Source organism: Pipistrellus hanaki (genome assembly GCF_964339955.1).
Source record: "Pipistrellus hanaki genome assembly, chromosome: 6".
Taxonomy (NCBI): domain Eukaryota; kingdom Metazoa; phylum Chordata; class Mammalia; order Chiroptera; family Vespertilionidae; genus Pipistrellus; species Pipistrellus hanaki.
Genome location: NC_140508.1, coordinates 5805155 through 5874418, shown reverse-complemented (window position 1 = coordinate 5874418; position 69264 = coordinate 5805155). Strand labels below are relative to the sequence as shown.

The 69264-nt window shown below is 54.9% G+C and overlaps 3 protein-coding genes and 1 long non-coding RNA gene across 13 annotated transcripts in view; 1 reads left to right on the top strand and 3 right to left on the bottom strand.

Annotated features, from left to right (window-relative positions):
- Nucleotides 1-1768, bottom strand: part of COL20A1 (collagen type XX alpha 1 chain) — a gene marked incomplete at its 5' end in the record, with an annotated part of 22336 nt that extends 20568 nt beyond the window's left edge. The window contains one exon of the mRNA XM_084888320.1: nucleotides 1687-1768. Coding sequence (XP_084744446.1) covers nucleotides 1687-1768 — 82 coding nt within the window. The remainder of the gene's footprint in view (nucleotides 1-1686) is intronic.
- A 2819-nt stretch (nucleotides 1769-4587) lies between these two features.
- Nucleotides 4588-16176, bottom strand: ARFGAP1 (ARF GTPase activating protein 1). Of its 9 annotated transcripts, none has more exons than XM_084889005.1 (14): nucleotides 16017-16176; nucleotides 12554-12617; nucleotides 12233-12342; nucleotides 11899-12070; nucleotides 11416-11516; nucleotides 10711-10797; nucleotides 10337-10433; nucleotides 9039-9095; nucleotides 8508-8540; nucleotides 7694-7723; nucleotides 6879-6935; nucleotides 6168-6467; nucleotides 5858-5934; nucleotides 4588-5213 (listed from the first exon to the last, which is right to left on the bottom strand). In XM_084889005.1, exons 2-14 carry the CDS (start codon nucleotides 12611-12613, stop codon nucleotides 4877-4879), a joined length of 1518 nt encoding a protein of 505 aa, XP_084745131.1. In that variant the 5' UTR covers nucleotides 12614-12617; nucleotides 16017-16176; the 3' UTR covers nucleotides 4588-4876. The 9 variants fall into 9 exon arrangements, with proteins under 9 accessions (XP_084745131.1, XP_084745133.1, XP_084745132.1 ...); XM_084889007.1 differs by having other exon boundaries at nucleotides 6408-6467; nucleotides 16017-16175; XM_084889006.1 differs by lacking the exon at nucleotides 7694-7723.
- An 18178-nt stretch (nucleotides 16177-34354) lies between these two features.
- Nucleotides 34355-44708, top strand: YTHDF1 (YTH N6-methyladenosine RNA binding protein F1). Of its 2 annotated transcripts, none has more exons than XM_084888992.1 (5): nucleotides 34355-34601; nucleotides 34829-34853; nucleotides 35833-35912; nucleotides 39308-40837; nucleotides 43470-44708. In XM_084888992.1, the coding sequence occupies exons 1-5, from the start codon at nucleotides 34575-34577 to the stop codon at nucleotides 43494-43496; spliced, it is 1689 nt and encodes a 562-aa protein (XP_084745118.1). In that variant the 5' UTR covers nucleotides 34355-34574; the 3' UTR covers nucleotides 43497-44708. The 2 variants fall into 2 exon arrangements, with proteins under 2 accessions (XP_084745118.1, XP_084745119.1); XM_084888993.1 differs by having other exon boundaries at nucleotides 34357-34601; nucleotides 39308-40828.
- Nucleotides 44709-46307: 1599 nt separating this feature from the next.
- Nucleotides 46308-51152, bottom strand: LOC311624117. The gene is made up of 3 exons (XR_014795256.1): nucleotides 49959-51152; nucleotides 48108-49926; nucleotides 46308-47528 (listed from the first exon to the last, which is right to left on the bottom strand). It is a non-coding gene; the product is annotated as an uncharacterized lncRNA (long non-coding RNA).
- Nucleotides 51153-69264: the final 18112 nt, after the last annotated feature.

Below are 69264 nucleotides of genomic sequence, written 5' to 3'. Positions count from 1 at the left end.
GAGCCAACCAGGCAGCTCTGCCTCCTGGATTTCCCCGCCACGTCCGGTGGGAGAGGGCAGTGGGAGAGGCAGCTGTGTGGCTACTGCAGACCCCCAGCTGCTGAGGTTACAGCGAGGTTCAAGGCCCATGGGGTGGGCGCCCTGAATGTGAGGGTGCCGTGAGCAGTGGCGGCCTGAGCCCGGCACGTCCTGACCTCCCAGGCAGGCTTCCGGAGCCCCCCGGCGGGAGCAGCTGTTTGTGGAAAGTGCAGACAGAGAGGGGCTTCTTCTGGGCCTGAGAGCTGGGTGCGCGGGGAGTGGGCAGGGCGGGGGGCACCTTGCAGACACAATGACGCTTCAGAGCAGGAGCAGCTGAGCCTGCCTGAGGGGGTGTGGGGCGCTGCTCCCTGCAACTCCGGGCGGAAAGACAGGAATGTCTGGGCTTTGAAAAGCCACTTGTGAGCAGGGCCCCAGCTCTGGCTTATGAAGAGCCTCTGTGTCCCGGCGCCTCTGCCAAGCTCAGGGAGGCACCCTGCGCTGCCTCGGCTCCCGATTAGGGGGTCTATGCAGGATGCTGTGCAGACAGCGCCCCCTCCACAGGCACCCTCAGGGAAGGGCTGCCCAGCACTGGAGTCCTGAACTCAGTTGTCACGGAGTCACCTGGGCTGGTCCCGTCGAAGAAGCCATGCTGCGGACTGAGGGACCCACCAGGCGGCAGTCACCAACCTGGCAAGACCCAACGGGAGTCCTGCCACAGAACAGAAAGCAGGCCGGCTCCCGATGGCCTGGCTGCGCCACACCCTGAGCAGAGCAGCCCTAAGGCAGCATCAGCCCTCGCCGTGACCCACGGTGAGCTTGGGCAGTGGGAGGGCCCTGCCCTCACTCCCAGGGACTGCACCTGGCCAAGCCGGCTCCTGTCAGACCAGAGCCTCAGTCCCGGATGCAGAGGCCATCCCAGCGCCCACTAACCCAGCTCTCCTGGGACCAACTCAGTCAAGATGTGACCCTCTTGGGGCATCACCCACAGTCCTGCAATGGATGTGTACCCCCCAAAGGGAAATGGAATAAATGTCCTATAAGATGAGGTCAAATTGGGGTCTCCACACAGAGCCCAGGCCACGAGAAGGGCTGAGGGAGAGGCTGCGTGACTGTAACTCGCCATGTGCCTAGCGAGCAGGGAGGCGCTAGAAGCAACATCCCGTGCTGTGGGGTCACTGTTCTGCAGGGTTGTACTGTTTGGAAAGAAGTCTTCATGGAATAGCAGAACATTAATATGAGAGAATTAATTGCAAAGTATTAATACCTGTTTTTTAAAAATGAACCAGAGCCCTAACCGGTTTGGCTCAGTGGATAGAGCATTGGCCTGGGGACTCAAGGGCCCCGGGTTCGATTCCGGTCCAGGGCATGAACCGTGGTTGCAGGCACATCCCCAGTAGGAGGCATGCAGGAGGCAGCTGATTGATGTTTCTAACTCTCTATCCCTCCCCCTTCCTCTCTGTAAAAAATCAATAAAATATATATATTTTTAAAAGGAGCCAGAAAACAGAAGCCTCTCCAAGGCAAGGAGAAAGGTCACAAGGCCAAAGGTCAAGCAGCCGCTGGAGCCTAGACTTGGCAGAGGAGCACAGATGACCCCTTGGACAGCCACCCCTGGGGCCCAGGGCAACGGGGGCTCAGTCCCCAGAAAGACCCCACCTTTGTCCTTACCTTGTTCTGGGCCAAGTCCCAGGGGGACACCCAGCCACAGCCAGAGGCAGACCCCTAGGTGGGGGTGCGCCTGGGCGCCCATGGTGCTCAGCCTGGGGAAGGAGAGGCCGCTCAGCCTTCTGGACAGCCTTCTGTCCCCTCCTGACGGCAAAGCCAGAGCTTCTCCAGCCACAGCGGGACTGCGCCCAATCCAGGCGCCCCTGGACACTGCGCTCAGCCCCTCCCACTGAGGGTGCATCTGCAGGTCCCACAGGAGCTTCCTGAGCGAGAGGTCCTCTGCCAGCCACCCCACCCCCGACTGGCTCAGCCACAGCTGGGCCCCCATCCCGTCCTCAGGACTTCCCTGCGGCCAGCTGGTCAGCTGGGCCCTGACCCGCGGCTGCACTCACTCGTCACTAGACCAGGCTGGGATGGCTGTCAGGGCCGAGGGGCCCAGGGAGGAACGGGCAGCTGGGGTAGGACCCAAATAGAACCTCTGGGGAGAGCAGGCCTGTCGGTGGGGAGGGGAGACGAGGGGAGGCCTAGGGAGGTGGGGCTGAGGTCATGGGGGAGCCCTCTGGGGGCACCCCTCCCTCCCAAATGCCTCTGAACCTCTGCTGACAGTGCAGAGGACACTTGGGCCCTTGGCCACACTCGCCCACCCTCACCCAGGGCAGGGGTAGCCGAGCTCTTGGGCTTCCCAGAAACCTGGCCTGACTCAGCTGGACCCCTTCCACGGGCAGAGCCCTCCACCCACCTCTGGAGCGCAGCTCCTCCCAGCTTTTCTGAATGGTTGAGGCCACCCTCAGACCGAAGCCCCGGGAGGACCCGCTGGGACGCTCCTCACTCATCCAGCCCAGTGCCTCAGGCCACCGGTCCTGCTGCAGCCACAGCGAGGCCAGGGCTTATGAAGGCCTTCCTCCTCCGTCACTGCCCCGCCGCCCTCAGCCTCCTCCCACCCTGGCTCTCCACCCTCCCAGCTGCTGCCCAGACCTTTCTCCAAGTGGGGCAGAGATCCCAGGGTAAAGGACCCCATCTCCTGGTGGGGACCCCACAGAGTGTGGGGCACAGCACTGACCCAACACCTTTACCCCTCACTCCACATGGTCTGCCCCAAAGAGGGGCACAAGAACAAAGGCCACCCCAGATGGCCCTGGACACCAAGATGTGGGGGATGGGCATTGGGGTCCTCTGGCAGCCTGGAGTAGCACCGGACCCCAAAGGCACACCAACAGCCCTCCCCAGTCCTCCAGCATCACTTCCAGGGTCAGGACCCCACTGGGTCTGTACTGTGGTCCCAGTGCCCAGGCCCACACCCACCCTCTCGGGGAACCCTCTGCACAGGCCGCATCTCTAGCAGTCTGCAGCCTCAGCCATGCTCGGCCCCTCCGTGCCTACCTCGATGGTCCCACAGCCGGGCAAACCTGGTCCCAGAAATCAGTGCCTAGATTGAGTACCCACCCCTGCCCTCATCCCGCCCTTGCCCAGGTACAGATGGACAGGCCTGACCTCTGGGTGCTCTCAGGCCCCTCTGGGCTCAGCTTTTGCAGGCAGAGGTATTTGGCGGGGGCAGTGGGTGGGGGGAGGCACAGGAAGCCCAGGCCCTCAGGTTAGAAGAAGTGAGACTTGCTGGAGGCTGGGGCACATGGGGGTGACGGGAGCTAAGTGCAGGGCTCGCCCTCCCCAGAGCCCTGCCTCGCCCAAGGTCCCAGGACACAGAAGCCTCAAGGCACAGGCAAGGTTGTCAGACACACGGGAGGCAGATGGCATCGCATTCGTGCCCAACCCCGGGACAAGCCAGCCTGCAGCAGCTCAGAGAGCAGCTCCGGGCGGAGGAGAGCCAGTCAACAGTGCAAGGAGACAAGTGCCGCCAAATGCCACAGGGACAGTGTGGGGACGGGCCAGACACGCCCACTCCTCCCGCTCCAGCTGCCAGGAAGGCCTAGCCACCAGGCACAATGGTTACCGGTCGCCCAGGTGAGGCGCCATTCTCTCCTGGCCTGGTGGGATGGGCCCGGGCTCGGGACACTGGCCTGCCTTCCTCCCTGACCGTGCTCTAATGGCCACTACTGAGTTGTCTAGGGCCATGGTCGGCAAACTGTGGCTCGCAAGCCACATGCAGCTCTTTGGCCCCTTGAGTGTGGCTCTTCCACAAAATACCATGGCCTGGGTGAATCTATTTTGAAGAAGTGGTGTTAGAAGTTTAAGTTTAAAAAATTCGGCTCTCTCTGCCGAAACTGGTTTGACTCAATGGATAGAGCGTCAGCTTGGGGACTGAAAGGTCCCGGGTTCAATTCCGGTCAAGGGCATGTACCTTGGTTGCGAGCATATCACCAATAGGGGGTGTGCAAGAGGCAGCTGATCGATGATGACTCTCTCTCATCGATGTTTCTAACTCTCTATCTCTCTCCCTTCCTCTCTGTACAAAATCAATAAAATAAGAATAAAATAAAAAAATTTGGCTCTCTCTCTTGCCGAAACCGGTGTGGCTCAGTGGTAGAGCGTCGATCTGCGGACTGAAAGGTCCCAGGTTCGATTCCAGTCAGGGGCATGTACCTTGGTTGCAGCTGGTCGATGTTTCTCTCTCATCGACGTTTCTGGCTCTCTGTCCCTCTCCCTTCCTCTCTGTAAGAAATCAATAAAATATATATATATATATATTTTAAATTCACCTCTCAAAAGAAACTTTAGTTGTTGTCCTGTTGATTTTGGCTCTGTTGACTAACGAGTTTGCCGACCACTGGTCTAGGGTGTCCTGGGTGGGGCCACCACGGCTCAGAGGGCCAGATGGGCTCAAGCGCTGACAGGGCTCAGGGGTGGGGGTTGTGTGGGGGGCAGACGGCCACAGGAGCGCTGTCTCTCAGACTGGGCATTCTCTTCGGAGAACCGCAGCGGCGCAGGCAGGACCCAGACACGCAGCACTCACACCACGCAGCCCTCGGAGGGTTTATTCGTGCATGTGGCGGCCCCCACCGCAGCAGCTCCTGTCCCCATGGCACCCGGAATGCAGAGGGGAAGATGGGGAGCCGGAGCAGGACAGCCACCGGCCTCCAACCTCTGCAGCCGTGGAGAGCGAGCCCGTGCCGAGTCCCCGAGTCCCGCCCAAGGCCGTGTCCATGCTGCGGCCGGGTTTCCGCTCACGTAGAAGGTGCTGGAAGAGGGCAAAGTGCAGGCACAGTGGCCGCCAGCAGTCGGGCCGGGCCCAGCACGCCTACCAGTTGTTGTCCCAGCCCTCGTCCACCTGGGCAGCCTTCGGGGCGGCCTTCCTGGCGCTCTTGGGCCGGCCCTCCCCGCCACCGCCCCAGGCCCCCCCGCCATCGCTGTTGTCACTGTTCTTGTGGTTGGATGGGGAGCCCGAGCCCCACACGTCCCAGCTGTCCGAGCTCCGCTTCTCGGCCGAGGCGTCGGCGCACGTCCAGCTGTCGCTGCTCGGGGACCTGTGGGCCGCGGCGGGGTCGGTGCTCCCGAAGGTCTCCCAGAAGCTCTGGGGGAGGCTGTTCTGGGAGTTGTCCCCTCCGCTGTTCTGGTAGCTCTGGTCCTCCAGGGGCCTTGGAAAGAGGGGGCCCTGAGCAGCTGTTTCTCAAGCACCTGGCCTTCCCCTGGCACCCCCTCTGAGAACGGGGACCCCAGGGAAACCCGGGCTCAGGGCTCCGGCTCGGCGCTGGCTGGAGGGACAGACAGGCCTCCCGCTGGAGCCGAGGGGCCTTGAGGGAACGGGAATGAAAACCCAGAGAGCGGAGGCCCCGCACTGTCCGGACGGCTGTGTGTGTGTGTGTGTGTGTGTGTGTGTGTGTCCCCGTCCCCAGTACACCAATGGGAACACCACAGCACATGGGCAGCAAAGCAGTGGCTTCCTGCCTGGGGCACAGGAGGCGCATCCCAGCGGGGTGGACTGGCACTGCCCACCAGGCCCTGCACAGCCACCTCCCCACCAGCTCCTCAGGGTCTTCCCAAGGGTCAAAGGAAGAGAAGGGCGGCACCCTGGGCTCTAGCAGGAAGCCTGCCCCCCAGCGCTGGGCAGCAGCTGTTCAAGGTCAAGGGGAGAACGTCAGAGCGAGGGGTGAGGGGCACCACCCAGCCACTGCACCTCTGGGCCTCCTGCACGGGGGCCCTCAGCACCCTGGACCATGGGGCGCCAGCTGCCTCCAAGGCCCGGGAGGAAAAGCCCACGTCAGGACAGGTCCTGGCATACCTGTCTGAGAGGTCCTCTGCTCTCCCAGAGAAGAAGGTGGTCACGTCCCGCCACCCCTTGCTGCCAACGCCCTGGACCTGGCAGGGGAGGGGACGCAGGTTAGACACGGAGCCCACCGACGGCCTTCTGCCCCGAACGCAGCCACAAAGCCGCCCCGCTGTCCCCACCGCTCGCCCAGCAGAGTCTGCCGGCCCTCAGGAGCAGGGAAACTCGCTGCAGGCAGAGGAGTCAGGCTGCACCCACACGCACTCTACCCCCGCGGTGAGGTGGAGACAGGCGTCCCCAGCGTGCCCAGAGGGTCCACACTCACCAGGGGACGGTCAGCGCGGCAAGAGGATAGAAGGAAAAGAAGCGACAGGTTAGCGCCTGTGCCGCGCACAGAGCGGTCTCCACACTCCTCCGGCCGGCACGGAGCCGGCTTCAGGCAGCAGCGGCCAGGGCCCGCCGCAGAGGTGACCTGGGCATGCGCGCCCGGTCCCATGGCGCCTGTGCCAGCGCTCGGAATGTGGAGACTGGCTCCAGCTGTGCCCGCATGTGGGCGGGCCCCTACCTTAAACGCCAGCTGAGACACCCCACTGGACACATCATCAAAAATCTTTCCCTCCTTCACCTGCGTGGGCCAACAGCGTCGTTAACGGGGAGCTAGGGAACGGGGGAGCCCAGCACCATTCCTAAAAGGACAGCAGCTGACCCCACCCCCACTCTGGGCTAACACTGCAGCATCTCCCCCACCACCTGGGGACGGGCACTGCCCCGAACCCCAGCCCACTGGAAGCTTCTCTTGCAGTCTGAGCCTCCTCTGTGCTACCAGCCCCTCGGGAGGGGGCCTCTCTGAACCTGGGGACACGAGGAGAGGCGGGAGCACACAGGGAAACACAGGAAGTGCATGGGGGCATGGGGAGAACATGAAGAGCACACAGGGACTCGGGGGACACGAGGAACACAGCCTGTCCACTGCGCCAGCCGCCCTGGGGACAAGGCCCACAGGGCACAGGAGCATGGCATGCGGAGGGGGTGTTACCTTCTCCTGGGCAGGTTTGAGGACATTCTCGTTCAGACTGTGGCCCAGCTCTGATGCCTGCATGAAGGACAGACGCCGTGAGAGGGAAGTCGGGGAGCTCCCAGGTGCTATGTTCACCCCAGGAGGAAGGTCAGGACAGCAGCCGCCCATTTTGCAGGAAGAGACAGTGAGCAGCCCACTGGCACACGGGACTCATGGCAGCTGTGCAGCCGTGGCCCCGAGCACCCTGACCACAGAGGCTAGACACGCTGCCCCCTCTACTCAGTCTTACGTACGGGAAGGGGCCAGGGACGGCACAAGCCCTGGGGCCCGCCCTGCCCAGCCTTCACCCCCAGGGTCTCCCCTCAGAGCCCAGTGGATCCTGTCCGGGGAAGACATCCGCCACAGCAGGTCTTCACATGCTCCCAGGGGGTAGGGGCGCAGCCTCAGCAGCCCAGCGCGAGCCCCGAGCAGAATGGAGACGGAGCAGCAGGGGCTGGCTGGGGGAGGGACAGAGCTGGAAGACGATGAAGTGGGGCAGGAGTGGGATGACGGGGCCGCGAGCAAGGCCTCAGGATGGGTGTCAGGACCTCACTCCTGGGATAAGACACCTGGCAATTACTCCATGCAAGTCCTGCCAAGTAGCTCCAGTGGATCCCAGGCCACCAGTGCCCACTGCATTCTGGTCCCCAGGCAGAAGCCCATGAGGCCAGTGTGAAGCTCGGAGCGTGAGCACACGTAAGCACAGACAGGACAGGCCACAGCAGGTGAGAGCAGAACCAAGCACAGGCCCAGCAGAGACGAGGGCATGCTGAGGGCGACACGTGGGGCCTTACCAGCTCCGGTGGCTGCCTGGAACCCCAGAACTTTACCCAGCAGCAGAGATGGAGTGGGGAGAGAGGAGAGAGCAAGGCAGTAGAGCAGTATGGGCACCCCCAAAAGCACCTCAAATCATATCACTACATCGCCCTGCCGGGGCCCCAGAGTGACACTGGAGCCCCTTTCACTGTCGCTGAACCACGTGAGTGAGGGGTTCTGGGGCTGAAAGTGGGGGCTCAGAGAAAAGTAGAGCAGGGGCCCCCGCGGCGGGGGAGAAGCCACCCCTCCCTCACTCGGGGCCTAGGGCAGCCCTGTGGCCGCCCTGGGAGGACAAGCCAGCCCAGAGCCCTGGCACCCCTGGGGACTGCAGGGACCACTAACCAGGATTTGAAAAAGAAAAGGCTGCAACCGAGACCCTGCCTACAGGAAGAGAAGGCACTGACCAGGGACACGGGACAGGAGCCAGCCCCAGGGCCCGAGGAGGCTGGCTCAGACCCAGCCCAGCCTCAGTGACGGAGCCTCCTCCCGCCCGGTGGAGCCGCCCGCTCCTTCTTGATAAGGGGCTCTGCCGGTGGCCGCAATGGACAGGGTGAGTTTTCAGCCCCGTGGGCCTCAGCAGGAGCAGCCTCTTACCCTGCCTGCCAAACCCGCGGGCCCCTGAAGTAGTGCCCGCAGACCTGAGCTCGGGGACATCCACACCCACAGGCCAGTCAGTGCCTGCTGCACACAGCATGGCCCCCTCCCGGAGCCCGGGGCCCAAGGGCACACCGGGCGTGCAGACCCCGCCGGAGTAGGAGGGTGGCAGAGCTCAGGGCGCAGCCTTCCTGTTACCTTCTGAGTTGCCTGCGATCCAAACTTTGTAGCCTGGAAAGGAAACAGAAGGGCGGACACACGTTCTGCTGGGCTCACAGCGCTGTCCCAGGCCTGCCCATGCCCCTGGGCACAGTGCTCCCCTGTAGTGGCTCCAAGGGCCCAGCCCACCAGCACCCCTGGAGGGCGGCTGAAGGCGGATGGGGCACCCATACAGTCACTGGTCCAACTGGCCTCTGGGATGTGGGGCCCCCACTGGTGCCACCCCAATCCCACCTTCATGGCCTTTGCCAGCCCAGCCGGCGCCGCCCCCTCGATGCCCAGTTCCCTAATTACTATTCTAACAGGAGAGAGGAAAAGCCTGGCCACACCCGTCCCGCTGAAAGGCCCTCGGACCTCCCGGGCCGCAGCCCTCCTGAGCCAGCTGGACCACACGGCCAAGTGGGGGTGCCACAGGGGCTTCTCTCAGGGCCGCCCCAGCCCATTCACAGTGACCCTCCCTGCAGGCCAGCCAGACGCTGCGGGCTGGCCGGGGACTCGGGACGCACTTACGCCCTCTTTAGCTGCTGAGGCGAACCTGCTGGCTCCGGTGGTGAGGCTGCTCCAGCCCTGGAGGGAAGCAGAGGCCACATCAGGCCACACACGCTGCCCAGCTCACACCGCACCATCTACTTCCGAAGGAGACCTGACCATCTCAGAGTGATGTTACTGGCAGAAGAGCAGGGCTGGACCACAGGATGGCCCCACGGGCCCACCCAAGCCCCCGCCTTAAGTCCCTCCTACAGCTCTCGATGCCTCACTGCTCTCTGAGGGGCGAGCCCAGGGCCCGGCAGAGAGACCAGCCCTGGGGCGGGTGGGGCACTACACCTCTTCTCTTTTGACTCAGGTTTCCTCCTGAGCCTCCAAACCAACTCAAACTATTTAGAAAAATAGACATCTGACTTAAACCCGCCACAGCCTTCCGCTCCCGACGAAACGCAGGGGGCTTGTGCGCAGGCGGCATACTCATCGGACAAGACCAACGCCAGCGGGTGCCGGGACGACGAAGACATAAACCCGGCGTTCTGGAGGGCAGGCATCTTTCTCCAAAGAAACTCCTACCAGGAGGCTGGCACCACAGGCCTGCTTCCCGCCCCGAGACCAGCTGAGCCTGGCGACAGGGGGTTTTAAACCACTTGCTGAGCTCATTCCTTTGTGAGTACTGTGCTGGTCAGGGGGTGTCAAGGGGCAGAGTGAGCCTCCTGCCACGCCGGAGCCAGGACCCGGAAGCTCCCTGCGGCCGCTGCACACGCACGGCACCGCGGCCTGTGGTAGCCTGCCCACATCCCCTGTGCTTCCTCCGCTTGGCCCCCTAAGACCCTGTCCCACCAGCAGCAGAGCCCTCTCCTCCCAGCAAGGCCCTCAGGTGTGTGCAAGTATTCCTATCACATCGATGCTTTGATGGAGCAACTCCAATTTTTTAAAACAGTGACTATTTCTTTGGAATACAATAGTTCGACCAGAAGCAGCCTAGGCAGGTAGGGACCATGCATGGCCGAGTGCCATCCCCGGTTTAGAGACTCTGCCACCAAACCTCATCTTTACTAGACTGGCCAGGAAAGCAGCATGAGGACAACATGGGCTGGCCGGGCAGTGCCAGCACTGGCCCGGGAGAGACGGCCCGTCAGATCCACATGGAACGTCCGTTCTTTGGAGGAAATGCACCTTGTTAACTTGAAATGTATGTTTGCTGTCAAAGTGAGCGAGTGAGGACTTCCGGGATCGGAATGACACAGGAGACGTGGTGAGGGAGAGGGAGGGACCAGCACAGGCCGCCTGGGCAGGCGCCTCCTCCCGCCGGGCGCACTCACCGAGTACAGGGACGACATGGCGCTGTTGAGGAAATCGTCCTCCTTCTTCGGAGGCGGCACGGTGTTCCCAAACCCCACGTAGCGACTCTCCGGGGCCCTGACAGGGAAACACAGCAGCCACCGCCCACTGGAGCCCCTGCTGCTGTGTCCAGCTGAGGAGCCCCACGCGGCAAGGCCACACCACCACAGGGCGCAGGAACGATCCAACACGGCAAGGGGATGGCTCCAGGGCCACCCGCGGCGGCCAGGCAGAGCCCATACAGACGCGTGTTCTCCCCGAAGTATTAGAGCCCTCCCGCTCCAGACCCCATTCCGAGCGGGCTGGCCGTCCTCCTGAGCGGCCAGACCTCCAGCTCCCCACGCCTGGGCCTCACCCTTGGTAGGAGCTGAGGTCCTCATTCAGCCAGTCCTCAAAGGCCTTGTCCGAGGAGGCGGTCGAGCTCTGCGGCTGGCCAGAGGCCCTGAAATGGAGCCTACAGTTGGTGGGCCACCAGAGGGCAGCAGATGCCCGCTGGCACCACACGGCCTCTGGGAGGTGCCGTCAGGACCACCTGGCCGCACCTGGGCTCCTCTACGAACAGCCAGGGAGCCGAGGTGGACTCCAGCTCTATCCAGAAGTTAGCTCATGCAGCCGACAAGAAGCAGGGGAGCCGGTGCGGCCTTATGGACGACCTAACGATAGGGCAGCAGGTGGGAGGACCCTGGCACCCCGAGGTGAGTGGGGAGCCTTCTGAGACCAGTCACACCCAACACCAGCCTCTGATGTCTGAGATGCAAGATGAGTACCTGCAGTCTGGGGGGTGGGCGACCCTCACAAAGGACAGGAGACCTGTGTCCTACAGAACTGCATGCATGTCACGGGCACATTCTAGAAGGATCTGCACTGGGCTAGTGCCTGAAGAGTGTGGAGAGGGCAGGCTTTCTTTCAGACACATCTTCCCTGGTTGACAACAAAAGCTTGTATTGCTTTACTCCCGGAGGTGGTTTCCCACTGCTCTGGAATAGCGCACACTGTGCTGTAACCAGGACAGCACAAGGACCCTGAGCTAAGGTCAGGGACAGCGGAGAGCAGCGGCTACCGGTAGGCAGTGGATGGCAGTGTCTTGGACTGCGGCGGGGTCCAGTTCTGCGCAGGCGATGACTCCAAAGACCATTCTCTGCCTTCGGCCAGAGCTGCCACCTGCCGAGGGAACAGGGCTTAGAGCGCAGGCCTGTGAGGGCCACTGGGGGCGGTGCTGTCCTCGCGGGCTCGGCGGCCATGGCAGAACACTGAGGCCGGCCTCCCTCTGCAGCGGTGCGGGGAGTTCTTGGTCACCTCTGTCCCCCACAGGCTCCCCTGTCCTCAGGAGCATCTTCACAAAGATGGACAGAGGTGTGGGGGCCAGTTTCCCAGGGGTGGCAAGGAAGGCTCCTCCTTCACCCCTGCTAACCACACGCCACCTGCCTCCCTGGGTGGGGGGATACAGGGAGGACGTGGTCCAGACAGGGCCACACGCCCTCTGCACGTGGGCTGGAGTCACCAAAGTCTAATGGGAGCAGCCGGGCACCACTCGTGGCCTCACCTTGTCCCTGAAGAGGGCGGCTGCTTTGCTGTTGTACTTGTCCTGCAGGGACCAGCAGGGGTCATAGTCCTCTTGAGACTCCAGGAACTGTTTGAACTTTGCATTCCCACCAGCTTTCATCTTCTCGAGCTCAATGTCCTTCCACTTATCCATAGTGACAGAGCGCACGAAGCTACAGGCCGAGGATCAAACTAGTTACCGAGTGCTTGGCGGTGAGAGCCCCCCAAACTGTGAATCAGACACGTGTGCTTCCGTGACAGAAGCGTCAGCCATGGAGCTGCGAAGTGCGGTGCTGCGCCCTCGGGGCGCTGAGCGGCAGCGGGCAGGCACTGACCTGAGGTGCACTCCGAGCCCGCGGTGCTTCCCCGAGCACTCCAAGCAGATCCAGATCCCGTAGGTCACACTCACCCACTGAGGGTTGAACGCACCACACTCAAAACACACCTGTGGAGAGAGTCATGTGCAACTTGCCCAGGTGGCTCAGGGCGACCCCAGAGCCCAGGGACCCCAGACACCCAATGGGTGGCCCCAAGAGGGAGCAGAGGAGAAGCTGGCTGGGAAGCCGACAGAGACAGGGAGGGCAAGCTCGGAGGCTGCAAGCCACTCCTGGGAGGTTCAAGAGCCCTGAACCAAAGCATGAGAAACAGACACTCACGTTGTTTCCATCTTGCACCCTGACTTCCTTAAGAGCCTTCCTGGTCCTTGGGCTGGCCATGATGCTGCGAAGAAGAAAAACGAACTTTTAATACTTACAAATAGGTCACTTCACAAAAAATCCACAGTCCGTGCAAAACGTTATAAAACACAGCTTCGGAGGAATTCCTCTAAGCCTCTCAGAAGCGACAGGGTGAGACCTCTGCTCCTGCAGGCAGATGGCGCCACTCCAGAGCTGTCTCCACTCTAAAGGCCAGGAACAGCTCGACTGCCTGGCCAAGGCAATGCGAGATCGGAAACAACACAGGCTTGCCCTCTGCTTAACCACCAGGTGCCACACTGGGTACATTATGTGGAGTCCTGAATTGGTCACTAAAGACTGACATACCAGACTGGGCTGACAGCCTTCAGACAGGGGGCCGCGTGCTCTCCCCACCAGCCCCACGGGGGGCAGGGAGGCCCTGACTGATGTGAGGAGGCTGGCTCGCAGGAGGGTCTCAAGGTAGGTCTCTGTGGGGCCATCATGAGGGATCAAGGCGACAGCATGGCCACAGTAGGGCAACCAGTCACCACATCTCACAAGGACACTGCTGGGGAACAACAGCCACACACCTTGACTAGAAAGCCATTTCTTTTCTTTATTCTTTTAATCTTTATTGTTGAAAGGTGTTCCAGATGTCCCCTTTTCCCCTCACTGGCCCTCTCCATCTTACCCCACCCTTTTTCTCTTTACAAGTTTTTTAAAATTGATTTTTTTAGAGAGAGAAGGGACCGGGAGAAATACAGATGTGAGAGCGAGACATCTATTGGCTGCTTCCTACATACCCACTGCTGGGATCAAGCCTGCAACCCAGGCATGCGCCCAGAAAGGGATTGTGCAGGCAGCCTTCTGATGCAAAGGATGATGCCCAACCCACTGAGCTACACCGGCCAGGGCCAGCCATTTGTTTCTTTGTAGACCTTCTAGCTTTGGCAAAGTTCAGCCTCCACTGGTGGCCCACTGACTTCATGAGCAGGAAAATCAAAATGATAAAAAGATTCAAGCTGGAGGCATGAGATGGGGGTCACGCACAGCTTTGGACATTAGTGATCCCCACAGGTCCTGTGTCCACCACCTGGGGTCGGGCCTGGATTCCAGGTCATCTCCACCGCCACCAGCCCCCTCTGAGTGTGTGGCCTCTCCGAAGATGGCCTCCTCTGGACTGGGAGTGGAACCTGTGAGCTGCCCCTCTGACTCACATGGCAGCACACACCGCGGGAGAACACCTGAGGGTGTCCGTGTGAGCAGTGTGCTAGCCACACCGCACACCCGCGCTGCGGGGGACGCTTCCACACCTCCAGCTCTCTGCCCTCACTGCTGCCAGCTCTCCGGTGAACAGCGCCGTGAAGCTTCAGTGGAGGCGCTGGGAAAAGCAAGAACAGAAGAATCTCCGTCCAAATTCCATCTTTACCCTGAAGCTACTCAGGGAGGGGAACCCTGTTCTCACACAGCCAAACCTAAGCCTGGAGACCAGGACTCTGATGTTCCTGAGTCCACTTCTAGGCCAGATAAAGTGAAGAAATAGAGATCTGTCTTCTGCAATTGATGGAAACAAACCAGACTTCACCCAATACTCCGTTCTGCTGCTGTGCTGGTCCCTAGAAATGAGCAGATCTGAGGGCAAACACACCAAAGCACAGTCCTGCCCAGGACCGGCCCCCAGACTGAATCCTCCTGGGTGACAGGCAGTGGTGACAGGCAGAAACGGGCTGAGACTCCTGGAGAGAGGTGCTGGTGGGTCTGAATTTACAAAGCCCTTTGCAGACCCTCATCCTCCAGCAACCACAGGAGAGCCCGTGTGGTATGGTGTGGTGTGGTGTGGTGTAGTGTGGTGTGGTGTGGTGTGGTGGGCAGAGCAGACCGCACACCTGCCGACACAGGTCCCCACACAACTCCAGTCTGGTCCACAGAATATGGGCAACAGAAGTCAGAACTGGGGGGAGCCTGCTCTGAATTCTCACTGTGTCAAATAAAGTGAAGTGAACATTTGCACAATCACTAAAGGGAAATTATGTGAAAAGGAAATTACTTAGCTTCAATTTAAAAGGAACCCACCCATTGGCAACTGGTTTGAGATGTGAGAATCCTGATTTCTCTGAAATGCTAAGGTATTGTTGTTGTTTTTTGTTAATCCTCACTGGAGATTTCCCCATTGATTTTTAGATGCAGTGGAAGGGAGGAAGGGAGCCGGAAAGAGAGAAACATCGATGTGAGAGACATAAATTGATTGGTTGCCTCCCACATCCACCCAGACTAGGGCCGAGGATTGAACCTGCAACCCAGGTACATGCTATTGAGAAGGAATCAAACCCACAACCCTTGGGTGTGCAAACCAACGCTCTAACCACTGAATCACACGGGCCAACCTGAAATGCTGTTTAACATAAACACCTCCTCCCTTTTAAAACCTTAACTATGGCCTGGCTGGTGTGGCTCAGTGGTTGAGCATCTTCCTCTTAACCAGGAGGTCTCAGTTAGATTCTGGTCTGGGCTGCAGGCTCCATCCCCAGTAGAGGGTATGCAGGAGACAACCATTAGTGATTCTCATCCCTGATGTTTCTCTCCCCCACTCCCTTCCTCCCTCTGAAATCAATAAAAACATGTTTAAAAGAAAAACTTTATTATTTATGATCCAAGAACTCCCATTTTTTACACTTGAAACCGGGATGGTCCAATGGACCTCTTTCTGCAACTGAATGTAAGCTGAACGCAGTGAGGACCCGGTTTCCTAGTTCATTAGGCTGTCAGACTGCAGAACGTTTGGTCTTACGTTAGGACTTTCTCAACATCTGAGATCCCCAGGGATGACGAAAGGACACTGGTTGGCCCTCACGTCCGTGAGGGCTGTTACCCAGGTGATAGGTAGAAAGCATCCAAAGCGCTCCATCTAAGAACAGCCCTTTCTCATTCCAATAGGCTTATTTCTCGGAAAGAGACGCCAAAACCAACCCAAGAGCCGGTTCTCGCGCCCATTCGGCACCATCAGCAGCAGGGCAGAAATATCAGGCCTGCACTAAACGAACACAATTGTGTCTCAGTTGGTGGTTTACAATGAGGTTACCAGGCCATCAGACAAGAAGCACAGTTCTCCATAAATCCACGTAAACCGGGGAATTAGAGTCCTCTCCTGGTCCCCGCCCCCAGACGATCGCCCACAGCAAAGGGCAAGAGAAGGGAACGAAAGTACTCAGGCCGCCCTCCGGACTAGCCAGGCCCCCGACACCCCCTGGGAGGCTCCGATTTAATGGACGTCCTGCAGAGGCCAGGTCCTGGGTCCGAGAGAGGGAGCAGGGGCCGGCCGGCGGGCTCAGGGTGGGAATGAAGGGCGGAGGCCTGGGGGCGGCTGCAGAAGAAGGGATGGCGGCCGGGGGCGTCGCGGAGCCGGGCCGGTGGGCGGGCGCGGGGGCTCGGGCCGCGCGCTTACCAGGCGGGTTCGATCCTGAGCACCGGGATCCGGCGGGGGTCGGCGGGGTCCGGCCGCGGTCAGGCGGCGAGCTGCACCGAGGACTCTCGCCCGCAGCCTACCCCGCCGCCACCAGCTTCCGGCTACGTTGCTCCTCGCAGAGCATCACGGGAAACCGGGGGCTGCTGGCAGGGGCGGGACTTCCGCCTCTACCCGCCAGGCCGGAAGCGCCTCCCAGCCTCCGTCGCCTTGGGGACGCGTCGCGGAAGTGGCAGCGCTAGGTCCGCACTCCGTCCTCTTCGCGCCACCTCCGCCGCGCCCTGTGCGCCCCGCAGACCCCGACGCCGCCGCGCCGGGCAGGGCTGGGCGGGGCCAGCGGCCTGTGTCTGAAAGGATGGTCCTGCGGGCTTGGGTCCGCCTGCCATCCGTACCGCGGACACGGAAATGCTTGCGCGCGCACGATCAGATGCCTGCTCAAATTAGGGTGATCTGAGGATGGCTTATGTACGAAAGGACTAATTAGAAAGGTGTGGACGGGTTTAGGGGGACCTCAGGAATTGTGCAGGAAGCCTGGCCGGTGACGTCTGTAGGAAACGGGGACGTAGAGGTTCCCGCACTCTGGAAGGAGTCTTCAGGACCGCTGTCACCTCATTGCCAGCGCAAAGTGACCAGCAGGAGAAGCTCGAAGAATAAATACCTGGCCTCTCTGACCTCTCGCCCTCTGATCTGATTTTGCCTCCCGTTGGCCGAGCCCATTGCTGTAGGGGAAGGTGGAGAGGGTAGCAGGGGGTGTGGAGCAACTGGAGAGAGGCAGAGACTGGAAGGGAGGGAGAGACAAAGCAGGCACATCTGACACAGACATTGTGAGCCAGCTGCAAAGCAGTGTGAATAGTGGGTCCCAAGTACATGAGCATGTGACTGTGGAAAGGGAACTGTTCAGATTGATGATTTGGGGGGTGGGGAGGATAATTGCAAGTGATTTGTTTTGCTTTGACTTTATGCTGTCCTGTGCATTCCACATATTTTCACTCATCTATGTAACTTTTGGAGTGATGAAGTGTAAACATTATTACTGAGGCACAATTTATTGATATATTCAATAAAATGTACAGTTCAGTCATGGCTGGTAGGGCTCAGTTGGTTAGAGCATCATCCATGTTTCTCACGTCAATATTTGTTTTTCTTTCTCCCTTCCTCTTGCTCTAAAATCAATAAAAACAGTTTTTAAAAAGATTTTAAAAAATAAAATGTTCAGTAAATTTTGACAAATGCATATCCCATTGTAACCTCCACCAGAGGCAACCACCGTGCTCAGTTCTCAGACCTTAGTTTTGTCTGAGAACTTCGTGTAAATGGAATCACACAATAAGTGGCCTTTTGTGTGGCCCTTTTGTGTGGCTCTTTTGCTGAGCATCATGTATTCAAGGCTCATCTATGTTGTAACATGAAACAGGGCCCTTCATTCCTTTTTATTGGTGAGTAAATGAATAGACCACTTTATCTATTTACATAATGGATACTGGAGTCATTTCTAAGTTTGGTGATAATGAATAGCTGCCCTGAAACTCATGCACAAGTCTTTTTGTGGGCATATGTTTATTTCTCTTGTTTAATTACTTAGGAGTAAAACTGCTGGGCAATGGGGTAGGTGTATGTTGAACCTTACAAGAAATTGACAGTTTTCCTCCACAAAGATGATCACATTACTATAACAGGAAATTAATGGATTGCTGGCAGTAGACAAAAACACATTATCTACACTTCCCCCAAAGGTCTGAGAGTTCCAGTTGCTCCACATATTTGTCAGCACTCAATGTTGTCAGTCTTTTTATTGAAGCCACCCTTGTACAAAGTGGCATCCCATTGCAGTTTAATTTGCCTTTGCCTGTGGGGTTAGTGATGCCCTAAGCGCTTGTCTGGACTCCCGGGCATTTCCAGCCTGCCCTGTTCCAGCTGAGCATGAGCCGCCCTCCTTCCGTGGGAGCCACCTTCAGGGAAGAGTCGCCAGTTCCTGCAGTAAGAAGCCACTGGCATTCCCAGCAATGATGAGTTGAGGCGATGGGGGTGAGGCACCAACGGGGTCTGTACAGGTGGGAATATGAGACTGTAGATTTCAGATCCGGTAGTTTGGCCTGTGTAGACTCCATGAGTTGAGAGAGTCAGAGGTGAGTGCTGGGTCAATTACAATGGGCTTCCTGGAGGAGGCAGGCTGTGGAGAGTGAGACATGGCAGAGGAAGAGAGAAAAAGGGAAGGAGTTCCTGGAACGAGCACAGCTATAGCCAGCATTTTACACTGACAAGACAAAACAACCAGTGGAGGCTGAATTTTCCGTTTTCTGATCATAAAGCAAAGTTAACCTTGCACTCCACGCCGGGATTATGGGAGGTTTAGGGCCACATTCACCCACTCAGAGCGAGGCCCACGTCTCCAGAGCCAGAAGGGGGTCCTTCCAAATACAAAGCAAGCTTGTCACCTCCAGCCTCTGCCTCTCTCTGTGACCCTCTGATGTATGATGACTGTGTCACAGAGGATGTGACACGCTCTGACAAAGGCAGAGTCTGGCATTAAAGTGAGAGCAGTGCAGAGTGTGCAGCAGAGTATGCATCTGCAAACTGGAAGCATTTTATTACTCCATCTACAATATGTAGATAATGTCTAAGAACTGCCAGCAATTCATTAATTTTCTGCTATAGTAATGTGGTCATCTTTGTGGTTCCTCCCTGGGCTCTGGAAGTTCTCGATGTGAAGGAAATTCATGGGAGGGGAAAGGAAAGCCTCAGGGTCACTGGCTGTGCAGAGCTGGAGAGCTCCTGACACCAGAGGGCCACACACAGCAAGCGGGGAGGAAGCCCACAGCCAGGTGGCAGCTGCGATCGGCAAAGTCACTATGGGATTGGTAAAAATCTTCCCTATCTGTGAAAAGAGGTATCCATTCCCCTTTCAGGCGGGGGGCCCACACTCCTGAGCACCTGCCATAAGTCAGGCCTTTGGCTCGATAAAGATTATCTCATTTAAACCACACGCCAGCCCTGCGCACTCTGAGAGGAAACCACTGCTCATGTGAAGAGACCTCGGCCCACAGCAATGAAGTAATTTGCCCAAGGTCAAAGGGTCATCAGTAGCGGAGCTGAGGTTTGCACCCAGCTTTTGCACAGTCCTCAGAGCAGGAGGAGCGCGTGTGGAGGTAGGACATGGGAAGGGGGGAAGGGAGTCGTCATGTTCTCTGATCTGGAAACCCAGCACCAGGCTCAGAGTTAGAACCTCAGCAGTTTTGTCCATGCAAGTATCAAAAAAAAAAAAAAAGGGCTGTGGGCTTGGGCACTGGTTGTGAATGGCTCCATGGGCCCCACAGCCTGGCCAACTGGCTCTGGCAGGGGTGGCAGAGCCCAAAGAAATAGTTGGAACTACACAGGGCTGGACCTGCCCATACTGGTTCTCCCAAAACAACACTCAGATGGTTCCACACTTTCCCCACCACTGGGCACCTAGCGAGCCCCACCAGTCTCTACAATGTTATAGTTTCTCTAGCTGGCCTCCGTGGCAGCCCGGGGCTCTGTTGTCACTATTACCATTACTTTGCTTCACCATAATTGTGTACAATGGTGTCTCTGCACTCACATGAGTATGTCAGGACATAGACATCTAGAAATGCAAATACTGGGTAAATTCTGATCAATTCGATTAAATTGCTCCCCAAATCGTGGTGTACCAAATGCCCTGAGTGCATACAGCTATTCCAATGGCCTCTCCCTTGCTGGGAATTACCAAGTTGTTCGTCATTGCTGTAGTAGTTTTCATGTCCTTGATGGTGGCAGGCCGCGCACACATGCACAGGACAGTGTGAGGCCTCCTGAGGTCCCTGGTTTGCCCTCTGCCCATTGTCCTCCACTGATCACCCTCCACCTCCAGGTCCTTCCTGAAGCGGCTTCTTCCTGTGTCTGGAGAGAAGAGCATGGGCTTGGTTCAGGTCTGCCCAGCCCGCTGCCCCACTCCTGGCCTCTGGCCTGCTGGCTGCTGGGACTCAACAGGTGACCTCCTGCTGCTCTGCTGATGCACAGGAAGAAATGGGGGCCAGGACAAAAGGAAATAGAAGGAAGGTCGGAACACAGGGCCCTGTTAATTTGAGAGACCACACATCCCACAGAAATGCAACTGTCCCTGAAAATCTGAGCTATCATTCTATCCCAGAATCCCCAGGAGCTGGCAGCTATGCTAGAGGACACTCAGTCACACAGGCCAAGGAGTCAAGGCTAAGAGTATATTGAGACTGGGCCAGCTTCTCAGATTGCCAACCTCACAGCTCAGATCCTAGGACCATGACAGTTAAGGATCCACACACCCAGGGCCGTAGCCCAAGGGTAGGACCCTTGTTTCTGCCCAGGGTCATTTGGATATGTCCAACATCATTCATGAGCCATACAAAATTATCAACTTAAAAATTAGCCTGCTAGCACAATCTACAATAGCCAGAATTTGGAAACAACCGAAGTGTCCGTCAGCAGATGATTGGATCCAAAAACTTTGGTACATCTACACAATGGAATACTATGCTGCCATAAAAAAGAAGGATTTCTCATCATTTGCAGCAAACTGGATGGAATTGGAGAACATCATGCTGAGTGAAACAAGCCAATCAATGAAAGAGAAACACCACATGACCTCACTCATTTGTGGATAATAAAGAACATTATAAACTGATGAACCATAAGATAGATATAGTGACAGTATATCAACAAGTAGACTGTCAAATTACAGCGGGGAGGGGAGGATGATCTGGGGGAGAAAATAGATCAACGAAGGACTTGTATACATGCATATAAGTGCAACCAATGGACACAAAACTTTGGGGAGGGAGGGGATGTGTGGGAGGGAGGGAGGGGGTCAAAAAATATCAATAAAATATATTTTAAAAAATAAAATAAAATAAAAAATAAAAAAGAAGGGGTACATCAACTATCTAACCTTATAATAGACTAATATGCAGATCACCCATCACTCCACCACACAAACCACGCCCACCAGCCAATCAGGGCAAATATGCAAATTAACCCAACCAAGATGGCAGTTAACTTGCATATAAGGCAGCATAGAAAGAAGCCAAGCCTGCAGAAGGGAGCGAAGCTGCAGAGAAGCAAGTGAGGCAGTGGAGAAGGCAGGAAATCAGGCAGCAGGAATCCCCCTGCAATGGGCTGCTAATACCACAATAAAGTTCTGTGTGTGTTGAAAAAAAAAAAAAAAAAAATTAGCCTGCTAACCGAAACCGGTTTGGCTCAGTGGATAGAGCTTCGGCCTGCGGACTGAAAGGTCCCAGGTTCGATTCCGGTCAAGGGCATGTACCTTGGTTGCGGGTACATCCCCAGTAGGGGGTGTGCAAGAGGCAGCTGATCGATGATTCTCTCTTATTGATGTTTCTAACTCTCTATGCTTTACCTTTCTCTCTGTAAAAAAACAATAAAATATATATTTTTAAAAGAATATAATCTTGGGGGGGGCAATGATAAAATATGTACACAGATAATAATTTAATAAAAAAATAAAAATAAATTTTAAAAAAAGAATATAATCTTTTTTAAAAAAATTAGCCTGCTATATTTGGTCAAATATTTAATGAACTCACCCCTAATGCCTTGGCAGGGCCAGACCAAGTGATTTCATGGGCCACACAATATCCACTCCTGCCTTAGCCCCTCCCATGCCTATCTTAGCCAGGAATCTTTCCAGACTAGTAGCTAGGGTCAGAAAATCCAACCCTAAATTGCTTAAAAGGAAGTCATTGATTCATGTGATGAAAAGCCCAATGGTAAGCTGGCTTTGAGGTGAGGCTTGGTTCAGCAGCTCCACAATACTGCCAAGAGAGAGATTAAAAATGGCAGCAGAGTAAGTGGATGCTGCACAGTCATGCTCCCAGGACCAAACTAGAATTGCAACTAAAATACAGAAAACTTCCTAGATAATTAATGGAAGACTTGCTGGAGAGAGCCCTGATAACTGAGGACAGAAAGTGGAGACCTCATAGAAACTGGAGGGGGAGGGGGGCGGGTTGCAGCGAAAGGGCTGCTGGGGTCTGACAGACAGCAACTGAGGTTCTGGAGAGATATCTCAGTTGTGGGGGTTGCCACTGAGAGCTGTTGGGCCAACCAGCAGAGAGCACCAGAACTGAGAAGTGTATCCATAACATCTGGCTGTGAAAAGTAGCAGAGTTACTGTCTATCAGGGAGAGACAGCTGGAAAATCAGGCACCCTCTTAGAGGTCCAACACACAAAATTGCCTGTCAAGCCACTGGCCTTGTGTTCCAGCATAAGTAAGGCTGGGTGGCCTGGAGCTGTGTCAGCAAAAGCCAGGATCAGGGGCTCTGAGGTTAGAGCCTAGAAGGCAGACACCCCAATTTCCTGGGCTGAGTCATTTCCACATACTGCCAAGGTCATCTTTCTCGGGCAGATATGTGCTATACAAGTGACCTTGCCTGGGGAATGACAGTTAACCACCCTATTGAAAAACCCCTTACCCCACTGAACTGAGTTGCTGATACCCATTAAGAGATTGAGAATAACAATTAGCCTCCCGGCAGAAGCAATTGCCCCACACATTTGAAAAAAACAAAAACAAAACTTCTTCCCATACCTGTGGACAATTGCCTGAGGGCAATTCAACAAAATTCTATCAGTCTGTAGATAGAGGCAATCTCTGGAGGCTTTGAATCTTTGCCTGATATAATTAGTCAGAAACAGCTTTTGACATTGTCCTGCATTAGAGATTGAGAGGCATAGCAGGTCTACCTAATACACAGTCATAAACCTGATCAGGAAGCGAAACAGCCCCCAAATGAAAGGACAACAGAATTCTCCAGAAGAGATGAATGAAGTAGAGATAAGAAATCTATCTGATATGGAGATCATAGTAATGATGGTAAAGGTGCTCAACAGCATGAGAAAATATGTAATAACTATAAAAATAGAAATAAAGAATGGCATGACATAAATAAAGAACATATTAGAAGGAATACATAGCAGAGTAGGGGAAGCTGAGGATCAAACCAGTGAATTAGAAAACAGGTTTGAAAAATCACTCAATCAGAAAAACAAAAAGAAAAAAACAGGAAGACAGCTTAAAGAAGCTGATGGACAATGTGAAATGTAACAATATTCAAATAGAAAGTGTGCCAGAAGAGGCAGAAAGGGAGAAAGGAATAAAGAACACATTTGAAGAAAACTTCCCTAACTTGGTAAAGGAAAAAGTCACACAAGTTCAGGAGGCACAGAGAACACCAAGCAAGAACTCGAATAGGCCCACACCTAGACACATCATAATTAAAATGCCAAAAATTGCCCCAGCCAGTTTGGGTCAGTAGATAGAGCATCAGCCTGCCGACTCAATGGTCCCAGGTTCTATTCTGGTCAAGGGCATGTACCTTGGTTGCAGGCACATCCCCAGAAGGGGTGTGCAAGAGGCAGCTGATTAACTTTTCTCTCTCATAGATGTTTCTGACTCTCTCTCCCTCTACCTTCCTCTCGGTAAAAAATCAATATATATATATATATATATATATATATATATATATATATATATATATATATATATATATATTTTTTTTTTTTTAAAGCCAAAAATTAAAGACAAAGAGAGAATCTTAAGGGCAGCAAGAGAAAAGCAAACTGTTACCTACAAAGGTGCTCTCATAAGGCTGACAACTGATTTCTCATCAGAAACTCTACAGGCCAGAAGGGAATGGCATGAAGCACTCAAGGTAATGAACAGCAAGGATCTGAGACCAAGATTACTATATCCAGCAAGGTTCTCATTCAAAATAGATGGTCAGGTAAAGAGTTTCCCAGACAATAAAAGGCTAAAGGAGTACATTACCACCTAGCCAGCATTATAAGAAATGCTAAAGGGACTGCTGTAATGAGAAGAAATAGAGAGAGAAATACAGAATTTAAAATGGTAATAAATAAGCACCTATCCTATATAATAAAAGGCCAGGGACCATATAAGCATAACAACCGGAATGACTGCTCAACCACTCGCCATGAGGTGCATTGACCACCTCTCAGTCCCTCTCCGCCCCGACCCCACACCAGCCCACAGGGGAACAGGGAACCACTGGAAAGCGGGTGGTGGTTGGTGGCAGGGCGGGACTGGGGACTGGTGAGTGGGTGGAACAGCTGACCTCTTGGTCCCTTCTCCCTTCTCCTCCTCCCCCCCCCTCCACAGGCTCTGATGGATCAGTGATGGTGAACAGGGGAACCAGGGTGGGTGATGGGAGGACCAGGCTGGCTGTCAGCCTGTTGGGATGCCCAGTTTATCCCTGCCTGCTCAGAGGCTCAGGCGGGCAGGAAAGCAGTTGCCAGTGACTTCACCTCCACTGCCCGCTTAGGGAAGCTCATGCGGGTGCCACCACTGCTGCCACCTCTGCTCTGCTGCTGGGGACTGGCTAATGGGCAGAAGATGGCCCTAATCGCAGGTTAGGCCTAGGGACTCTACCTGCACAATTTTGTGCACTGGGCCTCTAGTCAATAATAACCTTAAATGTAAATGGATTAAATGCCCACTCAGAAGGTATAGGGTAGCTGAATGGAAATGAAAACATGACCAAACTATGTGCTGTCTACAAGACAACCATCTTAGAACAAAAGACACATACAGGATGAGAGTGAAGGGATGGAAAACAATTTTCCATGCAAATGGAAAAGAAAAAAAAAAGCTGAGTATGAGTAGTAACATTCATATCTGACAAAACAGACTTCAAAATGAAGGCCATCACAAGAGACAACAAAGGTCACTACATAATACCAAAGGGTTGATCCAACAAGAGGATATAACCCTGGTAAAACATATGCACCCAATATAGGAGGATCTAAGTACATATAAAAACTTCTAGAGGGCTTCAAGGGAGAGCTCGACAACAATGCAGCCATAGCAGGGGACTTTAACATCCTACTGACTTCACTGGACAGATCTTCCAGACAAAAACTTAACAAGGAAACAGAGACTCTAAAGGAGTCTGGGTTATATGGAATTAATAGACATTTATGGAACCTTTCACCCCAAAGCTGCAGAATATACATTCTTCTCAAGTGCACATGGATCATTCACAAAGATAGACCACATGTTAGGACACAAAACAAGTCTCTATAAATTCAAGAAGATTGATATCATATCAAGCATCTTCTCAGTTCACAGTGAAATTAAATTAGAAATAAAATAAGTAAAAACACCCAAAAACATTCAAACACCTGGAGGCTAGATAGCATGTTATTAAACAACTAGAGGCTTGGTGCATGAATTCAAACTTCTGGTTTCATTAGCCAGACTCATCAAGAAACAAGAGAGATAAACCAAATAAATAAAATCAGAAACTAAAGCAAAGAACCAACCACTGATACCATAGAAATAAAAGGATGGTAAGAAAGTACTTTGAACAGCTATATGCCAACAAGCTGGACAATGTGGATGAAATAGAAAAATTTCTAAAAAAATACAATCTCCCAAAACTGAATCAGAAAAAAAAAAAAAAGGCCAATAACAACTGATGAAATAGGAGCAGTAATCAAAAATCTCCCAGCAAACAAAAACCCGGGTCCAGATGGCTTCACAGGGGAGTTTTACCACATTCAAAGAAGAACTAAGACCTCTACTCCTCAAACTATTTCAGAAAATGCAAGAGGAAGGAACACTTCCAAACTCTTTTCATGAGGCCAGCATTATCCTAATTCCAAAACCAGATAAAGACACTACAAAGAAAGAGAATTACAGGCCAATATCCCTGATGAACATAAATGCTAAAATCCTCAACAAAGTATTAGTAAATGGCATCCAGCAATATATTAAAGAAATCATACACAATGATCAAATGGGATTTATTTGAGGGATGCAAGATTGGAACAATACTCAAAATTCAATAATGTGATAGATCACATAAATAAAAGATAAAAATCACATGATCTTATCAACAGATGCAGAAAAATTATTCTACAAAATCCAATGCCCATTTTTGATAAAAACTTTCAGTGAAATGGAAATAGAGGGAGCATATCTCAATATAATAAAGACCATATATATGAACATCATACTCAATGGGAAAAAGCTAAAAGCATTTCCCCTTAGAACAGGAACAAGACAGGGATGTCCGCTTTTATCACTCTTATTCAACATAGCACTGGAAGTGCTAACCACAGCCATCAGACAAAAAGAAGAAATAAAGACATCCAAATTGGAAAGGAGGAAGTAAAACTCTTGTTATTCTCAGATGACATGATATTGTACATAGAAAACCCTAAAGACTCTATCAAAACACTACTAGAATTAATAAATGAATTTGGCAATGTAGCAGGATACAAAATCAGCACCCCAAAATTGATGGCTTTTTTATACACCAATAATGAATTCTCAGAAAGAGAAACTAAACAAGCAATCCCATTTACCATTGGAAAAAAAAAAAAAGTAAAATGCTTAGGAATAAACTTAACCAAGGAGGCAAAAGACCTGTACTCAGAAAACTACAGACATTGAAAAAAGAGATAGAAGAAGATATACACAAGTGGAAGGATATGTCATGTTCATGGATTGGTAGAATTAATATCTTTAAAATGTCCACACTACCCAAAGTAATCTACGGATTCAATGCAATCCCTATTAAAATACCAACAGCAAATTTCACAGATATAGAACAAATACTCCAAAAATTTATATGGAATCAAAAAAGACTCTGAATAGCTGCAACAATCTTGAGAAAGAACAAAGTTGGAGGAATCACAATACCATATTTCAACTTATACTACAAAGCCACTGTAAACAAAACAGCCTGGTACTGGCACAGGAACAGGCATATAGATCAATGGAACAGAACAGTGAACCCAGAAACTGACCCAAGCCGTTACATCAATTGATATTTGAAAAAGGAGGCAAGAGTATACAATGGAGTTAAGCCAGTCTCTTCAATAAATGGTGTTGGGAACATTGGTAAGATACATGCAAAAAAATAAAACTAGACCACCATCTTACACCCTGAACTACAAGCAGGGGCCGGAGAGCTACAGGAGGGGGCAGGGTAGCAAGCTATTTGCGGGGGAGGGGAGAAGAAAGCTCCAGGAGGGCTATGAGCAGTGAAGAGCTACCAGCGGCGTTGAGTGGGTGGCCAGCTGAGGCAAGTACAGCAAACTACTCTTGCACAGATTCGTGTACAGGGCTACAATCTATAATAATCTATAATAAAAGCATAATATACTAATTAGATTGAACATCCTCCCAGATGTCCTTCTGGACAACCTTCCGGACCAAACTGGGGCTTTGCGGGAAGCCCAGATTCCGGATGCCGGAGGGAAGGAAGGTCTACTCGTGCACAAATTTCATGCATCCTGTCTCTAGTTAACTATAAATGGGCATGAGGGATCTTACTGTGGTGATGAAAATCTTCTAAAATTGATCTATGAAAGTTAAACCACTTGGTAAAGTTACTAAAAATCACTGAATTGTACACTTGGAATGAGTGAGTTTTATGATATGTAAAATATACTTCAATAAAGTTGTTTTTAAAAATGTAAAAAAAAAAAAAAGCTCTCTCAGAGGTGCACATGGCCAGCAGCCATTACTGCGGGACTCAGGAACAGCACCCTTTTAGGGCAGGGCTGACGGGAAACCAAAGCTTGTCTGTGTCATCCCAAGATTCCGCCCCATCCAAGCTGAGCACAGAAGTCCTTCTAGCTGAGACATTGCCGATCCTCACAGCCAATTGTCTTGGAGATCAACTCTCTCCAGTGATACCAACAACAAGCAAGACTTAACAAGACTGCTCACACAGCCCACAAAGGGCTTCACCAAGACTGTCCACCTCAGGTAACTGGGAAGGCTGAGCTACTGAGCACTGCTAGGACACCTAGCACACAAAGCTACTCCATCAACTCAGAGAAGCAGCTAAAATGCAGAGAAGAGGCAGGACACAAAGGAAGGAAATGGAGGAAAGCAAAAGAATGGACATAGAGTTCAAAACCACAGTTATAAGGTTTTTCAAGAATATCTTAGAAAAGGCCAATAAAATAAACGAGACCTTTGAGGATATGAAAAGGGATCAACTAGAAATAAAGCATACACTGGCTGAAATAAAAAAATATTATACAGAGTCCTAAAAACAGACTGGAAGATCGTAAGATTCAAGTAAAAAATTTGGAATACAAAGAGCAAGAGGACACTCCTCCACAGAAGCAAGAAGAGAAGAGAATCCAGAAAGTTGAAGATAGTGTAAGAAGCCTCTGGGACAACTTCAAGCAAACCAACATCAGAATTATGGGGATCCCAGAAGAAGAGAGAGAGCAAGAACTGAAAACTTATTGGAAGAAATAGTAACAGAAAAATTCCCACACCTGGTGAAAGAAATAGACTTACAAGTCCAGGAAGCGCACAGAACCCCAAACAAAAGGAATCCAAAGAGGACCACACTAAGACACATCATAATTAAAATTCCAAGAGCAAAAGACAGAGAGAGAATATTAAAAGCAGCAAGAGAAAAGCAGGTAGTTACCTATAAAGGAGCACCCATACGATTGTCAGCTGATTTCTCAACAGAAACTATGCAGGCCAGATGGGATGGCAAGAAATATTCAAAGTGATGAATAGCAAGAACCTACAACCAAGAATACTCTAACCAGCAAAGCTATCACTCAGAATTGAAAGCCAGATAAAGAGCTTCACAAATAAAAAAAAGCTAAAGGAGTTCATCACCACCAAACCAGAATTATATAAAATGCTGAAAATTATTCTTTAAGAACAGGAAAAAGATAAAGATAAAAATTATGAACAACAAATACATATCTATCAACAAGTGAATCTAAAAATCAAGGGAATTAAAAAATCTGATGAACAGTATTAACTGGTGAGTATAATAGAATCAGAGTTATAGAAAGGGAGTGAACTGACAATTCTCGGGGAAAAGGGGAGTAGTGGGTGTGGGAAGAGACTGAACAAAAATTGTACATCTATGGATGAGGACAGTGGGAGGGTGGGGAAAGGGTAGAGGATGGGGTAGGAACCTGGCAGAGGGGAGCAATGGAGAGAAAAAAGAGAAACAATTGTAATAATCTGAACAATAAAGATTTATTTAAAAAATAGAAAGCTGTGGTACGGTTATACCATGGAATACTATGCAGCAGTAAAAAGGAAGGATCTCACCTGGCCAGCATGGCTCAGTTGTAAAGTGTGGACCTGTGAAACAGGAGTCACAGTTCAATTTCCAGTGAGGACAATGCCCACGTTGTGGGCTCCATCTCCAGTATGGGGCATGCAGAAGGCAGATGATCAATGATTCTCTCTCGTCATTGATGTTTCTATCCCTCTCTCCCTATCCATTCCTCCTGGAAATCAGTAATAAGTATATCCTACATAATAAAGAGGCAATATGCAAATTGACCATCACTCCAACACACAAGATGGCTGCCACCATGTGGTCAAAGATGGCCACCACAAGATGGCCGGCAGGGGAGGGCAGTTGTGGGCATTCAGGCCAGAAGGGGAGGGAAGTTGGGAGGGACCAGGCTGGCAGGGGCGTGGTTAGGGGGTGATCAGGCTGGCAGGCAGAAGCGGTTAGGGGCAATCAGGCAGGCAGGAAGGCGAGTGGTTGGGAGCCAGCAGTCCTAGATTATGAGAGAGATGTCCGACTGGGATTGGGCCTAAATGGGCAGTCGGACATCCCTTGAGGGGTCCCATATTGGAGAGGGTGCAGGCTGGGCTGAGGGACACCCCCCCCCCCATGCACGAATTTCATGCACCGGGCCTCTAGTATAATAATATATATGTACTAGAGGTCCAGTGCATGAATTTGTGCACTTGGGGGCCTGAGCCCTCTTGCAGTCTGGGAGCCCTTGGGGGATGTCTGACTGCCACAGTGGCGGGAGAGGCTCCCACCACTGCCACTGTGCTTGCCAGCCGTAAGTCCAGCTTCTGGCTGAGTGGCTCTCTCCCTGTGGGAGAGCACTGACCACCAGGGAGAAGCTCCTTCATTGAGCATCTGCCCCCTGGTGGTCAGTGCATGTCAAAGTGACTGATCATTCCGCAGTGGCTGGATATGAGAGGCCGCAGGCCAGGCTGAGGGATCCTACCAGTGCACAATTAAAGCCGGGGAGGGACACGGGAGGGCTCCAGGGCGTGTCTGGACCATCTCATTCAGTCCCGATCATCCGGACCCCAGCAGCCAGCCTACCTTCCAGTCAGAGCACTTGCCCCCTGGTGGTCAGGGCCATATAGCAACTGGTCAGCCAGTCAAATTTCTGTCCCCTGGTGGTCAGTGCACATCATAGCAAGTGGTTGAATGGTCTTAGCATAACATTAGCATATTACACTTTGGTTGAACGGCTCACTGGCCAACCAGATACTTAGCATATTAGGCTTTTATTATATAGGATATGTATATGAAGGATCTCTTACCCTTTGAGACAGCATGGAGAGACCTGGAGAGTATTATGCTAAGGGAAATAAGCTGGTCAGAGAAAGACAAGAATCACATGATGTCACTCATATGTGGAATCTAATGTACAAAATAAACTGATGAACAAAATAGATCCAAAGACATAGAAGCATAGAACAGACTATGGATTCTCAGAGGGAAGACAGGTGAGTGGGAAGTGACCAGCCAAAGAACTTATATGCATATGTGCATAACCCATGGACACAGACAAGGTGGTGAAGGCCAGGGGTGGGCTAGAATGGGTCAATGGGGAGGGGAGTGACATTTGTAATACTTTCAACAATAAAAATTAAAAAAAACAAACCACCACATGTGGACCAGCCTGTTCTGCGCCTCTACCTTTCCTACCTGTCTCCATGTGCTTTCTTCTTACTTCTCTGGTTGTAGAATGTCCATTCAGATCGCAGGTGGTCTGAATGGTGGTGGTTGTGTATTTCAGTTGTTCCAATCAGATATTTAAAGAGAGGAAGTTTCACAGCTGTAAAGTGCTGTGACTCATAAAAGCAAGGCAGGGTTTCTCTGGTGGGGGAGCAGCAGGAGCCCCGAGAACATGAGGATATGTTGGGGACCAAGCAGCTCCTCAGAATGCACAGGGCGGGGCTTCTGGGTTAGGCATGAGCCAGAGTTTAGCGGAGGTGACCAGGAGTAACCAGCACTGAGTGGGCATCTTCATCACTGTTGGGTCGATGGGGATTTTCACTTGCAGGCTCCCAGAGGCCAGCTGTTGGCTGAGCCGTGTCCAACACCGAGGGCGGATTTGCTCCAGCCGGGCATCACCTGAACGCAGACATCCCCACCCCTGCTCAGAGGAAGGTCTGTCTCCCTGCTGGCTCATGGGCCTAGCCTCTGTGGGTGGTGATCTGCCTGATCTACCATTGGTGGCCAACCTGAGTGCTCTTTGACCCAGTGGCCCCACCTGCAGGAACCTCCTTGCACAGGTTACACATTCCTTAGGACCAGGACACGCACTACAGTGAGGCTGGAACCTGAATAGCCTGGGGTTGACCGTGGGAGGGACGTGGGGAGTGGGCAGTAGGCATTCAGTGAGACTTAGAACTGCCTGCTGGCCAGACAACGGCATGGGGAACACTCCGTGCTTACCCGTACAGTTGGGGCAGAGGGTACGGAGAACCCCAGCTCCCTCAGTAGTGAGACTATGGATGGGGGTAGTGCTTTCTGCCACCCACCTTGTACTTTTGAGTTCAAAGGTCCCCACCTTTGATATTTTTTTCAATTTTTAAAAAATTGACTTTAGGGAGAGGAAGGAAGAGGGAGAGAAAGAAACTTCTATGAGAGAATCATTGATTGGCTGCCTCCTGCATGCTCCTATTGGAGATAGGGCCCATAACCTGGGCATGTGCCCTGACTGGGAATCAAATGGTGACCTCTTGGTTCATGAGTCAACACTCAACTCCTGAGCCACACCCGTATTAACATAAAAGCACTCACACCTGTAAAGAGTTTTTGTGAGTTTATCTGAGCCAAACTGTCGACAATTGCCAGAAAGCAGAGTCTCAAGGTATTGGGATAATGCTCCAGAGAAGGGCAGTTCTCTATCTTGTTTTATACGTTAACGTTAAAGGAGAAAAGAAACCCATTGGTGACAGATTAGTGGGTGGGGGTGGGAGAAAGCAAAGCGGGGAAACCTCTGTGATTGGATAAAAAGTAAAACGATAGATACATAATTCCTTTACTTAGGTGGGTGTAGGACAGTTAACAGTCAGCAATTAACACAATAACAGTGAGGGGGTTGATGGTCTCCGCTGAGTGATGCCTGTGTTTGAGGGGTCCGAAAAAAGGGAAATTACCTTGACACTCCAATGATATGTTATCATAGATGCAAAAAGGCAATAGGCTCAGTTAAAGATTGCCCTTTGTCAGTGAAGATACTGGGCTGGGACATGATTACCCACCATGACTGCTTTTTAGTTAAAGTTTAATTTCAGATCTTGCTTTGTGGTTACTTTAGGTCTTTGAGTTTGCAAAACTGCTTCACAGGTCTCCCCTGAGCTAGTGAGGCTGGCATGTGGCTCTTTTTTTGTCTACACCAGCCAGGGCAAAGATGAGGTTTTTAGTCAAATACCTGTACTTCTAAAGATAAATAGAAAATCAGACCTTTCATCCTGGCAATGTTTAGAAAAATCCCGTTCTAGCTGGGCAGAGCATCGATTTGGTGAGGAGGGTGCCGTCTGAGGTGGCAGGCCCAGGATGGGGTGGGCTCTCTCTGTTTGACATGCCCTGCTGGAGACCCATGTGCCACATGCCCGCCTGGACTCAGCTCCCCGAGGCCAAAGGATGAACAGGGTCAGGTGGAGAGAGCAGCAGTGTCCCAGGTGCGAGGCTGTTGGGTCACCACCCCTCAGGTTCCTGTGGTCTTCCAAAGCCTGAGCTGGTCCGGGTCCCTCAGGCCTCCCACGCTCTCTGTGCCAGGGGCTGCTCTGTTCCAGCCTGCAGGGCCCAGTCCTCCTAGTCCCGGAGGAGCTGGCGTGGGAGGGTAAGACTGGGACAGGTTTTCCTCGCTTTCGCAGTTCATGCATTCAAGTTGCTTTATGACCCATAGGTTTGCTGCTGGCTGGGACCCACCCTGACCCCTGCTCTGGTGGCCTGAGGGCTAACTATCAGATCCTGCCTACATCCCTAACCAGCAGCCTGTGTGACCCGGCCTCTTCAGCCCTGTTTTTTGGGGGTCACTCCTAGCACATTGTGGGTAGAACCCAGCTCAGCCCCTGGATACTCTCCAAATTTTCCATTTTACCATCACTTGTGATCCTTGTTTTGGGCTAATAGTGTCCCCAAAGTTGTGTACCTGTGAATGGGACCTTATTTGGAGTTAGGGTCTCTGCAGATAGAATGATGTTTAAAGAGGTCACATTGGGTTAGGGTAGACCCTAAACCCAATACAGGCAGTCCTCGAGTTACACTGGACTCGACATATGTCATTTTGTGGTTATGTCGCCATCTCCCATTTACAATATTTATACAAAAAACATTGTTATTTCGACGTATGTACATATGTGCTTTACGTTTGTGGTTTTTTTTTTGTGTGTGTTTTTTTGTTTTTGTTTTTTTTACCACAAGTAAAGGTCAGGAATTATCTTCCTTTTAAATTTTTTTTACTGTGCCACTTCATTACTGTGTCTGTGCTCCCTGTGAGTGGCGGAGGTGCTCATGCAGGTGGATTCCGACTTACAGCGAAAATCGAAAAATCAGTTATGTCACGCCATAGGAATGGATCTCCTATGTAACCCGAGGACCTGCTGAAAAGGAAAAAGGCCGTGGGACCAAGGAGCCGAGAGCAGAGGAACACCAAAGACGCCTGGGGCCACCAGTAGCTGAAAGAGGCAAGAAGGATCCTCCCCTGGAGCCAAACTGCAGGTCAAGAACCTACCATGCAGACTGGCTATCAACTGGGGAGCCCGGAAAGCAGCGACCTCAGGGACGCGGGGGCCCCCGGACTGCTGGGGCACAGCTGCCCAGAAGGCGAGGCCGCCCAAACCTCAAGAAGCCCAGGACGAAAGCCCGAGACCTCAGCGCTCACATCTGGCACTTCTCCTGGCTGAGCGTTTGGAGCGAGTTGCGGGGCGGACTGGCCTCCAGCTTGTGGAAGTGGCTTTAAGTCGGTGGCCGCACTCTTCACATCTCCGGGATAAGCCCAGGAGCCACCGGGGCCGCGACGTGCACCGGCGCGAGCCTCCGAGGAGCAGCGCTGCCCGCCGCTGCCCAAGTGACTTCCGGGCGGCGCCCCGCCCCGGGCCCTGCCGGTGCAGCGCGAGGCTAGGACCCGGGCGCCAGATCCCTCCCGCCGGGCTGCGGTGCGCAGGCGCGGCGCGTGGCGGCTCGTCGGCGTCCCGGCCTGCCTCGCGCGCGCTGACGTCGCGCAGCCTCGTCCGCGCCGTCGCCGTCGCTGCCACCGACGCCGCCATTGGAATCGTCTCCACGTCTGTGTGTTCCGTCCCTGCTTACCGCGCTGCGTCGTTTCCCGCGAGCGGCCCGCGCGCCCATCAGCCGCCGCCGCCCGGGGAGGGGGCGGCGGGCCCGGGGCCGCGAGAGTGCGGGTGACAGGCCCGGCCTCGCGGGAGGCCGAGGCGGCGGGCGCTCCCGCCCCGCGCCGGCTGTTCATGAAGCATGTCGGCCACCAGCGTGGACCCCCAGGTAGCGGGCCGGGCTGGGTCGCGGAGTTGGGGGCTGGGGTCTCGGGGGCAGGGTCTGGGGTCGCGGGAACGGGGTCTGTGGTCGGGGCCCCTGGCAGAGTCGCGTGTGACCGCGGATTCCGTTCGCTCCGGAGCGCGCCCCGCCCGCGAGCGGTTCTGGTAAATAACTTTTGTTTCCCTTTCCTTCGGGTTTGGTCCGCTGGTACGTCCCGGCCTGCGGCGGTGCAGAGAAGCAAAGGACAAGACAATAAAGGTGAGCGGAGTGGGGGCCTGGGCAGGCGCCGGAGTGCTGGCGGGAGCGGGAAGTCGCGGAGTGAGGACCATGTGGGAGAAGAGGGGCTAGGAAGCCGCATCGAGAGGCGGGAACTTCCTCAGCTTCAAGGAGATAAGACTGTTTAGGCTGTGGTATTGGGGGAGATTTGACAGGTTGGGAACGGGGACTTTTCGTGGGTGGTGAGAGGAACCGCAAGGTGTTTTGGATGGGGGGAGGGGGGCCGGAAGGAGGCCGGGCTGGATGACTGAGCCTGGCCCATGTGTAAGGGGCCGGCACTGGGCGAAGGGCACTTACAGTCCTTGTCTCCTAAGCCCCTGCTGCTCTCCTGATGTTCTGGCCTGGGGCAAACCCCCAGAGTTAACTGTGAGAACCTGTAAGTGACACTTCATGTCTACTCGGAAGACTGTTTTTAACCATTGTGTGTGTGTGACTCAGGTGTAACCAAATATGGTTCATCGTGTTTTCAGCTGGAAAAGGCCCAACACTTTATTTACATTATTTACATTTTCTTTCCTTTTCTGGTTGAGCCGTACGACTGGGAAATAGAAGAGAGCCAGGTAATAAGCTGAGAAACATCTTTCAGACAGTCTGTTTCCCAGCTGCAACTATGCTCACCAGGGCCTGGTCCTCTCACCTCTGTGCAGGCTGTTGGGCTTGACTTAAGTCTTAGACCACTTTGTCTTTATTAAAACATGGCTCTAGGGTGCTTGTGCTATTTTGTCTGCACCTCTGTTTTGTCCACATCTATCAAATAAGGATGAAATCTTTATCCAGAAAGCATAACCTCAGTGACTGAAAGTTCTAATTAGTTGTATAAATATTGGTTCCATGCTATTTATGCCCATTGCTAAATAAATGCAATTTCTGGCAGAAATTGATGTGTATAGTCCTTACTACCTTTAATTTCCATACTTAAAAGTAATTTTTAAAAATGCAAAAATTTATTTCTCTATTCTAGTACAAAATGGTTCTTTGCATCAGAAGGATACAGTTCATGACAATGACTTTGAGCCCTACCTTTCTGGACAGTCAAATCAGGTGAGTTTATCTTTTTTAGCATGTATTTCTACATTAGTTTTGACTGCGTTGTGTGATCTCCCTTGACTGCTATATTGTTGAATTTGTTACTTTAAATGACAAAGAAGCAGACTGTAGAGTACTAGAAATAATAGAAAAACTGCTAATGAGGACGAGCTTGGGTGAGTGCAGCAAATGGGTGAGTGCAGCAAAGCTAGATGTCTCTAAGGAAATGCAGTCCCGCAGGGCTGGCATGAGCTGACTTGTAGTTGGCCTCGGCGTTGGTGGTCAGCAACGTGCTGCCTTGGACCAGTTGGAGGCGTAAGGTGTTCTCAGACGATGGGCAGGGGAGTAGCTGGGAGCCCCGCTTTGGGGTCCACTCCTTCCTTGGGTTAGAATCTCAGCCCCACCACTGACTGCTGCTCCCTCAAGTGGCTTGCCCCCTGCCATTTCCTTTTCTATAAGTGGACAGTGGTGAGTGCTCGGGGGTAAATTGCCCTGGTTAAAGCCACTTGGGTTAAGGTTTAATATATAAATATAATATCTCCCACTTTTAAAAACGCACTGTGCTCATTTGCTTTAGAGTAAAAGCACTCTTTGCCTTTTCCCTGTGGTGAACTAGAGCCAGTGTGCCCTTCTATAAAGTGTCTGCAAGCTCCTCACCCTCCACCCTCCTCCTACTGCTCTACAGGTGGCAGCTGGGCCCGAGAACCTGCCCTGCCTCCGGGAGAACCAGGGGCGGCAGAGTAGAGCCTTGGCGGCTCCTCCAGTGGTGAAAGCAAGAAGTTAATGGGCTTATCTTCTTTATTTTTTTTTTAGGTGATTTAAATACTATGCAAATATTTGTGGTAATTTTAACCAAAAGGAGGGGTTGCCTCACTATACTTGGAATTTATTTCTATGAAGTGGAGCTTTCCTGTTACTTCAGGATTTGTTTTAAAATGGACAAGGTTTCTGGTGTCAGTGGAGTGGTCACAGGTCTGTCGCTGGGGAAGGCGTGTGGAAAGACCCTCGTAGTTGAAACTCCATGTGAACAGCCTGAAAATGGCCCCTTTGTCCCGATCGCCAAGAGATGCACTTCTCAGCCTTTGCTTCACAGTAAATCCAGGCTCCGGTTTTTACAGAAAAACCAGCTGTTGTGGATGCTAGGGAGCGGGGACAAGGGAGGGGAGCGCTGTTGGTCTTGCAGATGGAGAAACCAGAGAGCAGAAGTGGCAGAGCTTGGCAGTGCAGAGCCAGGCCCTCTCCACAGTCCCTGTATCTGGTCACTTTCTTTGGCAGACAGACTCCTGTTAGGAAAGTGCTCTGTGCATCCTGGTCCCCAATTCTCACTGAGCAAGTGCTGGGTGTCCAGCCACAGGTTCTGGTGAGGGAGGGACAGAGATTGGTGTGGCTGATGTGGAAACAGTAAGCTCAGTCCCTGTGGCTGCGCCCGGTAAGCTGAGGTAGTATTGACGCGTGACAAGCTGCGCAGGTGCAGTTTTATGAGGACTTTCCCTTGTGCACATGCATACCTACCCCATGGTGCTTTTCTTTTAACCCAGATGTTTGCTGTAGCCGGGCAGAGGCTACAGAGGCTACTGAGCTCTTTTATCTTGTAAAGCCTTGCGCTGGGTGACGAGGAGAACATTTCAAGGCCTGCCTGTGGTCAGGAGCCTTGGCAGTGGGACCATTGCCCTGGGTGGGGCCTTGTAGCAGAGGCTGGTCATCCTGAGCACAGCTGGCAGGATCCAGAGGAATTAACCTTCATTGTCAAGTTGCTCAAACCTTCTCCAGGCAGGAAGTAAATGCAGAAACTGTGGCTGTCAAGCTGCCACCTCCATGTGAACTCAATTTGACCTGAAGGCTGAAGTCACAGCCCTGAGCTCAGGGACGGGCAGAGCTCACTTGGTCACTGTTTTCAAAATTGCCCTTGATGCTTTTCTTTTTACATAATTTATTCAAGTTTCTTTTGTTTCCTTTTAAAATAAACGGTTCTCAGCATATGTGAAGGATGTGAAGCATTTGAGTCATATCAGAATTCCTTCTCAGAAAAAAAGGACATAGGAAGCAGATACTTCCAACTTTAAAATAAATTTACCTGGTTGTTCAGAATGAGGGTTTTTTTTTTTTTTTTTAATGTGGTTAAATTTTTGTAAATATGAAAAACTTGAAAAATATTTTTAATGATTTCAGAGGAAGGGAGATGGGGAGAGAGAGAGAGAAATATCAATGATGAGAGAATCATTGATCAGCTGCCTCCTGTACCCCCACACTGGGGATCGAGCTGGCAACCCAGGCAGGAAATGTGTCCCTGTCCGGGAATCGTAGGTATATGCTCAACCACTGAGCTATGCAGGCCAGGCTGAAAAACTTTTAATTCTAGAATAGATTTAAAGCTTTGTTGTGTTTTACTGCTTTCCCAAAGAAAACAACCCAAAGGTAGTCACTGACTATTTGAAATTTAAAAATATATATTTTATTGACTTTTTTACAGAGAGGAAGGTAGAGGGATAGAGTTAGAAACATCAATGAGAGAGAGACATCGATCAGCTGTCCCCTGCACACCCCCTCAGGGGATATGCCCGCAACCAAAGTACATGCCTCTGATCAGAATCGAACCCAGGACCTTTCAGCTCTATCCGCTGAGCCAAACTGGTCTCGGCTGAAATTTCTTTGGCGTGTCCATTTGTTTACAATATTGACTTAGTCACCAGATGCCCTGCTGAGTTCAGTGCCTGGGGCTCCTTCTCTATGTCTGGAGGCTGGTTTTGCCTTGACCACTGTCAGTGGGTGTGGCCTGAGTGACAGTCCCTTCTGCGAAAGTGCCAGGTGTGGTGGTGGTTTTTTTCCTAGAAGAAGATGCCTGCTCACAGGGGTCGTGCACTGAGAATTTGTTCTCCTTTGGTTTACGCACCATGTCCCTGATGAGTGGACTCTAGGTCACAACCTCAGGTGTACAGTTGACCAAGGGATGGCTTGTTGACTGTACAGAGGCTAAGCGGAGGCGGGTATGGGCTGGAGCACCTCTTGTCACATACTGTGTGCGGAGCTCATGCTCAGGGGACAGGGAGGACGTCAGCTATGAGCCCTCCATGTCTGCGTTTTCATTTGGTGGATTGCAGTCCACTTCATGTGCATACGGGGATTTAGGACAGTGTCAGTTCTCTTAAGTTTAGGAACTACCTCCTTCACAGGGCAAGGCTGGAAGCTGTGGTGTGGATGGCAGCCTAACCGCAGCCCTTTCATATTTCACATGGGGTTGGCATCTCCAGGTTTCTTTCTGCTCAGGATGACATTTCATATAGCTTGTTGAGTGAACCTGCTGTGTCCTGATGGTTAGCTAGTGCTTTGAAGTCTCATTCCCATCGTTGGCATTTCTGTCTCCTCCAGCCCTGAGAATAGTCTTAACTCATCATCCCCTGTTGTTTCCACAGAGTAACAGTTACCCCTCCATGGCCGATCCCTACCTGTCCAGCTATTACCCGCCGTCCATTGGATTCCCTTACTCCCTTAATGAGGCGCCGTGGTCAACCGGAGGGGACCCTCCCATCCCGTACCTCACCACCTATGGACAGCTCAGCAATGGCGATCATCACTTCATGCATGACGCGGTGTTCGGACAGCCTGGAGGCCTGGGAAACAACATCTACCAACACAGGTTTAATTTTTTCCCTGAAAACCCTGCCTTCTCTGCCTGGGGGACCAGTGGGTCGCAGGGGCAGCAGGCCCAGAGTTCCGCTTATGGGAGCAGCTACACCTACCCACCAAGCTCCCTGGGCGGCACGATTGTGGACGGGCAGACGGGCTTTCACAGCGACACCCTCAACAAGGCCCCTGGGATGAACAGCCTGGAGCAGGGCATGGTGGGCCTGAAGATCGGTGATGTCACCACCTCTGCAGTCAAGACAGTGGGCTCAGTCGTCAGCAGTGTGGCAATGACTGGCGTGCTTTCTGGCAATGGTGGGACAAATGTAAACATGCCGGTTTCGAAGCCGACTTCATGGGCTGCCATCGCCAGCAAGCCGGCAAAGCCGCAGCCGAAAATGAAAGCCAAGGGTGGACCTGTCATCGGGGCCGCACTGCCCCCTCCACCTATAAAGCATAACATGGACATTGGCACCTGGGATAACAAGGGGCCCATGCCCAAAGCTCCGGCCCCCCAGCAGGTGCCGGCTCCCCAATCTGCCCCCCAGCCTCAACCGGTTGTGCAGCCTCTGTCAGTTCAGCCCCCACCTTTGGCCCAACCACAGTATCAGAGCCCTCAGCCACTGCCCCAAACCCGCTGGGTCGCTCCCCGCAACAGGAATGCAGCGTTTGGGCAGAGCTCGGGGACCGGGGGTAACAGTCACTCCCCTGGAAGCATCCAGCCTAGTTCTGCCCCGAGCGCAGAATCCCATCCAGTCCTTGAAAAACTGAAGGCTGCCCACAGCTACAACCCTAAGGAGTTTGACTGGAACCTGCGGAGCGGCCGCGTGTTCATAATAAAGAGCTACTCGGAGGATGACGTGCACCGCTCCATCAAGTACTCCATCTGGTGCAGCACCGAGCATGGTAACAAGCGCCTGGACGGCGCCTTCCGCTCCGTCAGCAGCAAGGGGCCTGTCTACCTGCTCTTCAGCGTCAACGGCAGCGGCCACTTCTGCGGGGTGGCGGAGATGAAGTCGCCCGTGGACTACGGCACAAGCGCTGGGGTCTGGTCTCAGGACAAGTGGAAGGGCAAGTTCGACGTGAAGTGGATTTTTGTCAAGGACGTGCCCAATAACCAGCTACGGCACATCCGGCTGGAGAACAATGACAACAAGCCGGTCACAAACTCCCGCGACACCCAGGAGGTGCCCTTAGAAAAAGCAAAGCAAGTGCTGAAAATCATCGCCTCGTACAAGCACACCACGTCCATCTTCGATGACTTTTCTCACTACGAGAAGCGCCAGGAGGAGGAGGAGGTGGTGCGCAAGGTGAGTTGGGTGAGTCGGAGTCCGGGGCCCTTGCCTCCCTGGTGTAAAGCCTCGTGACATTACAGTGGATGATGGCCAGACGGAACTTTTGATCCTTTTTCAGTTTTTAAGAAACAGTGATTGGGACCACAGTGCACAGTTCTGCTGGGAAGGACTTGTGGGTGACTCACTTTTCCTCTCTGAGCCATGGTCTTTCTAGAACGAATGGTGTGTCCTAGTCTTTGTCGAGTCAGGGACACACTGTTCTTGGGCGGTGGGGTCAAAGCGAGGCTGCTGGGCTGCGAGGCCCCACTCTCTGAGGGAAGGACACTGATCTGCAGGTTGCTGTTTATTTTTTCTCAAAAACCCAGTATCTTGCAGTTTTGGAAAGTTGACCCGGCTCTCTGGATGATGAGAGAATGGCGGGAATGGGGGCTGGGTTCAGACGGGTTCGAACAGCCCAAACCAGTAGGCCAGGAGTTAGGTCTCTGGGGGTCCAGCTTCCCCTTATGCAGAGACGCGTGGAGCCGCCGCAGTGGAGCTCACTTTGGAGAGAGCTCGCAGGGGCCCACAGGCTGGCTCCAAAGTGGGTGCACAAGGGCAGTGGAACGTTCTGAGGCGGACTTAGTCCTGAGATTCTCTCCTACGTCTTTGCTTTTCAAATGACCTTTCTTTCATGAAATGTCATTTGGTAATCGGTACATTTTCAATCTTTTTTTGGTTGTCCATGTTAAAGCATCACCCACCTGTGAGCTTCAAATGTTCCAAAGCAGTTAGCAGAAAGGCAGCAATCGGGCCTATCGTCCTCGGTGGTGAAAGTTTATCCTTACGGTGACAGCTCGTGAGCACACTTGGAAAACAAAGTTAGTCTCTCATTGATTCCTGTGCAGAAAATAGAAAGGCTTGTCATTTATTTCCAGTTACTGACATGCTGTATTTTAGCTCCTTTAGGTATAGCGTAAAATACCTAAATAAATAAAATGGCTGACTTCACAGGGATAAAACAGAGAGCTCATTGGTTATGCAATTTGAGGGCCTTAGATGGCTTGCAGCTGGTTCTTGCTATGTGTGCAGTTCATCTTAAATACTATGATGATTTCCTTAAAGCTCACGAGGTTCCGAAAGTGAGGATAAGCTGAGGTATGGTGTTTAGAAAGTTCTAGTGCCTTAAAACTTGCAGTGTAGCAGCTAAACCCTCAGCTGTCTGTCAGTGAGTTGGGTGAAGCCTGCAGTCAAACCAGGGAACTCAGCTTTGAGCCCTTCCCCCAGCCAGCCCGACAGGCCTTTGCAATCCAACTGGAACACAAATGTGGCTGCTTTTGCTTCCCTGGACATCCTTGGAATGCTCTGGCGGGGCCTCCCAGACCTGGCGCCCCGGCTCCCGGCGTCAGCGCCACTCTAACTTACAGGACGGGAGGGACAGGGCGGGGTCCCATTGGTGCTCACTGTGCCTTAGACTGGGTGGTTCTTGCCTGCTCCCTAGCACCTCCCACAGGGCACTCTGGGTTCCCTGGCGGTCAGCTGGGCTCTGAAGAACAGACGGACTGAGAGGCGTTTGGAGGCTTGTGCTTGGGCTGCCAGCTCTCAGACACCTAGACACAGAGGTGCCTTTTGCCAGTAAGTTGCAGGTGACTGCCATGCTGTCTCAATAAGCTAAAATTTGGAGACTCACTGATGCCTTGAGAGCTGCGTCACACCTGGTCCTGTAGGTGAGTGTCAGTGCCTGGAGAGCCTGCCTTTCCGTTTTGCTGCTGAAGAGCTCCAAAAAGGACAGCCTCCAGGGCCTGGCTCCTCCCATCACAGCCAGCAGCCACAGAAACACCGGGGCTTTCGGAGCACGAGGCGAGGCGGGAGTGGTGTAGGATGCTGGTCCTTGTTAAGAGAACCGGGGACACTCAGGTTCCAAGTCAGGACAGGGAGGAGGTGCTGGGGCTAGAGCGGTGCCTCTTTCAGGGCCAGGTGCTCATTGGAAAGTAGCGGGGCCTCTGACAAGCTCCCTGTCCTGGGTGATGAGGTGGATGTGGGGAGAGAATTGGGGTGTGTTGTTAACCTGAAGACACATTCAGTTCATTTTTAGCAAAAGGGGTTCATCTTGTTTTGTAACCCTTTCAGTATCTAGTAAGATTCCTCGTTTCATAACCCTTTCATTGTCTAGTAACTCGTCTGTTAGGGACTCTGTCACGACCAGCTCCCATATCAGGTGTCCTTCAGAGCTTTGTCCTGACTACCAGATGGGGCAGGATGAAGTGGGCAAGCAGGGCTGCACTGGGTGCAGGGACAGGTGCTCCTCCTCGGGCACATCCTACATCTCCACTGAGCATAGTCACAGCCTTATGAAGAGCCTGCTGCTGGGATCCAGCGAGCAGGGAGGCTCCCCTGGGAATCAGCTTGTCACCCCCCAGGACACACCAACCAGATGGCTCTGCCTGGAACAGGTGGTTGGCAGGCCCGGTCTGCACAGCCAGGACCCTGAAGCCTGGAGCTGCTGGCGGAGGGGAGTGTCCAGTGCTGGCCTGTTGTGGCCGGTCTCAGTGGAGCTCGGGTCCAGATCTGTGGCTGCAGTCCCTGGGGCAGCCTGGGACTCAGCTTTGAGGGAGTTTGTGCACATGTTCACCCTAAGTGTTAAACTTATTTCCTCTTTTTTTTTTTTTTTTTTTTGTAGGAACGGCAGAATCGGAACAGACAATAAGGATAAGCCAGTTTCTGTTATGATCTAATGTTCGATTGAAAAGCCGAGTTTCAGAACATGTGCTTGGTGCTGTGCCTGGGTCAGCCCAGCCGTCTTCCTGTGCAGGCCCCGTGCTGCCTCTGCGTTCTCTGTCATTTGTTTTTGCCCAGGTGGCTCTTCACTCGTGTATTTTTTCTGTGTATTATAGTATTGTAGAACTCACTAATAAAGAAGAATGTTTTTGTCAGCTTATCAATCAGATTGACCTAATGCAAAATATAATTATCTTAAAAAAAAACAACACCTAATGCACCCCAAAGAATTTTTTTTCTTTTTTGGCAGAAATTACGTGCTTGTTCTTATATTCAAAGTCATCTAACATCTTTCTTTGTGATTATTTCTCACCCCTGTTGCCTCGTGAACGTATGGAACCATGAGGTGATTTGTCATGTAGTGTATGTGTTAACTACTCCCCAAGTGCAAGTGAGCAGTCACCTGGCTGGGCTGGTTTGCCATTTTATGATCAGCTACCTGTCTGCCATCTGATTTTTTGCTAGAGAAAGATAAATTTTAGTTTTCCAGATTTGGTAACGGCTGTGTTTCCTTGGGCCGCCCACCCTCTGCAGCCCCGCACCGGAACAGCACTGTGCGGCAGGGTGTCCAGCACCGGCGTGGGGAGGTTAGGTCCCGCGTCCAGGCACTCTCAGTGTGTGCAGTTCATTCTGAGCTCCACCTTCTCTTGAGAATCCTGATGCCATTTTACGTTTTTACACCAGTAATGCTGAGCTTCTTGCTCTGCTCTGGTGGCAGACTGGCATGGATGGTGCTGCCCGCTGTAAATCTCACCACGTATCTAATTTCTTTTTGCTGTCAATTGGTTTTTAAAAAGAAAAACTTTAGACACCGAGTTTTTGTTCCTGTTTTGTGGAACGAGGGCTGTTGCACTCACTGTCACCTGTAGTTGAAGCATGGAAATGGTGCTCGTGCCCGCCACGCTCACTCGCACACTCATCTACACGTGCCCCCTAGAGGACTTGCCGTGTAGAGAGCAGATCCTCCTAAAAACTATTTACTCCGAATGGCCCTCTGAGTTCAAGTGTAGATAGGCTGTATTATTTAGACTTGTGTTTAGACTGTGTCCCTTCTGAACTGTTACCACCTGGATGGAGTCATGACAACATGGGACACTTACCTTGAGGGAAGTACAAGCCTTAATAAACAATCCTATTAGCACGTCCAGTGTCCTCTCATTCTTCACCCGCTTTACGGGCTTTTAGCTGCAAAGCCATTAAAGGGTCACCCACTGCCCTAAAGCCTACAGGTCTATCAAGGAGCCGATGACCCCCTAAGTCCTCCCTCACCCTTGTTAGTCTGCTGAACGGAGAGGAACTTGAAAGACCCAGTTCTGACTCGACAGACAGTTGCCTACATTTTGCTGGAGCTTTTGGGACCAGCAGCAGTAGTGTAGGGATTATGCTGAGAGGCCGGGGCCACTGCCGCCCCCAGCACTCAGCTGCTGAAAGGTGTTCTCCCCCTCTCCTGTCCAGCCGCAAGCGTGCCTCTACAGAACTTGTGTGCAGTGGAGTTCGCTGGGTTACAGCCTTGACAAGCATGCCAAAGCCAGAGCGTCCGCGTCATCCCGCAGAACCTCCCCCGCGCCCAGGCAGTGCCAGTCCTGGGTGGAAGGGGACAGGAGACCCAGCTCGGAGAGGCTGTGCCCTTCCTGAGGACTGATCTGCCAGGAGACATGCAGCTTCGCCTTGGCTCAAAGTTGCTTCTCTGGCTTTAATTTGGCAAGAGTGTTAGACCTGGAGTGCCGGTCCCCTCACGCCTGCCGTTTTCGTGTTTGGTCAGTGAACGTGACATGGTCTCTGACGGGAAGTGAGTGCTGGGGGTGCTGCAGTTGCCATGATGTGGCCCTCAGTGTGTTGGGGGCTCCCGGGATGGGCATGGGAGGAGCCTGGCTGGTGCCCGGGAGCACAAGCCTTGCGGACACCTCCGCCTGACAGGATCAGTTACTGACTGGAAGTCACTTGCTCTGAAGGCTTCCTCCAGACCCTTGGAGCTGCCTCGCTTGCATTCCTGGCACTGGGGAGAGTGGGACGGGAGTCATGTTCATGTGCACCGGATGCTGTTAGTAACGTATCCCTCCAAAGCAACTGGGTCGGCCCTTCCCGTGCTCCACCCAAAGCCCGCCCTGCAAGGACTCCCAGTCCCACCACAAGTGCTCTGGTCCCTCTGGCTCAGGAGTGTCCTCGCAGGGTCTGATGGTAAGTGCGCAGATAGCATTGTTGCAGGCTGTTTGGTGTGTCATGGGCCCCTGTGCCTGTGGCCGGGAACCATGGGTAGGACTTGGCTCAGCGGCTGGCTTTTCAGCCAGGATCCTGTCCCTCGGGTTTCTTGCCATCCAAGATTGAGCTTTTGCTCTGATAGGATGGAGGCAGGGCACTCGCTGGTGTGGCTCTCGTCTGGTCCTCTCTGTGACCGACAGTAAGCCCGGGCGAGCAGCAGTTTGGATTTACAGCAGCAAGTGCCCTGACTTACTCCTGCTCTCCCTGCATGCGCTCCCTGTACCTCTGCATGAGTCCTCCTCTGCCCTGCCCTCCCTTAGCCATCCATGCATGGGCCCCCTACCCCACACAATCCCTTCTCTGCAGCCTGCAGTTGCTTTTACGATTTGTGAGTTGAATTATTTTTTCAAAAGCAACATGTTAGGAAAGGCATTTGAACAGCTATCCTGCACCACAGTTTTACTGTAATAAATCTGTGGTGAGAGTCACATGGTGAAATTTTTGCACTAAAAGAACACCCAGTAGACTGTTTCTTCTCAGAGTTCATCTTTATTTCCTGGGAAGGGCCCAAGAAGAGGGTCTGGATGAAGGGAAACTGCTTTCTAAACGGGAACCAGAATGGCTTGCCCCTAGGGTTTCTGCACAGCTTTGGTGTGGAGTGGTTGGGTGATGTGATTGGGGTGCCAAGACTGGTCTCCCTGACATTTTGGAGGATTGTGGGCAAAGGCTGGAGGCTGCCCAAGTGTCAGCTGGGTCTGGGGCTTCTTGGATACAGACCTTTATGGCTTAGGGAGCACTGTCCTCATGTGGGGTTGGGGACCCAAATCACACACCCAGCCAGCTGTTACTGAGCACCCACACTTCATAAACTCTCCTCTGCCTTTCACTGTCTGCAGCATGCAGTCACCTTAAGAGCACATGGGTCTTCTGAATGACCCCTGGATGGCCACAGTTCCAGTAGGTCTGCATCCTCCATTCTGCTTCAAATAACTGAAAATAGGTCCCCATCACTCTCAGTAAGAGTGATGGGACTGGTGGTGGTGATGATGATGGTAGATGGAGATAACTGCCCGCATTTATTGAATGAACATGTTTTAACTCTCCAGCCATCGATGAGGAAATCAAGGCACAGGGAGCTGAGGCCCAATGGCATGAGGGAGGAGGGTACCTTTTGCCTGCTGTCAAGAGGCAACTGCTCTATCCCACTCAGTTCCAGCCGGGTTCCTGGCACAATGCAGGAACCTGTTACCCTCTCTGCCCATCAGGGTCTCACCACCAGCAGGCTCGCCCTGACCTCAGTGGCACGTGTGGCTTGTCCCTCTGAGGGACTCGGAAATACTTGTTAAGTGAACGAAGAGCATGTAGGTGTGCAGGGGCCTCACTAAGTGTGGGCCTGGGTGTCCCTCCCTCCCTCGGAGTCAGGGCAGTGGGCAGTCTCCCAGGAGGAGGGGGTCTGCCTCTGCTGTCCCTGCAGTAGTCAGGTCCCCACTGGTCCCGTCCAGGTGCACAATCCTGCAACGGCTTGGAGGCACCCTCACCTGGTGAGCACTGCACGGGCAGGAGGTGGGTGCAGTCAGGTCTTCGCAGATGAGCCTGAATGCAGGGCCTACTTCCCGGGATTGTCCCAGGCTGGAGTTCTCAGGAGGTTCCAGAGCCATCATACAAGAGGACAGCCAGGTGGGTTGCAGGCTTGATCCCCAGTGGGCAGGAGGCAGCCGATCCATGATTCTCTCTCATCGTTGATGTTTCTATCCCTTCTTCTCTGAAATCAATTAAAAAATACATTTTTTAACAAAGAGGACAGCCAAGTGCTCGCCCGAGACCTGGGCACAAACACATATGGACGTCCAACCCTGCTGAGGTTGCTGGACTCTGGGGCCTGTGGTGTCCCCCCAACATGGTGATCCTGGGGTCAGGTCTTGTCAGGAGGCTGTGGTCCCTGGGGGAGGGAGTCATGGAGGAGCTGCGGGGCCCACAGGAGGGGTCTGCCTGACCAACCTGCGGCCTGTGGCCAGGGACCTAGCCCATGAGCAGAGCCCTGCTATCAGAAGGGCTGTGCCTTTCCCTCCGGGTTAGTTCCCCACTCAGCCTTGGGGCGTGGCGCACCGGCCACTGGCTTCTCTCAGGACCCCCCCTCATCGCAGTGTCTGCAGAAATGGCTCGTAGAGGGACCTCTTCTGAATCATTTCAGGCTCCCACTCCCCAGTACAGGCGTGATGCCTGCTCCTGCCTCCCTGCTGGGAGCTCTCTGGGCGGTAGACCATCGCAGCCTGGCCAGCTGGGAAGAGTAGGTGTGTGCCCATCTCTGTAGCCATTCTCGTCTCGGCCGCTGCTGACTCACAAGGGAGCTGTGAGGTCTGTACATGTCACCTCTGCGGGGACAAGGACAGCTGAAGGACGTAGGCGAGGTGTCCATGCACGAGTGTCCTTTCCGGGCTCTTCCTGACATGGGCCCCAAGGCGGCCGGCCCTGGCCTCCGCTCACTTGAGCAGCCCCTCTTCCCGCCCTGGGAGCCGCATGGGCTTTTTCTTTCCTCTGTGCAGAGAAACAAGTTCCACCGGGGGTGGGCTGCTGAGAAGGGAGGTGGGCCAGCATCCAGGTGGCGTGTGGACATGCAGCTGCTGGCTCAAGGGCAGGGAGGGTGGCTCCTGCTTCCTAGATTCCACAACCAGTTCTGGGCTCCCCCACATGGCTTAGGGGGGGTGCTCCTCCCGGTGAAATACTCGCCGTCTGATGAGCTGGGGAACAGCACCTCACCATTTTTATTTCTCCAGTTTGAGTTACCTCTAATCAGTCTTAGCCCACTGGCTGCTGGGAGCCCAGAGGTGCAGGTTGGGCTGCCAGGGTCTGATTTCTCAGGGTCACCAGGGTCCAGGCTCATATCCGGGCCAGAGGTTGCTGGGGCAGAGAGCCCGGAGAGCCCAGCTCCCAGCCTGGGGCCTGGACTGGAGAGGCCCTGCCTGGAAGGTGAGCCAGGAGGGTGGGGGAGTGACTGCCTGGTGCTGGCTGACCCCTGCCTGGCCCTGTAGCACCTCCCTCTCGGCTGCTGTGTCCAGGGGACACCTGGAGGAGTGTGGAGGAGACTGCGGGCAGCTGGCCTTGTTACTAGGTTTCAATCAGAGCAGAGGCTCGGGGCAGAGTCAAGATGGGGGGCATAGTCATCTACTTGTGTCTCCCTTTCTGGCCCCACACTGAAGTTGGCCTCCTACTGGACAGCTCTGGGATGGGCCCAGGCCAGTGACCAGTTGGTCTCAGGAATCTTCTGCATACTCATCCGAGCTTGCTGTCCCTCAGCAGGACTCCCAGCACCTCTGCAGGTGTGTCTTGTGGACCAGGCCCTGGTCAGGAGCTCTGGGGGTGAGCACTGGGTAGGGCACCCGCCATTTCTCTGGAGCAGGCCAGCTGTCTGAGGATGCGCGTGTGTGGAGCATGTGACTGAGGAGGAGGGAGGCTGAGCATGGACACACAGGGCTGCGTTGGGTACTGAGCGCCAGTCCTGGGCTCAGCCAAGAGGTCTGGGCATGTGGCCCTGCCCGCACTGCAGCAGTTGTCCAGCGAGGCCTGCTCAGGGGAAGCCCAGGACCCTGGGGCAGGGTGCAGTGACTTTAGGCCTTCCTTGGGGGAGGGTTCTAGGAGGAGAGTGCTCCCAAACTTGTTCCAGGGGGAACCCTCATCAGAGATCAGCCAGCCAGGACTGTGCCCAGGGCCATCCCTCAGTTCCAGGTGTCCTCCGGCCTGGCTAACAGCTCAGAGGCTCATCTGGTCAGGAGCCAAGCCCATGAAGGGAGGTGGGCAAGCATGGAGCCCAGAGAGCCAGGGGAGCAGGGGCCAGCTTCCTTCAGAGGGAGGGTCCATAATGAGGTTCAGGAGGTTCTGAGCAGCCCTGAGAGAAAGCTCAGACCGGACAGAAGCCTGGCTCCTTCCACACCAGAGGGACATCAGGCCAGGGCTTTCCCCAGCTCCCATGCACACACCGGACAGGGGGTGCCTCTGCGGTGCCGTTCGCACCCCTCCCAGAGGAAGGAGTGGGGAGAGGCCACCATGCCCAAGGCCAGTACTATGGGGCCAGCTCTGCCTCTCCATGGTCAGCCCCAGGCTTTCTGGGGCGTCCTTGCCACTTCCCTGTGCTCCATGGGGGCAGGAGATGGAGGGACGGGGGCCTGGCTCGGGGTGGGCACAGGAACATGGGGGCCCTGGCTTCTGCTCATGCCTGCAGCTGTCTCAGGGAGGGGCCTGGAGGTCTGGGCTGAAGAGTGGGGGAGGCTTTAGGAGTGGGAGGGGCCAGGCCTGCACCTAAGTGGTCCTTTCTGTGCTGGTTTTCCAGGCCTAGCATTCAGAAGCTGGGGAATTTGGAGGGAACTAAGGCCCTGCTCAAGGGCCTACTTGCCAGAGGGGCTCATCCCAGCTGCCATAAGAGGAAAAACTGCGCGACTGCGAACCAGGGTTGAAGACTTGCTGGAGGAGGGTGGGCACCTTCCTGTGCCGTTGCCACTGATCTTTGCCCGAGTGGCCTGTCTGCACCGAAGTAGCCCAGTGACCCCAGGAGCAGTCAGGGAACTGGCTGGGTGCTGGGAGGCAGCAGCCAGCCGGCACAGCGCGTGCGGCGTTGCCAGCAGGTGGCGCTGGCTCCCAGGACAGAAAAAAAAAATGCCTGCAGCAAACCCGAGTGGGTGTCACTGCGGCTGCTGAGGGAGGAGGGGTTTGACACCTTCCCCCTCTGCTGGCTGCGGAGCCTCACGTGCCTGAGTCCCGCATAGTCCAGAGCCAGGTCTGGGGCGCCATGCGGCCAGGCGCACGCACCTGCCCTTGTTTGCGCTCTGGACACGTGCAGACCTGTCCTCCTCCTCTGCATTTTGAACCTCGTCCTCCAGGCTCAGGGCAGTTGCGGGAGCTCAGTGAGGGCGACCCCCAACCCGCGGCCCAGCCCACTGAGGGAGGACAGACCTCAGACCCTAATCCCTCCCTCGTCGTCATGGCAACAGTCCTGCGGTTTGGGCAAATGGCCCTCGGGGCACAATTGGCCTCGCGCCCGCGGTGCTCCAGTCCTGCGGGGCCGCTCCGCCGCCAGCACCGCGGTCAGCTCCCGGCCCGCCGGCAAGGTGGCCGGACCTCCCCTAGCCCAGCTCCAGCACCCGTTTCCCAGCGCTGGGCGCCCCCGCCCCCCGCGGCTCCCACCCCGTTCCTGCTCCCCGCGGGCCCTCCCTTTGTTTCCGGCCCCCGCGCTTTCCCGGACGCCCCCCCCCCAGCCCCCGGCGCCCGCCGCGGGCTCCTCGGCGCTCCGGGCTGCAGACACACGTGGCCAAGGGCCGAGCGGTGGCCGCAGGCTCCCTCTCCGGCGCCCCGCCTGCCCGCCCGCCTTTGTGTCCGCGGCCAGGCCGGCCTCCGCGGGCGCATTGTTCGCCGGATTTGGCGGCGGCGCGGGGGCGCGGGCCGGGCTCGCCTCCCCCGGGGAGGGCTCTCCGTGAGAAAGGAGGAGGCGCCGCTCTTGGCATTCACCGCGTGCCTTAATTGTATGGACATTAAATCAAGGTCCGCTGTGAACACGCAGAGGGGCCCTCAGGCTGCGGCGCCGCGGGCGGCCGGGGTCGGGCTGCGGCTCGCGTGGCTCCGCACGAAGGGCGCCGCGCTCCGGCTCTTCGCCCCGGGGCGGGCGCTGCGCCCACCGGCCTGCTCGGCCCCAGCCCGGACCCGCCCCACCTCCGAGAACCCGGTCCTCGGCCCCCGCCTCGGGGAGGGGCCGCGCCCGGCGGAATCGCGGGAGGAGGCGCGGGGCCGAGGCGGCGGGGGGGCGGGCCGTGCGGCGCCCCGAGGTGCAGAGCCCGCTCCTCCCGGCGCCCCTCTCCCCCGCCCCGCGCAGCCCACGCGGGCGGAGGACGGATCTGGATGCTCCGAGATGAAAGCCGGCGCCTTTGCTCACCCCTGCGAGCTCGCCCTCCCCGAGCCCGGGCGGCCAGAGGCGGCGGGAAAGTCGGGAGCCGGAGGAACCGCTCCCGGGCTCGCCCGGCCCGGCCCGAACAGTTACCCGTCGCGGGCGGAGCTGCCGCCGCCGCCTGCGCTCCCAGCGCCGCCGTCCGCCGCCGCCTCGGTGCCCAGGAGCCTCCCGCGCCGGGAGGAGGCGGGCGCCGCCAAGGAGCCGGCAGTCCTCGCAGTCACGGCCTCCGCGCCCAGCTCCGCTCGCCGCCCGGCCCGGGCGCAGCGCTCCCGCCGCCGCCGCGCGCGTATCTGAGCCGCTGGCCCGGAGCGATCACCGGGCGCGCTGACGTCACCGCCGCCCCGCGCCGCGCCGAGGTGTCCTTGAGACTGCGGAGGGCCGTGCGCGCGCACACTCACACTCACACACACACACACACTCACAGGCACACACTCACACTCACAGGCACACACTCACACACACACTCACAGGCACACACTCACACACACACTCACAGGCACACACACACACACACTCACAGGCACACACACACTCACAGGCACACACACACTCACACACTCACAGGCACACTCAAACACACACACAGGCACACACAGGCACACGCTCACAGGCACACTCACACTCACAGGCACACACTCACAGGCACACACTCACAGGCACACACATACACACACTCACACTCACACAGGCACACACACTCACACACACACTCACAGGCACTCACACACACTCACACTCACCGGCACACACTCACACACACACACACACTCACAGGCGCACACACACACACACTCACAGGCACACACACACACTCACACACTCACAGGCACACACTCACAGACACACACACACTCACATACAGGCACACACAGGCACACACACACACTCACAGGCACACACACACTCACAGGCACACACTCACATACACACTCACAGGCACACACTCACACACACACACACACACACTAACAGACACACACTCACACACACACTCTCACAGGCACACACACAGGCACACACACACACAGGCACACACTCACACACACACTCACACACACACACTCACACACACTCACAGGCGCACACACACTCACACACACACATACTAACAGACACACACTCACACACACACTCTCAGGCATACACACAGGTGCACACACACACTCACACACAGGCACACACACACTCACACACACACACACACTCTCACAGGCATACACACAGGTGCACACACACACACACAGGCACACACACTCACACACTCACACACACATAGATATAGGCACACACACAGAGGCACACACAGACACACACACTCAGGCACACACACAGGCGCGCACACACACTCATACGCACACACACTAACAGACACACTGACACACACACACACACACTCTCTCACAGGCACACACACTCACACACACACACAGGCACACACACTCACACACAGACACAGGCAGGCACACACAGACACACACACACTCACAGGCACACACACAGACACAGGCACACACAGACACAGGCACACACAGACACAGGCACACACACACTCACAGGCACACACACAGACACACACACACTCACAGGCACACACACAGACACAGGCACACACAGACACAGGCACACACACTCACAGGCACACACAGGCATGCACACACACTCACGCACGCACACACCGGTGCACACACACACTCACAGGCACACACAGACACACACACATGCACATGCACACACACACATGCACACACGCACATGCACACACAGGCACACACAGGCACACACGCACACACATGCACAGGCACACACTCACACACAGGCACACATACGCGCGCGCACACACACATGAGCGCGCGCACATGTATGTACATGCCCACACACACTCACACACATGCACGCGCACATGCACACACACGCGTGGGCGCACAGGCACGCACTGCGCCGGCACCTCCCTCACACTCTCGCGGTCCCGCCATGAGTGCTCCTGGCTCACACGGAAGCCCGGTGCTCTGCGCCCACACATTTGGCCCTGGAAACACCTTTCTCACACTCACTGGCTCCCTCCTGAGAGTGCGGCTTCCGCAGCCGCGGCCGGCAGCCCTCTGGGAGCCCGGACATCCCACCACACCGCCTGCCCAGGCCTGGCCCCACTGAGCACTCCGCATCCAGCCCTGAGCTCCCGTGGTCTCCGCCCCGCCGGAGCCTGCCCTGGTGTGCCGCGGAGGAGGAGACGGTGGCCATCACACATTGCTCCCTTCGCTTTGTGGTGGCTGGGCGAGGGGCTCCTGCCCCGATATCAAGGAAGCACACCCACCTCTGGTGGCCTGGCCGCCCAGCGGGCCCTCTCCTGAGCCCCTCTGAGGACTGGCCCCGACTGGGCCCTCTAGGGCCAAGGACTCGCACTTCCCCAAGCTCCCCACCCCCATCTCCATCGGCTTTTGTTCGGTGCAGACAGAAGGAGCTGCAGGCCCAGGCCCTGCCAGCAGGCCTCTGCCTCCCTCCTTCCCCCCAGGCTGCCAGCCCCTGCACCATCTGCCCTCCGAGTGGAGCCTGCGGACCCTCCCTCCTCCAGAGGGCGCACCAGCCTGCTTCCCCCCTTTTCAGCTCACCAGCCCCATGACCCCACAGAGCACCGGGAAAGGGGGGTGGGCTCTGCCCTGGAAATCCGAGGTCTTTGACCACCAGGACACCCCCCCCCCCTCTGGTGGGCTTCGGGCTGAAGCTACCAGCCCACATTCCTCGCAGGTGTCAGGCATGTCTTTTCTCTGGCAGGGGATTTGCAGCCCACTCCTCCGTGCAGAAGCGAAATCATTCCCCACTCGCACCCAGAGCCTGGGGAGCGGCCCTAAGCCTGCAGGGGTGGCAGCCACAGCCTCACAGGCTGGATGCTGGCACTGGTGGGGGTGGAAGGCAGGGACTCTGGGCAGCCCAGTTCCAGCTTCATCAGTGAGTCCCTCTCTGCCTCTGCCCAGGAGGGGAGGTGAATGTGGGAGGGCCCCTAACAGTGGGGTCCAAGGTCCATGGTGTTGAAAGCCAACCTTGAACCCCAGTCTCATTCTTCTCCTGCCTCCTCTGGACGTCTTGCCCAGCCCTCTCCCTCGCAGGGCTAGGGTCTAGGTGGAGCGGGCAGGTGCTCCCGACCCCCACCCGAGAGTGTCAGGCTTGCTCTGGCTTCAGCTCCCTGGAGATGGTTTGCATTCGAAGGGGAGGGCTCCTCAGGTTTACAGACCCCCAATCTCTCTTCCGATGTCCTTTCCTGGGGCCGTGGGAAGGTCTTCAGAGACCTGCTCCCCCTTCTGGCCGAGCACCTACACTCTGCCTCCTCTCACCACCTACCCTGGACCAGACCAGCTTTTTGCACACCCCCAGCCCAGCCTGTAGGCATTTTCTTTCCCCATTTTTACTTCTCCGAGTCTTGGCATCAACAGGCTCCGAGGTCACTCCTTCCAATCTCAGCAACCCTCAGCCCCAATGCTAGCCCCTGTCCCTGGGGAGAAAGCTGCCCGGGCCTGGGGGCAGAGCTGCCTGGGGGCGCTGCCTGGGAAAGGGGCCACCTCTGCCGGTCTGTCCACCCGCTGTGCCAGCCTGGTGGGACCTCCCGGCGAACGGAGCACCTGGAGGTGTCATAAAGGTCAGCTTCCTGCCGCAGGTCCCAGGGAGTGACTGCTGGGGGGGTGGGGGTACGGTGGAGGGGAGGGGCCACCCAGCATCACCAGCCCGGCCTTCCTCCCAGGCTCTGGGATTTGTGTTTGTGGGTTTGTTATTTGGCAGCTCCCAGGGTGTGGAGAGGGCCCTGGCTCAGAGTGAGAGACGCAGGAACGGACGGCTCAGGGCTGTCAGCTCCAGGCACGGCCTCCGTGTGCACAATGGCCTGGGCAGGCCAGAAACTTGGATGGAGTCAGGTGGCTCCTTGGAGTGGGGAGGAGAGAAGGAAGGGAGGGCCTGTCCGGGACCCCCTCCCCTCCTTCCTCCAGTGGGAAAGCCTGCGACTAGTGCCCAGTGTGCAGCGTGCAGCGTGGGGGGACAATCCACAGGAACCCGTGAGGAGCCCCACCCTTTCTGCTCCTGCCCCTAGTCGCACTGCGGCCCCCGCCCGGCACCAGGCTTGTCATTCCTCCACAAAGGGGCGGGGCCATGGACACGGCTGGGAGCCGCTGGCTCTTGGCCCGGAGACCCTGCCCCTCCCAGGCGAGGCCAGTGGCAGGGCCTGCAGTGTGGATGTGGGGGCGGGAGGGCTCTGGGGAAGGGGCAGTGCTGGATGGACACAGAGCTCCAGGCCCAACCTCTGCTCCGGGTCCCTGTCACCTCAGAATGCTCCTGAGCACTGGTGGGGGGTCCAGCAGCTCAGAACCCCCACAGGCCTGTGGTGCAGCTGTGTGGCTGGAGGTGGGGTCCTAACACAGCACAGCCTGCCCCCGGCTCAGAGGCAGGTCTCTTCTGGCTCTCCGGCCCTGGCGGGGGGGGAGTGGGGGTTGCTCCCTCTCCTCTGAACCAGGCGGGGCTGGGACCCCTGAGACCACCACAAAGATGGCCATTGTGCGCCTGGGAGGGCACGGGCGGGGGGCTCAGAGGACGGGAGTGGGGGGCTCTGCAGGGAAGCAAGGCTGTCAAGACCACTTGCTCCCCTCCTCCTGCCTAGCCCAGCCCCACAAGGAGGGGCAGATGCCTCAGAGCGCAACATCCCCAGAGGTGCAACTGCCCATCTGGTCCCCATCTCTGCCTCTGGCTAATCCCCCGCTTTTCCAGTTCCGATTTCCCTCCCACAGCTCATCTCCACACCACTCTCTCTCTCTCTCACTCCGTGGCTCTCTCCTACTGGCCCATTTCTCCCTTCCTCTCCCGCTCCCCATCTCTGTCTCTCCCCTCTACCTTCTTCCACCTCTGAGCACCGCTGGCTCCCTACCCCACACCCTCCTCCAGGGATTCCAGCAGGAGAAGGAAGGGCGGTCCTGGAGAGGCCCCGGGAGCTCCTCAGGCTTGGTTGTTCGTAGGGACGGGGACAGGGGCGATACGGGGACCGGGGTGGGACGGGGACAGGGACGGGGACTGGGACTGGGACGGGGACGGGGGGCGGGGGCAGGGAGGGGGGGAGGGAGGTGGGGGCGGGATGGGGACGGGACGGGGACAGGGAGCTGAGTGTATCTGCTGGGCAGGAGTTAAGGGACGCTGGGCATGTCCACTTGTCGAGCGCCGGTCACTGTCACCTTTGGCCGTCCATGACTGCTGCATATAGCTCTGCTCCCACTGCCACTGTAGCCTGCTTTCTCCCTGCACTTCCTCGGGAAAGTGTCTCAAATACAATTCTCACTAAAGTGTGAACGACTGCCAAGATTTGCCGTTTCCCTTCCAGGGTGCAGCATCAGACTCTTCCTCTCTGTTCTGCACTCCGGCTGCCCATGTGCTCCATCCTGGGCTCTGTGCCTCTGGCTGCGCTGGCTTTGCAGGAGGCACCTGCAGATCTGCGGGAGAGCGGAGTCAGTGTCCCCTCAGCCCTCTTGCAGGACGCATTCTGCCTGTGGGGTTCCATTTGGCTTCCTGGGAAGGATGGAATGAATGACAGGCTTCCCTGCCCCCAAGCCAGAGCAAGAGACTCTGGGCCCCGGGAGGCCTCCTGGACGCCCTTCCCCAATGGCCTGAGGGAGAGACGAGCCTGGTGCTCGGAGAGGACGGAGAGGACGGGAGGAGAGGGGTGCGAGGGCGCATGCTCGGAGCCCCAGGAGGGAGTGGGCGGTGGCTGAAGTGAGGAGGAGCCCCATGGTGCCTGGGGGCCTTCCTGAGCCCCTCTGACTGGGGTGGCTGGCCTCTGGGTGGGAGTGTGTGCTGCAGGGGAGGGTGGCTGGGGCTGAGCACCCCATCTGGGCACCCCACCATGCTGAAGGTGACTCTGGAAGCTCAGGGCTGACCAGACACTGCAGGCAGGGACCACTGTGACTGCAGCTTCCCTCCGTCCCAGCCCTCCTCGGGCAGGTGGCAGTAATGACAGCTAAGTAACCCCTAATCCGAAGAGGTGGGGAGGGGAGAAGGACAAGGGCCTCAGGACTGAGGGCTGAGGCCTGGCTGCACTGCTCCCCACTCGGAGTCTGGAACCGGCCGCTGGGAGCGGGGGCAGGTGCCGCAGCAGGGGCTAGGGGCAGTGAGATGCTGCCTGGGCGCCGAGCCTCTGCCAGCGACTGACACTGACACGTGGCTCTGCCTTGAGGAAGGCAGAGGGTTCCTGGCCACATCCTGTCTCCTGGCCACTGTCTCTTTCAGGGCCGCCTGGGGCCGTTTCCTCTCTTCCCAAAGTGACAAACCAAATGGTCACCCTGCTTGTCTCCTCTGACCTTGCCCCAGGCCACCCCACGCCCCTGCACCACTGGTTACAGGGAGGAGGCGTTCATAGGCTCCCCACGCCCCTGAGAGCAGGTCAGAGGTGGAGCGGGAGCAGCAGGGAGGGCGCAAGACTGTGCTCTCTGCACTGAGGACTGAGGGGCCAAGTGTGCCTGGGGTCCCCTTGGCTGCCAGACCTGGACAAGGCCCTGGGGGACCCTACACAGCTCTCAACCACATCCCCTCTGCCCTCCACCCGGGGGTGACTCGTGGCAGTCACAAGGCTGTGCAGAGCAGGCCCCGCCCCGCCCGGCCCTGCCTGTGCCCGGACCCCACAGGGACAGGGGCCCGGAGAGCACCCAGGCTCTGGCAGGCCCAGGCTGGTATAACCGAGGTTGATGAAAACTATCAGCTCCCATTACCGCTAGTGCCTGGACAGGACACGCTGGGCTGCTCCTCGTGGCTGCAGAAGTTTTTCCTTGTAAATCATTGTGAAGTGGAGGGCGTCCAGGATCGGACAGTGAGGCTGCTGGCAGGTGAGGACCAGGAGGCCCTGCTGGGAGTGGCTCCTTCCCTCCCCGCCCTGCCTCCTGGCCCCTCCCTCTGCTGTCACTTACCCCTGGGACCTTTGCCTCCTCCTCTCTCCACTGGAATATGGCCACCTGGAGGGGTGTGGCCTCCAGCAGTGGGGCAGCCGGCTACATTTCTCCCTGGGGACAGTCTGTCACCTTTGCTGCCCAAGGGTGGGTCCCGGGGGCCAGGCGAGTTCACCTCCCCTCCTTGCAAGGCGCTCCCAGCCACTCAGCCTCAGCGTCCCCGTCCTCGGCTGAGAAGCGGACGGTGTGGGGCCGCGCCTGCCCCTCCCCGGCGGGAGGAAGCCGGAGGGACCGCCGAGTCTGTGGGAGTAGGATTGTCATGAACTTGGGAAGCTCTGTTTCCTCAGAACCGCATGCTCTCCCACTCTGAGGGGCTCACTGTGTTAGAGTCTGGGTGTCCACCAGGACTGGGTGAGGGACAGGACAAAGGAGGTCCCGAACTGGGCCAACGGGTGGCCTGGCAGCTTCAGGGCGTGGAGTGGCTGCTGCTTTCTCCCACCCCCGCCCCTGACGGGACCCTGGGTCTCCGGGTGAACCGAGATGCTGGTGGCCACCGCCAGGCTCAGGAGGGGCATGGGGACTCCCAGAAGGTACACCCAGCACCTCTACCCTGCTCGGGTGGCCGAGCCCTCCGAGGTGCTGCCAGGTGCAGGGCTGGAGGGAAAGGTACTCACCGAGCATCCACGTGGCCGGGCCCCCGCAGTGCGGGGACAGACGTGCCAGGCCCCGCCCCCTGGAGAGTGGAGCTGGGGCTGGGGGTCAGCCTGGATGGAGTGCCACACCACAGGGAAGGACCCGGCTCCCGAGTGGCCCTGGGGCACAAGTCAGAGTGCCTGGACCCGAGGGAAAGGGAGACGGAGGGCCAGGCGAGGAGCCCTGTCCTCTGTGGGCACTAGGGGCAGCCCCTCTTAGCAGACTTCCTGCAGGGCTCGCCTCAGCGCCCCGCAGAGCGCCTCCAGCCGGTCCCTGCTCCGGGCGCGGGGCCTTGCCTAGACCTGCCTCTGGGAGCTGGGCTGCAGGAGCGGTGGCTCCGGGAAGACGGTGACACGGGCACGGTGGCGAAGGCCTGTCCCTGCTCTGCCGCTTCCGGCCTGAGGAAGAGTGGAGGGAGTGAACGGCTCCCGGTTAGGAAGGTGAGTCCTGCGGGGGGCCAGGGGCCAACTGCAGGGTGACGGGACGCCCTGGGTCAGGTTGGGGCTGGCAGGGACAAGGGGTCTCACCCTGTAGAGCAGGCATGTCAAACTCCGGGCCCAGGGGCCGCAGGCCTCGTTTTCTGGCTGTTGCTGGCCTTTGCCGCTGACCTGTTTGGTATGGGGGAGCAGCATGCCTGCCGCTGAGCCCGGCTGGCGACTTATGAACCAGGAGGTCAGTGTTAGATTCCCGTCAGGGCACAGGCCTGGGCTGCAGGCTCCATCTCCATTGTGGGTGTGCAGGCAACAGCCAGTCAACAGTGTTGCTCTCTCCCTCTCCTTTCCTCTCTGAAATCAATTTAAAAAATTTAAATATATATATATATATATATATATATATATATATATATATATATATATATATATATATATATATTTTTTTTTTTTTTTTAAAGAAAAACAGTGAATAAATCTGGGAAAAATTGAACCTCCAAGTTGTTAATTGGCTTTGCCTCAATCAGCCTAGTGAATATTCATGAGGCGTTCTGTCCTCATCTGCTTTGGTCCACAGCCTGCCACCAGGAGCTGATGCCTGCCTCACACCCCTCCTCCTGCGCTGACTGACAGTAGCCCACACTCTGCTCTGATTGGCCCAGCTGTTCTCGGAAATGCCATAGCAACCCCTGGCTGGTTGCCTAGCAATTCTTCCCTTTCTTCCCTTTCCCCTAAAGCTCAAGCCAGTAATCCATAGGCTGGAAAATGTCTGTGCCATGGCGTGCGTGTGTGCGCGGCGGGTGTTCACACACAGGTGTACAGTTACATGTGGACGTGTGTGCAAAGAACAAGCTGGAAGGGGATGTCCCTCCACCAGCATTTCCCAAGGACTTAGGGTGCCTGTGTCCCAAAACTGTCCTGGCTTGCCTGCCCAAACTCAGTCTGGGTGCACCCCTTGCTTGGGAGAACGGAGGGGACATGGGGTGCTGGCCCAGGGGGCTGTCCTTGGGTGCCTGCTGCACCCCCCACTAGCACCCCCCACACCCACAGGCAGGTGGCACCCGGCGGACCCCAGCCCGGCTCACTGGGAAGGAGAGGAGGTTGGCGCCAGGCTCCGCCCAGTGGTTGTGTGGCCTCAGACCAGCGTGTCAGGCTCAGGCGCTAGGGTGCGTGAAGGTGCTGGTGTGCGTTGCCCGGGTGGCATCAGAAGCACTTGCCTGGCTCAGCTAATCCGAGGAGGTGGTCCCTGCTCGGCCAGGGGCGTGTCCTCCTGGGAGTGTCCCCGTGCCATTGAGTGCCCAGCACCTTGGGAAGAAAGTGGTGGGCTGGGAATTTCCACTTGTTTCGAGGTGCATCTCAAACCGGGGAAGGTGGCAGCGGCACCTGGCACATCCCTGCGTCCAGACCCGGTGCAGAGGCAAGCCAGGGGCCGCCCCCGGAGCCCACCCAGCAACTTGTCCTGGGCAACGTCCAGGGTGTGCGATGGAGGTGCCTGGCCACCCACACCAGCCCCTGTCCCTGACCTGGCGACTCATGTCTGGGAGAGGGCCGATGCCGGCGGCAGGCGGGGTCACGGGGACAAGGGCCCATTTGCCTGCCAAGGACGGGTCAGGAGAGCAGGGCCAGAGCAGACAGCCACTGCCAGGGGCCCCTGACCACGGGCAGTGCTGGGGGCGGCTAGTTCTCTATTTCAAAAAGAAGTGAGCGGCTACTTTTCTCCTGGGAGGAGGGGTGAGGACTGCAGCCACACACGGGGCTCCTTGCCTTTCCTTTATTTCTTGGTGCCCGTGGCAGACACCCCAGGACCGGAAATCAAGGAACTGGGCCCGCAGTCAGCCACTAGCATTTAATCACAGCGTCTGGAGACAGGAGCCACCCACGCGGTGCAGAGGCAGGTGCTTCTGCTTTCCGGGAGGGAGTCGCACTGCTGTGGCCTCCGGGACTACGTGTGTGCCTGAGGGGACCCCAGACGCAGGACAGCAACTGGCATGGCACACGTGGTGCCAGCGGAAGCCACGCCATGAGCCCGCACTGCTCCCGTCCACCTCCCTGTTCAGCAGGCGGCACCTCCGGGGAGAAGCAGCGCTGACTTCTCTCCATCGATGGTGGGAGGGAGGCAGCCCTCTCCGGGGCCTGGGCGGAGCCAGCGTGCAGGGATGGGGTGCGAGGGCACCTCCCTCCAGCTGATTGGGTCAGTGTGGCCCCTTCTTGAGGCAGGAGGAGCCCTGGTCAGTTCCTGGTCCCGTGCCTCGCCCTCCCAGTGTCTTTCCAGACCTCCCCGGGCACAGGGCGGCCGGAGAGGGGGTTTCTGGTCAGAGCACAGCATCAGCCAGTACCAGGGGCAGTGGGTGAAGGAAGGGTGGGCTCCGTGGAGACACGCGTGGTGAGAGTCTGGGTTGGCAGCCCCCAGGAGGCCTGGCCCGTTCCCTCCTCCTGCGGCGCAACGCCCCTCAGGGAGGAGACGGAGGCCAGGCGCTGGCCCCTGTGACCCAGCTGGCTGAGCGTTGTCCTGTGCAAAAGGCACACACCCAGGTCTCGAGCTCAGTCAGTCCATGGGTGTTGCTCTCTCCTCCTCTCTCTAAAATCAATACAAACATTTGCAGTATTTTTTAAAAAGAGGAGGACAGACAGGTTGCAGAGAGCCAGCTGGCATCTGGAGTATCCGGTTCTCCAAAGACCTCCAGGCGGGAGGGGCGCCCCGGGGCCAGGTGGGCTGTGGTGCCTGGGAGGGACCCTGCCTGGAGTTTAGGCCCCTCCCATACGGCTGGCGAGTTCAGGTGGCCAGCCCCCTGGGAGGGAGGCCCAGCTGGTGCTCACTTCAGACGGTCTCTGTGCTGTGCCTGGCCAGGCCCTGTGGTGTGATGTGGAAACTGAGGGAAAGAGGCAGTTACCATGGAAACGAGGTGTGTTCAGAAGAGACACCTAGGTGTCCACCCTCTCTGGACAGAACGTGTTGTTAGCACAGGTGGGTGCCCTGTCTCCAGCCAGACAAACCTTCTCGGGGGCAGGCGTCCCCTCCACCCGAAGCCTGGGGTTCCGAGCCCCGTGCCGCCCCCAGAGGTGCCCACAGGTCTGGGGGGAGCTCTGGGCGGAGTCACCCACGGTCCTGTAAGCCACCCAGGGACAGAAGTTCCGGATCCCAGAAGGGACCCCGGAGAGGGAGCCGCCACCACCTGCCGGCCTTTCCTGCCAAGGGATGTGCCTGGGGGCCGGCAGCCTGGCAGCCAGCAGGGTGGAGGGTGGTGTCAGACCCCGTGGCCCTTGTTGAATTCCTTCCGCTCCCGGGGCTGACAGCACACAAAGAGCCCCGGGAGCGGCAGGCTTTGTCTCTGGAAGTTAATCCGCTCCGAGCGGACTGACCGGACGCCCTTCCGAGAACAGCGTCCCAGGCCCAGGACCAGGCTCCCGCGGCCCCTGGCGGCAGGGCGCTGGGCGGGTGCGGGGAGATGCTGACGGGGGAGCAGAGTGTGGCCTGAAGAGGCCTGGGCAGCGGAGAGGAGGGTAGCGAAGTGGATGGGCTGAGGTAAGGGTGGGGGTCACAGGGATCCTCACCCAAAGCCGTGGGACCCCAGCGTCTCGCAGCCCCGCCCCTCCCGTGCGGGCAGGCGCGGAGGTGCTGCTGCCATAGACGAGGCCGCTCTCCCCGCTGAGCCCAGCATCTTCCAGCCACCCCACCCCAAGGCCACGGCCCCCGCCAGCCCTTCCAAGGCCGCCCACAGCCTGGGCACGGCAGTCCCACCAGCCGGAGGGCAGGCACCAGTGGGGCAGCCTCTTCCCACGCTCCTCCCTCCTGCCCTCCTCTCCCCCGTCCTTCTTCCTCCCCTGCCCCCCCCCCCCCCGCCCCCGCCATGGTCTCCCATCCTTCGCGGTCCGGCTGCAGGAGGGAACAGCCGTGGGTAGGCGTGTCCTGGAGGCGGCTGTGCAGCCCCCCCTCCCCCCCCACGGTCCCAGAGGAGCCTGTCAGGACAGCGGGGTGTGGGCAGGAGGGAAGCTTGCCCGGTGGGAGCGGTCCTGGGACCTCGAAGTTCTGCTGTCATGGCGACTTCTCCATCCTCACAAGGTCCTTGCTCATTTCGTTGACTGATGGGAGTGCGGGCTCGTTGGCCGAGGCAGAGCCCTTCCCGCCGGGACAGGGAGACTCTCCTTCCCGCGAGCACGGCTTCCCCGGCGAGGGTCCTCGCACCGCGCCCATTTGGAAAACAGGTCTCGGGAAATTAAATTGCTTAAAATAGGTCACCAGTTACAGCTCCGCATGTTAAAGGAGAGGATCTCTGAGCTGTCAGTGAGCTGTCATTCAGGCAGACTCCAGAGGGAGTGGTCGCCGGTCTGTGCGCGGCGTCACACGCCGCCAGGTGCCTCGCCCCGCTGGGCAGGTAGACGCGGCGGACCCCGCGCGAGCCGCATCTTGATCACAGTCGATGGAAATCGCTTTGTGACCCAAGTCCCAGCAAGACAGAGGGCAAATGAGCATTAAACATGTTTTAGTCATTAATAAAAACGAGACAAAGTTTCAGCCATCCTGACCGAACCCGGGCCCGGAAACATCCATCTGGAGCGGTCCCTCTGCCTGCCTTCCTCCCGGGGCGAAGGCCCGGAGGGCCGGCAGGGTCAGGGCATCGGGGGCAGGCCCAACTCCAGCCTGGCCGGCAGCGCCCAGCTCCACGCCGGATGTCACGTGAGCTCATCTGCAACAGGTCTCTGGGTGGCCTATGGCTACCTCACTTGCAGACAGGAGACAGAGGCACAGAGAGGCTGAGGACGATGCCCAAGGTCACACAGCAAGTGTGGTTCCTGTGTGCGTGTACATTGAGCCACCAATCAGCACCTGCCAGATACCCTGAGCCCCCGACTCCTAAGTCCCTAGGTCCTTAATCATATGCCTTACATGAAACCACCAATCAGTGTGTGCTGAGTGCCCTAAGCCCCATCCCTTCTCTTTCCTCCCCTTAAAATGTGCCTGCACCCCAGCCCTCTTCCTCTTTCCCCTCTGGAGGCAGCCGGCAGCGGTACTCTCCTTCAATAAAGCCTGTGTCCTGGCATCCTGGTCTCCGACCCTCTGTTTCATCTTTCACTTTTTTTTTTTTTTTAATAAATCTTTATTGCTCATATTATTACGATTGTTTCTCCTTTTTCCCCCATAGTTCCCTACCACCCGGTTCCCGCCCCATCCTCTGCCCTAACCTCCCCCAACCCATTGTCCTCATCCATAGGTGCACGATTTTAATCCAGTCTCTTCCTGCACCCCCACACCCTTTTCCCCTGATAACTATCAGTCCACTCCCTTTCTTTGCCTCTGATTCTATTATATTCACCAGTTTAATCTGTTCCTCAGATTTTTAATTCACTTGATTTTTAGACTCACTTGTTGATATATATGTATTTGTTGATCATAATTTGTATGTATTTTTTCTTATTCCTATTCTTTTTAAAAATATATATATATTTTATTGATTTTTTACAGAGAGGAAGGGAGAGGGAGAGAGAGTTAGAAACGTCGATGAGAGAGAAACATCAACCAGCTGCCTCTTGCACACCCCCTACTGGGGACGTGCCCGCAACCAATGTACATGCCCTTGACCGGAAATTGAACCTGGGACCTTTCAGTCCGCAGACCAACGCTCTACCACTGAGCCAAACCGGTTTCGGCTCTTCTTCCTATTCTTAAATAATACCTTTCAGCATTTTATATAATACAGGTTTGGTGGTGATGAACTCCTTTAGCTTTTTCTTATCTGTGAAGCTCTTATCTGGACTTTAACTGTGAGTGATAGCTTTGCTGGATACAGTAATCTTAGTTGTAGGTTCTCGCTATTCATCACTTTGAATATTTCTTGCCACTCCCATCTGGCCTGCATAGTTTCTGTTGAGAAATCAGCTGACAGTCGTATGGGTGCTCCTTTATAGGTAACTACCTGCTTTTCTCTTGCTGCTTTTAATATTCTCTCTTTGTCTTTTGCTCTTGGAATTGTAATTATGATGTGTCTTAGTGTGGTCCTCTTTGGATTCCTTTTGTCTGGGGTTCTGTGTGCTTCCCTGGACTTGTAAGTTTAATTCTTTCACTAGGTGGGGGAAGTTTTCTGTCACTATTTCTTCAAATAGGTTTTCAGTATCTTGCTTTCTCTCTCCTTCTGAGACTCCCATAATTCTGATGTTGGTTCGCTTGAAGTTGTCCCAGAGGCTTCTTACACTATCTTCAACTTTCTGGATTCTCTTCTTGCTTCTGTGGGAGAGTGTCCTCTTGCTCTTTGTGTTCCAAATTTTTGACTTGATTCTTGCAATATTCTGGTCTGTTTTTAGAACTCTGTGTAATATTTTTTTATTTCAGTCAGTGTATGCTTTATTTCTAGTTGATCCCTTTTCATATCCTCAAAGGTCTTGTTTATTATATCAGCCTTTTCTAGGAAATTCTTGAAAAATCTTATAACTGTGGTTTTGAAATATATATCCAATCTTTTTTTTCTCCTCCCTCTCTTTCGTTTGAGATCTATTTCCTTGTCTCAGCATTTTTGCTGCTTCCCAAAGTTGGTAGGGTCCCTTTGTGTGTTTGGTGTCCTAGATGGCCCAGTGGATCAGCCTCTCCAGTTACCTGAGGTAACTCTTGGTGGACTGTGTGTACAGCCTTGTTGTAGTTAAGTCTTGATGGTTGTTGGTATCCCTGGGAGAAATTGACCTCCAGGCCAATTGGATGTGAGTATCAGCTGTGTCTGCTCCGGGATACCTTCTGTATTGGAGACAGTCTTACAGGATCAGACTTGCAAAATTGCAAAAGCCTCTGGGCTCAGCTTGGATGGGGCAGAGTCTCACGGCCGAGCTGACAGTTTTGGCTCTCCGTCAGCCCTGCCATTGTACACTCGCCTGAGTTTCCGCTGACCGTCTCAGATTCCCCATGCAAGAGCGTGAGTGCCCCGGGGGTTCGCCCGGAATTGGGTTGGGTCTCTCTAGTCTGGAGCTTCTGACTCCTTCCGCTATGGAGAGGCCTCGGCAACCTCTGTGGTCAGACCTCTCTGCTTGCACTCACTTGCGCGCGCCACTGTAGACCCTGACCGCTGTGGCTCCTATCTGCCCCAGTCTCCCAGTCTCTGAGATTCCAGGTGCCTTTCTCTACAGTCCGGACTCCACATGTATGAGCCTGGGTCCACGGGGTTTCAGCAAGGGTTGGGGGAGTCTGTCTCTTGAATGGTCCCTTATGAGAGTAGTTGAAATCTGGTGTCAACTCACACTGACCACTAGATACACTAGTTTCCAGATCTCCAATGGAGAATTCAGCTACTGTCTGAGCCACCCAGCAGGAGCCACTGCAAGAACTACAGTTTTCACCTGTTTGCTTGGGACTTGGCGGTTTTGTTGCTGGAGCTGCAGTTTATTTCATTAAGCTGCCACATACAGGCCATTTATATGCAAAAGCAGCTGTGTGGTGCCTGGGTGGGTCTGTAGAATGTGTGGGCGGGGCCTCAGTTTGGGGCGGGGTCTCAGGACATCACTAGGTTGGGGCGTGGCTAACAGCAATGGCTGCCCTCAGCCTTCCCTGCCCTTCCATGTTTCCAAGTCCCTGCTTCCCTGCGATCCAGCGCAGTAAACAATGATTGCTGCTCGAGCCTCTGCAAGAGAGTCACCCTCACTTTTGGACCTAATGGCTGACAGACCAGCTTCTCCCCGTAGGTGTCTGGATCCCCACGTGACCCCAGAAACTGGATTTCAAAGTGATCGGGAGCTTGTTTCCCTTTGGGTTGAAAAAAAAGCTTAGTGCCCAGTCGCCCACCACCAGCCCGATTCGCGTGCCTCCGTACCTAGGCTCCTCAGATTTCAGTGCTTGCGCTCCTTTTTCTTTCAGCCAGCCTTGCCGTGGTTTTGGTGAGAGATGTCCTATATATTAGTTTTAATTTTGAAATTGTTGTTTGAGGCGACAGACCAGTTGTTTACCTATGCCACCATCTTGGTTTCTTCTCATCTTTCTCTTTTATTAAAATTCTGTCTTAAAATTCTGCTGTTGGATTTTAAGAAATAGTTTGTTACTTTATTTTGCTCTTATTAGAGGCCAAAACCTTCAAAACATTTAAAGTATATGTACATAGGTAAACTATATTGATTAATTTTTTATAGTTTTCCATGTGATCTCAAGTATATTAGATCAGTTAAATTTAAAATATTTCCCTTAAGGAGAACAAATTCCTTGAATCACTCCGGGCCCTTGGAGTTTTCCAAAAATCATCCCTTGGTTACAGCCTTGAAATTTAACTTGGAAAGACCATCAAATACACATAAATATAATTTTAAGATTATATGCTTTTTGCCGAAACCAGTTTGGCTCAGTGGATAGAGCGTTGGCCTGTGAACTGAAGGGTCCCAGGTTTGATTCCAGACAGGAGCGTGTATCTTGGTTGCGGGCACATCCTCAGTAGGGGGTGTGCAAGAGGCGGCTGATCGATGATTCTCTCTCATCGATGTTTCTAACTCTCTCTTCCTCTCTGTAAAAAATCAATAAAATATATATTTAAAAAAGATTATATACTTTTTTATAATTATCTTAAGATATCAATTAAATTTAAACTGGTTTTGTATTAAAAATTTGGTTGAAATAACAAAATCAATTCTCTTTTTTAATTAGACCAGTAAGCAACACATTTTGAATTCCTAATATTTTTCAGAGAAAACACAAGATTTTATTAAAAAAAAAAAATTCTGCCGAAACTGGTTTGGCTCAATGGATAGAGCATCGGCTTGGGGACTGAAAGGTCCCAGGTTCGATTCCGGTCAAGGGCATGTACCTTGGTTGCGGGCATATCCCTGGTGGGGGGTGTGCAAGAGGCAGCTGATCGATGACTCTCTCTCATCGATGTTTCTAACTCTCTATCTCTCTCCCTTCCTCTCTGTACAAAATCAATAAAATATATAAAAAAATAAAATAAAATAAATTTTTGTACTTTAGGCACTTAATTACCACAATTACATTTTCTCCCAATTTAATTTTGAAATATAGTGGCAACCATACTTTGGTAAAAACTGCTATTTGAATTTTAACCCTGCTAACTCTGGCTCCTGCCTGATTAAACACGAAATACTTACCTCAGCTTCCAGGTGGAGACCTGGAGGCTAAGGCAATTTTCCCTTGCCTGGGACCAGGCCCACAGGAGATTGATTCCCACTGACTAGTAGCTTCAGGGATAGAAACTGTAGATAACCTTTAGAGACTAACCACTGAGCTCTGCTTCTGTGTTATCGCTATCGCAAGATAGGGCCACATTCTAATGTCCTACAGGATGTAACTGGGAACCAACCCTGTGGGCTGTCCCCAGTCTTTAGAATCTAGTCTTTAGGATTTAGGAACAAAGGAAAATTCTTGTGGTTTAGGCCTTTAAAAGACTTGCCTACACCTGGAACAGTGCAGTCTTGTGGAGACCACCTGCGTGTGGTGCTCTCGCGGCTGTCCTGGCCAGATATTTCAATAAATCCTTGCCTGCTTTTTTTAATTAATCATCAGCCTCCGATGGTCTTATTTTGAACCCAGGTTTCTACCCCACAACAATTTGAATCTTGAACTTT

Coding starts and splice junctions, on each gene's coding strand:
- ARFGAP1 (XM_084889005.1), bottom strand. CDS start 12,613: ATGGCCAGCCCAAGGACCAGGAAGGCTCTTAAGGAAGTCAGGGTGCAA. Junction 10,798..11,415: donor CTGCCATCCACTGCCTACCG/GTAGCCGCTGCT, acceptor GCTCCATTTCAG/GGCCTCTGGCCAGCCGCAGA. Junction 6,936..7,693: donor CCAGGCAGCCACCGGAGCTG/GTAAGGCCCCAC, acceptor TCCTTCATGCAG/GCATCAGAGCTGGGCCACAG.
- YTHDF1 (XM_084888992.1), top strand. CDS start 34,575: ATGTCGGCCACCAGCGTGGACCCCCAG. Junction 35,913..39,307: donor TTTCTGGACAGTCAAATCAG/GTGAGTTTATCT, acceptor TTGTTTCCACAG/AGTAACAGTTACCCCTCCAT. Junction 40,838..43,469: donor TGGTGCGCAAGGTGAGTTGG/GTGAGTCGGAGT, acceptor TTTTTTTTGTAG/GAACGGCAGAATCGGAACAG.